At 36.7% G+C, this 72089-nt stretch overlaps 1 protein-coding gene and 1 pseudogene across 46 annotated transcripts in view; both read right to left on the bottom strand.

Moving 5' to 3' along the window:
• Positions 1-25521: 25521 nt before the first annotated feature.
• LOC100412400 (zinc finger CCHC domain-containing protein 9 pseudogene) lies at positions 25522-26436 on the bottom strand (annotated as a pseudogene).
• A 34971-nt stretch (positions 26437-61407) lies between these two features.
• Positions 61408-72089, bottom strand: part of LRRC4C (leucine rich repeat containing 4C) — a 1379884-nt gene continuing 1369202 nt past the window's right edge. For all 46 annotated transcript variants that reach the window (XM_035264275.3, XM_054240777.2, XM_078340883.1 and 43 more), the window contains one exon: positions 61408-63532. In XM_035264275.3, coding sequence (XP_035120166.1) covers positions 61568-63490 — 1923 coding nt within the window. In that variant the 5' untranslated portion in view covers positions 63491-63532 and the 3' untranslated portion in view covers positions 61408-61567. The remainder of the gene's footprint in view (positions 63533-72089) is intronic.

Genomic DNA, 72089 nt, shown 5'->3' on the forward strand with positions numbered 1-72089 from the left:
TATTCAGGGACTGAGATACAGGAGTTAATTTCTCACTGCAGCATAGTCTAGCGTTTCCGTACTAATACCCTATATCAGTTGGGTTGCTGTGAGCAGTATGAGGAAAACCCACAGTGAGACTGGGCTCAACAGTATGGAAATGCATCATGTCATATAACAGGAAGAGCACAGGTTGGACAGGTTTCATGAATGATTGGTTACATAACTCAAAGATGTGACCAAAGGCTCACTTCCCTTAGATGTCTCTACTTTGTGTTGCTCAGCATTTCAGCTTCATCTTCATGCTGGTTCCTCCTTATATTCATCTGATAGGTGTCACCAAAACAAATTTCATGTAATGATTGTCTCATTTCCCTAGAATACCTCCACAGTTCTTCCACTTGTCTCATTGGACAGAACCGAATGCACACACATATCCCTAAACCATTAATGGGAAAGAAATTGGGAACACTGATTGACTTAAATAAATCAAGATTGTTCTCTGGGACTAAAGCTAAATTAGCGCTTTTCTGAGCCATGAAGAAAGAAGTGAACATATGAACCACATCAAGGCTCTGCAAAGAGTGTATACCAACCTGAAGGTCTTTAGTATATTAAGGCTTGATATTATATGTTGGAACTGTTGAGAAATCACTACTAAGCCATTTAAATTAAAGCATCTTGACAAGGCTCCCCCTCCCATTCCTCTAGGGAGAAGAGCATATATAAGTAATCACCAGAATCATATTACTACACTGAATGACAGGGTCAGGGCAAAACATACACATCGTGAGGCTTGAGCCATACCCTCACTCTGAAATAGTTTCCTTGACCACAAGTGGTCAGTGATTCTTCTCTGCAACAAACAGTGGAGACAAGACTAGTTTTTTTACTAAATTCTCCAAAGGGATGAAACAGGTAATCAGGTAAAATATAAACCCCCTTACTGAAAATTAATACAAAAATGCACTGATTTTAGCATCATACAATCAAGAAGTATGTTTAAAAACACATGTTGTGTGTTACACTTTTAAGATGCCACAACAGCAAAATTGGTAGTGAGGCTGGAGACAAAGAAGGGAAAAATAAAGAAATAACCTTAATGACAGAATGTCATCTTGCTTCATAAAATTAATTAAGTCTTCCTTTGCGTAAGAGCCACATAATCTCTGCTCAAAAAGATTAACCCAATTTATACCAATTAACCCAAAGCAAATCTAGCTTTTTGTATGCTTAATGGGAGCATATGTATAAGAATGCCACACATCAGGAGTAAAGGGGAGTCACAGTAATTCTACTTTCCTGAATAAGCATTAAAGCAGCAATAACACATAATCTATTTTGTTGTTTAGCATATTTAAATGTTGATTTTTTTTAGAAGTGAAGCATATAAGGTGGAGTCCACAGTTTTGGCTTTTATCTACATGCTAATCCTTTGGGAAGCTTGGTGTGAAGTGGAACGTGTTGATGTGGTTGAAGAGTTAGGCTTTCTAGCTTTAAAAAAATTCTGTCAATTATTGACATTGTGACCTTTAGTAATTCAATTAAACTTTCTTAAGTTCAGTTGCTGTGTCTATATACAAAGTAATAACAATGGATATATGCAAATAAACTTCATAAAGTTTTGTTATTTAAGTAAAAAATCATCACCAGGTCAAAACAAATGAGCTGATATAAATTATCACTTACACAGTATACTGACCAAACATGTATGGACTCAAAATTATTGCTTACTTATTAAGATATTCATTCGTATTTAGTGTCCAGCAGCCTATTCCCTTGTTAGTATTCAGTTCCTAGTAATTAAGGACCCACTCTTACACTCAAAGTAATGAGGAAGAGACAGACATTATAGCAGTTTTTATTTTATTATACACTTTTGACAAAGGGTGACTTTTTTTTTTAGCTTTCAATGAATTTGTTTCTTTGAACTTCAAAAGAAAATGTAACCTCCTTTGGTTTTATTAGTTGCTAACAAGTGCATGCAATTCTCTCCCTTCATATTGCTGTTGGTTTCTGATCATACCAACAGCTGAATTTTTCCATGAATGCCAGGGCTTTCTGTCTCCGAGCACATTCTGTTTGTAGCCCTGCACATTATGAAGTCATGTTAAACACATAGTCCTAGTCCTCCATCAATAACGTTTATGCACTGTTGATCTGAGCTTTACAAAATCAGGGACTGAGGCTGTTTTATTCACTACTGACACACGTAGTCCCATACTTGGCACATAAAACTAGAACATGGCTCAAAAAAAGGTAGTTATGCATGTTGTATAATTGTGTGTATCTGTTCTGTTCAGAGCATAGCCCTCAGACCAAAGGCATTGCCATTACTGGGTCCTGGTTTAAAACTTAAAATCACGGATAGTATGCAGATACATAAAATCAGAATATATAAAGGTTAAGCCTGGGCATTTCTAGGTGATTTGTAATGTGATTAAAGATTGAGAAGCATGGATCTAGATAAAATTTTTGAAAAGCAAAATATTTAGAAATATTGATTTCAGACACTAAAGTATAATGTAATTTAAAGGGAGTATTATAATCAAATATATAAACAGATATAAGTGGATAATCAGCACATGCCACATAAAGATCAAACTCTGTATTCACAGTGTATACCTCTTAAATTATGTTCATATTTCACAAAATTAATTGATCACTTATGGAATATTAGTAGTATTAATGAGTGTCCACTGGGTATAAAGTAATGAATTGGAAAGTTAGCATATAACTGAAAGAGATAGAATCTTTGCCTTATAATATGTTGGTCAAGGTAAATGATACATGTGCCATAAAAATATGTTACAATCTGATGAGACAGGTTATGCTGAGAGTGTGGGAGTATTATGCTGACAACATGGGACTATTGTTGATAGTGGGAAATTTTCTAGAAGAAAGCATGCTCTGACTTCTTCTTAGGTATATTAATAGTGTTTTATTACAAAGAAAAAGCAAAGGAACTTGAAGAATATAACCAACAGCTTAGTAAAAGTTTAAGAAAAAAGAGAATATCACATTTGGGAAGCCATAAGGCAGAAACATTGACCAGAAGGGAAAATGTAGATTGAGACATGGAGAAAAGTGAGAACAAAAAAAGAAACTAGAGACAGGAAGTGACAGAATCAGAAGTTGAAAAAGAGAGCAAAAGGATCAACACTAAAACTATGTGCTGTGGAGAGGTAGTTAGCTGAGGATATGTAGCTCATAAGCATGAAGACCCCTGCATGAAAGATTTGCAATTGTCTAAACAGACAAATGGGCTGGATGTGAACACATTCTGTTGTCTTCCTCCCACCCACTTTTGTAGCTGCCGCCAAAAGTAGAAGGATGAGAATTGAGTTTGGAACTCTATTCTAATCATATTTTTGTCCTGGTGTGTAGGAAGTGTTGGAAATAATAAGATTATTCTTAAGATACCACTCCTTGGCTTTCTATGGAAGAAGTATCATTTCCAGTGTAAGATAACAGTCTTTATTCAGAGTTAAAATCCTACCCTGAAGAAACAAAGAATTGGAATCATCATAAAGTACCCTGTTATTATAAAATATATTATTTTTACTCTAAATTCAGAAGGAATATTACATTTTGAGAACTTCATTACTTTGACAAGCACTACTGCAAAAGCAGGTCACTGTGTGTGTGTGTGTGTCTTTTAGAAGACATTATCAAAGCAAGTTAAAGCTACATTAGAATTGAGTAAACTGGGCAGCTTTCATCTGCTGTAGCCCCAATCTATTGACATCTTTACATAGACATGTTTATATGAGTGTGAATTTTAAAAACAAGCTCCCAAGCTGTGCCAGTTTTTAATGCCCATATACCATGTAGCTACAGTCATTGCTATTTAAATAAATGCATTCCTTTCAAAGATACCCAAGAAATGCAATTCCCTGCAAAAGCCTTGAAACTGACTGAGCTCTTGGGACATCAGCATTTCTAAAGGAAAGAGGTTCAGTTTACCATGCTATTTATAAACATATTGAAAGGGAAAGATTAAAAACAACATTTCAAGTGTCTCCCTAAATTTTATGCCTGCCAGATCTTTACTCATATTTTAATTAAAAAAAAATGAGTATAAACTGAAAGGATATAATCTATTCATACCTTGATTGAACTAAGGCAGGAAAAAACCAAAGTTTCTGTGATGCTCTGGCCAAATGTGTTGAAGACCACTTGATGAAGCCAGTTATCATAAGAAGACACCCCTGTGTGCAAAGGCTTTGTCCATATACCCTTCTAGCTGGCCACCTCCACAAAGCCTTCACAAATGAACCCAATTCTACACTGATTACCTCCCTGGTTATAAACACCAGATTATATTGTCCAACAATATTTTAAAATCTTGATATAGTTTGATGCTCCCCAAGAAGATGAAATAGTCTTGAAGAAGCTTCCTTTGCAGCCCACCTAGGGCAAAATGTAGTGTTTTATGCACAGAATGTGCTAAATATTTCATTTCAAGCCTGAGTCATTATGCCTAATGTATTTACCAGAGATTTCATATTTGTCACACAAAGACATTTGACTCAGCCAGTATTGTAACCACATATAGTTTGTTCAGAAACTGAGTATTTTTATAATGGTTGCTGAGTGTAATGAATCTGGGAAGAATTCAAAACCCATATTTTGTACTCACTACAAACCTTTCTAAAGTGAGAAAAAGTACGTGCTTTTTATATTCAACATTTCCAGAGAGGATCTTTGGGCAAGAAACTATTTCAGGTTTGGGGAGAAATGAAATGAAGGAGAACACATTTGTAAAAGTGACATCACTTATTCTCGCCTTCAAAGCCAGTGGATTTACCGGTTTGAAATGGAGGATAGATGCACTGACAATGACTTTCATGTCCAAAAATCTAGAAGTGGTCTGCTGGGGCAATTTGCAATTGGGGCTGTTGAAAAATCTGAATAGTGGCCAAAGATGTGACACTTTTTATGCCTTACTCATTTCAGCTTAGAAGAATTTACTAGATAAGCTCCAAGATTTTGACCTGGCCATAGAGAGTTCAGGTTGTTTTTTTTTTATTATTCTGAAAAGAAAATGCATTTTTCACCTTTAAGCTATTATCTAACCAAATAATTACTGGGAACATAATTAATCAATTGTGTAAATGGTTTCAATGTTTATATTTATCACAATTTCTAAATTTTCTTGGAAATTTTCAGAACTTTAATCAACAGTACCTAGCCAGTAGCAAATGTATGGCTCTTGGAAGGCGTGAAGTAGCCATACTTAATGGTTATTTCTGAAAATAATGCCACATCCTACTTCCAGGTAGCAAGTGAAACTTCCTCCATGATATAATGGCATGAAGATACTTCTTCCAAAATTCCCAGAATGTTTCTCAAAAGGGTAACTATATCTTTCCAACATTCCTAAGCAAATGTTTTTTCCTAGAACCAAGAAAACCAAGGTTTCACATTTCAGTATGGCATACTGGAAAAAGACCTAGGCTAGGCACTCATCACCTTGGTTTCTAATGCAACCTATGAAACAACATTGAAATAAGTCTCAACATCTCTGGGACTGATCTACAATGTTTATAGGCTCACTTAGCTTTACCCACTCTAGTATTATGGAATGAGAAGAGTCTGCAGATCCCTCTATTCTCTCTTGACCATTACTATCATAACAATATATTGTTAATAAATATAGGCCCTGTAGGCCCAGGCATGTTGGCTCATGCTTGTACCCCCAACACTTTGGGAGGTAAAGGCAAGAGAATCACTTGAGCCCAGGAATTCAAGACCAACCTGGGCAACATAGTAAAACTCTGTCTCTACAATTTTGTTTTTAAATTAGCCAGTGTTGGTGGCATGTGCCTATAGTCTCAGTTTCTCAGGAGGCTGAGGTGGGAAGATCTTCTGAGTTTGGGAGATCAAGGGTACAGTGAGTCATGATCATGCTGCTGAACTGCAGCCTGGGTGACCATGCAAGACTCTGCACTGTCAGCTCTATTTGTTTACTTAGCCAAGTATATAACCAAATGTTGACAAAATCTGTATTAATTTGTATTTATCCGGTTGGAAACAACAAAATATATCTTGAATTAGTGATTTCATAAGTGTGACCTGAGTAAAATCTGAAATATCAGGTAGGTCCATCAAGGCACATTCAAAGAAACAGCCTCACAATTAAATTTAATTACTAATAAAAATAACTCAAATCTTTACTGAAGTCTCTCAAAAAGATTCAAAGAAGTCAAAATATAAGCAATAGAAGTGTTTCGTAAAATGCTTCATTTCCATCTTTTTATTCTCAAGGGCTCTGATACACTGAAACCATCCTATAGCGCTCCTTTAAATTCCTTTAGACTCAACTCTTAACCAAACGGTATCCTAAAATCCACCGTGTGCAGATCCTCTTCCTTTTTCCCCTTTTCCTCTTTTTAACATTCTCATGATTTTGTCTCTTTAACAAGAGGTTAAAATCTTTCTTCCAACGTAAAGTAAAAGTCTGTTCTTTCTAACGTTCAGCTCTATCTACCCATGAGCTAAAATCAGGAGCACAAAACCGAGGAACTAACATAGAAAAAGAACAGTAAATTTTAGAACATGAACAAACAGAGAGAAAAAGAGAGGAATCTATCTCCATAGAGGGGTTAAAAGTGGAAAGTTTGCAAACTTTTATAATTTTACATATTTTATTTTATTTTCTATTCCTCAGCACACCTAGGGCCTCCTGAAACTCTGTATGGGGTATTTAGCTGGGCTTCCAGAATAAACTAAAAATTGTAATTTGAATGTAGTCAAGGTATTTTTTTCCATTCTATTTTTTTTTTCGTCTGAGCGTGTGCATTATTTTCTTCTCTTCATCTCTAGAAATTGTTCTCCATTTTTTAAAATCTATATATGGTAGAATGCGTGTTCCTCAGTAAGCTCTCCATTTAATATGTTATATATTCAGTTACTCATAGAGCAAGTAATCTCTTTGTAATACGAAGGGAATCTGATTCAGTGTATATCAGAAACCACTTCAGTAACTAAAAATGACCAAGGGATTTTTGAGTCTTGAAGTATCATCTAGCTCCCTTTGTTATCATTGTTATTTCAGTTGGGTTTTATGCCATTTATGTTTCAGTGACATGTCCCTTATTGCAAGCTGAGATACTTTAAACACACATTTCACTGGGCACTATGGCTCACGCCTGCAATCACAGCACTTTAGAAGGCCAAGGCAGGAGGATCACTTGAGGTTGGGAATTCTGGACCAGCCTGACTGACATGGAGAAACCCCGCCTCTAGTAAAAATATAAAATTAGTCAGGCATGGTGGTGTATGCCTGTAATCCCAGCTACTCAGGAGGCTGAGGCAGGAGAATTGCTTGAACTCAGGAGGTGCAGGTTGCGGCGAGCTGAAATTACGCCATTATGCCATTGCATTCCAGCCTGGGCAACAAGAGTGAAAGTCTGTCTCCAAAAAAAAAAAAAAAAACATCCAAAAAACCACATTTCTAGAGAGAACTTTTTAAATCTTTTCATGTATATGTTTTCATAATATTTTCACATGTTAATTTTCCTAGGGAAAATATCCCTTTTTTTACCTAGAAAATTGATTGCAAATGTGCATTTAAAATTTCAGTGCACTCATTGACTAGAAGAAGCAACCAAGAGGACTTACCCAAGAACATGAGCTGCTAAGTGTCAAGGAAGAACACATAATTTTATCTCCCCTTTACTGTTCATTTAATTTTACCCTTGGGCCTATTCAGTGTCAGAGTGAACCTGATCCATACACTGAAGAAAAATTAAACTTAGGGTTGGCTAGGTTAGAGTTACTTAATTTTCAGAAGAAAACGGAAGGTGGAACCAGCAGCCTTGCAATTTAATGTGCTAGCTAAATTGGTTTTTAAGGTAAGTCTAAAGTTATATGACCCAAAGAATTCATAACAATGTGGGTTTTCTTTGTGTCTTACTGCCTCGGGTAGTAGTGATTTTTTCTCCATAGCTTTAACTCTACATAAATGGTTTTAAAATAACCTTCAATCAGATACCTTCATTCCAGGTGTTTAGGAAAAATTCATACAGAGTGTAAAACTCCCGTAAAAAAAGATTTGAGCTTTCTTTAGTCAAACATATTTGCCAAGATTTTGCATTAAAACCTTTTATCTCAATAAAGAAGGGAGACAAAAGGAGAAAAGATCATGGTACCTAATTTGATCAAAATGAGGCAGGAGAAGAGATGGACAAAGATGGGGCCGAAAGTGTTAACTACACTGACTACAGAGTCTGGCAAAACCACAGGGCAGAAGCAAGCAGGCTGCGTAAGTTTTCTCCCTGGTCAAGCTATACTCAGTATTGACTTCTTAACAGAGTCGGATTACTTAGAGATCCCAGATCAGTTAAGCAAGTGTACAGTCAAGGCCAAATACACACTGTAAAGTACACATTAGAACGTGCAGGAGGGAATGGCAAGGATCAGGGTTAGTGGCTGAAGAAGGAAGAATTTCTTCAGACAAGTCAAGAGAGGCAAGGCAGTAGCATCCAAACATATATTAGTTGGCTAGGGCTACCAAGCTTGGAAAAGTTTGTTCTAGAGTGAAGCAGCACTGAAGTATTTTGGCTGGGGCAGGAGGCTTTAGAAGTGCTAGAATGACCAGTAGGTCTCAGTCATTTAAAGTATTAGATGTGATACGCTATTCCTGCCAGCAATAAACAAGAAATGTAATGGGCTGACCGCTACAGGTCCTAGACAAGCTAGATTAAAGGCTGTGGATAGTCATGAATGGGTTTAATATGTAGCACCACAGTGATTTACATTGCACCATTTAAAATCATTGTAATTTTCACTTTTTGACCAGCAATCATAGGGTTTTTATCACTACATATGTTGTAAAATCTATGGCAATTTTTCTACATTCTCCAGTCCTGAAACCTTAAGAACAAGATGCTGCTCTTCTCTGATTCAACCCACAAACTTCCAAATTAGCCTGAAAAGCCCCTCTTATTCTGTTTCTTGTAAATTCCTCTTTAGAATTTGATTTTCCCTTCAAAATAGAAATGGTAAGAATTCTCCAAAAGAGACTTGCTGTGGCACAGCCAACCCTCTGCGTCTTTCCTGATCTGGGTTCAGAAAGCTCTCTGGTTACCTCCACATTTCTTCTAAGTCACACTGATCGTTTGCTGTCATCTTCATTTTTTCATGTTCCGTTTGGATACTAGAAGGACATTTATACTGACTTACAGGATTCCTCGTGAGTAGTAAATGCAATATTTGGTTTCTTAAAAGCTCAAGATTTGTACCAATGTAAAGAAAAATTTGAAAAAAGCGGGTATTAAAAGTCCATAAATAGGCCTAGTTCTTCTTATTAGAGCCATATGAGATATTGTGTGTATCCATGAGAATGTTAGTAAATAAAAAAGAGACAGCTTATAAGCTCCATGAATAAACAATATTTTCAGTTATCTTGTCTGTAAAATGAATATGACATTAACTTAATTCAAGGAGTGGGTGAGAAGGTTAAAAAATAATTTATGTGACGTGTAAAATGCAATGCAAGTGTGAAGCTCTCTCTGGGTTGCTGTTTAAACAGGAGACTACCAAATGTTAGGTAGAAGACTGAGGATAGCTACAGAAAATTCAATTATTTAATGTAGAAAAATGTAAATTCAGAGGGCCTAAACTAGACCTACTGAATCAAAAGTTCTGTGGAGAAGACCTGAGAATCTGAATTTATTTTAAAGTGATTCAAGCAATTCTGATAGATGTCCAAATTTGGATTTTAGTGCATAAAAACATTAAAATTGCTGATATTTGGGCAAGAGAAAAAAATAAAAAGCATCCAAATAGGAAGAAAATAAATCAAACTACCTCTCTTCACTGCTATGATTCTATAATTAGAAAACCCCATGGACTTCACCAAAAGGTTCTTAGAAATGATAAATTACTTCAGTAACATTTCAGGATACAAAGTCAGTATACAAAAATCAGTAGCATTTCCATACACCAATAATGTCCAAGCTGAGAGCCAAATCAAGGAGACAATTCAATTTCCAATGAAAATAATAAAATGCCTAGAAATACAGCTCAGCCAGGAGATGAAAGATTCTTATAACAATAATTACAAAATACTGCTGAAAGAAATAGAAGTCAACACAAATGAAAAAACACTCTATGTTTTTGCATAGGAAGAATCAATATTTTTAAAATGGCCATACTGCCCAAAGCAGTTTACAGATTGTTATTCCTATCAAAATACCAATGACATTCTTCATAAAATTACAAAAAAATATTTTAAAATTCATATGGAACCAAAAAAGAGCCCAATAGGCAAGCAATCCTAAGCAAAAAGAACAAAGCAAGAGGCATCACCAGACTTCCAACTATACTACAAGGCTACACTAACCAAAACAGTATGGTATTGGTATAAAAATAGACACATAGGCCAATGGGACAGAATAGAGAACACAGAAATAAAGCCACAAACCTACAACCATCTGATCTTTGACAAAGTCACCAATAACAAGCAATGAAGAAAGGACTCCCTATTCAATATTGGAATAACTGGCTAGCCATGTGCAGAGGATTGAAACTAGACCCCTTCCTTTCACTGTATACAAAAATTAACCTAAGACGGATTAGAGACTAAAATAAAAGGCCTCAAACTACACAAAAATTAAAATTAAAAAATAAAACAAACACACACACACACACACACACACACACACACACACACACACCCTAGAAGAAAATATAAGAAATATTATTCTGGACATTGCCTTTGGTAAACAATTTGTGACCAAGTGCCCAAAAGCAATTGCAGCAAACAAAAAAAAATGATAAGTGGCACCTAATTAAATTAAAGAGCTGTGCACAGTGAAAGAAACTATCAATGGAATAAGAAGACAAGGCCAGGCACAGTGGCTCACTCCTGTAATCCCAGCACTTTGGGAGGCCAAGTGGTATGGATCACCTGAGGTCAGGAGTTCTAGATCAGCCTGACCAACATGGAGAAACCCCATCTCTACTAAAAATACAAAATGAGCCAAGCATAGTAGCACATGCCTTTAATCCCAGCTACTCAGGAGGCTGAGGCTGGGGAACCCCTTGAACCTGGGAGACAGAGGTTGCGGTGAGCTGAGATCATGCCATTGCACTCCAGCCTGGGCAACAAGAGCAAAATTCCATCTCAAGAACAAAAATAGAAGAAGACAACCACAACCTACAGAATGGGAGAAAATACTTGCAAACTGTACATTCAACAAAGGTCTAATATCCAGAATCTAGAAGAAGCTTAAATAATTCAACCAGCAAAAACCAAACAATCCCATTATAAAATGGGCAAAGGACATGAACAGATACTTCTCAAAAGAAGACATTTTGTGGCCAACAAATATATGAAAAAATGCTCAACATCACTAGTCACTAGAGAAATGTAAATCAAAACCATAATGATATATCATCTCACACCAGTCAGAATGGCTATTACTAAAAATTCAAAAAATTAACAGATTATGGTAACAAAACATTACCAAGATTATGAAGACAAGAGAATATATCCATTACTGGTAGGAATATAAATTAGTCCAGCCACTGTAGAAAGTAGCATGGAGATTTTTCAAAGCATTTAAAACAGAACTACCATTTGACCCAGCAATTCCAGTACTGGGTATATAAAAATCATCTGCACTCATATGTTCATCACAGCACTATTCACAATAGTAAAGATATGGAATCAACCTAGATGCCTGACAAAGGTGGACTGGATAGAAAAAATATGGTACATATACACTGTGGAATACTACACAGCCATAAAAAGAACAAAATCATATCCTTTGCAGTGATATGAATGGAACCGGAGGCCATAACCCTAAGCAAATTAATGCAGGAACAGAAAATCAAATACTATATGTTCTCACTTATAAGTGGGAGCTAGACACTGAGTAATCATGGGCATAAAGATAGCAACAATAGACACTGGGGACTACTAGAGAGGGGAAGGTGGGAAGGGGGTGTGAACTATAAAACTACCTATTGTGTACTATGTGCACTACCTGAGTGACAAGATCATTTATATCAAATCTTAGCAACATGCAATTTACCCTGTAACAAACTGTAACAAACCCGCACATGTACCACTTGAACCTAAAATTAAAAAAAAACCCTGCTGATATTAATATCAATTTTAACCACTATTTTTTACTTTTCTTTTATGATGTGTCTGGCAATTTGCTATGCACAATATATGCTACAGTCTCACAATAATATTAGAAAGAAAGATTCATGATATTTTAGAAAAAAAAAGTTAACCATTTGTATTAGTTCATTTTCATGCTGCTGATAAAGACATACCTGAGACTGGGGTGATTTATAAGAGTTTTAAAGAACTCACAGTTCCACGTGGCTGGGGAAGCCTCACAATCATGGTGAAAGGCGAAATGCAATATTTCCTGGCAACAGGGAAGACAGAATGAGAGCCAAGCTAAAGAGGAAACCCCTTATAAAACCATAAGATCTCCTGAGACGTATTCACTACCAGGAGAACAGTATGGGGAAAACCGTCCACATGATTTAATTATGGGAATTACGGGAGCTACAATTCAAGATGAGATTTGGGTGGGGACACAGCCAAAATATATCACCATTTAGAAAGAAAGGTTAATCCCATTTGACAGATTGGGAAATACAGGCACAAAAATGAAGCCCCTCATCCAAACTGACAGAGTGAGCAGTGGCAGTTAGTATTGACTTCCAGGTCTCCTTGACTCCTAATCCAGTCCAGCAATCTTAACCAATACAACATACTGCCCCTTTAAAAACACTGTGAATAAACTCTTCTAATTTATTTCCTGTGGAATTCGGTAGTCTGATAACAACTAAAACCATTTGAGTACATCTTCTTTGTATTTTGAGCAATGGGTAGAAATATGCTCCAACCTGCAAATCTATCTGAAATGCTGGATAGGTTCCCTATAATTCCTCTTTCTGTCCCATTTATAGTGCCAATGTATTTGTAGCTTTTAAAATTGCATACACATTATAGAGTTTACTATAAAACTTTAAAAATAATGAAATATTCACAAAACCTTTGCATGTTTTTGTTTGTCTGATGTTTAGACATAAAAACAGTAAAGGCCCCTTTCCATCTAGAAAGCTACTTATCACCATAAGAATCCAATGCTTCCAAGCACTGTTTTTTGGTCTTGATTTCTTGGCTTCCATTTTAACTGACTCACCAGACATAAACACGGGTCTGGAGATGATATGAACTTAGAATAATATTTGAGAGATTAGTTATAGTCACCAAGGGGACTGATTAACCTTGCATTGATATAGATGCTAATTAGGCTTCTGTATCCAGAGACCCAAAAATGCAGTGGCTTATACAATATAGAGGTTTATTCACAGCTTACTTGGCCCTTCAAACCTATTACAGAGGGCTTAAGAGATCAAGAGTCTCCTTAGTTCTTTCTATCTTTTGGTCTTTGCCTTCCTTGACATACAGTGTGCAGATTACGGTTTAAGGATTTTGGGTCTTGCAGACAGGCCAATGTAAAAAGAAAAAGGGAGTGAACCTCTCTTTTTTAAGGCCATGACCCACAAATTGCTAATATTATTTTTGCTCATATACCACTGAATAGAACCTAGTCATGTAGCCACATCTAGGTACCTGGGAGATTGTGCAATATGAACCTGGATATGCAGCCATATGCTAGTGTAGAAGTTATATATAAGAATGGAGTGGGCATGACAAGGGAGGCCATTTGCAGCCTCTGCCACCATCTTGAAGATCCCCATTGTTTTGATGGTAAACATTTGTAGTATTCAGAATTGCTGCAGATGAATTTTTTTCCACCTTCATGCTAACACTTGACCTATCAAATCCCCAGTTAGAATTTCAGAAATAAAATATATTCAGAATAAGTCAAAGCTTAGAATAAAAATCTAAAAGCACTGACCAGTATTTCTTCTTTGACTATGTCATCTCTCCAGGTATAATGAAGTCCTGAGAGATGAGAGGCTTCAAATAATCAGATTTTTTAAGAAAGATACCCATCCTATCGACGTAGTGTTGCTTCAGTGCCTTCTGTAAAATTAAGCAAATGTCTCCTACTGAAAGCAGCAAAATAAATAAATAAATAAAAATTGAAAGGGCATTCATTCAATAAATATAGGGAACTCTTAACTCTACACATAACTAGCTACATAGTCATGGACTGCAGCAAGATAGTTTGTGCCTTAGTGTTGTAGGCAGAAGAAAGACCTTCCGAATATATTAGGTCTTAATCACCAGAATATGTGAATGTGTTAGGTTATATGGCAAAGACCAATTAAGGCTGCAGATGGAATTCAGGCTGTTAATCAGTTGACCTGGAGATTGTGAGATTATATTGTACTGTTTCGGTGGGCCTAATGTAGCTACAAGGGTCCTTCCAAGTGGAAGAAGAAAGCAGAAGACTCAGAGTTAGAAAAATATGAAGATGCTACACTGCTGTCTTTGAAGACAGAGGAAGGGACCACAGGCCAACATATGGAGGCAAACTCTATGAACTAAAATATGCAAGGAAGCATGTTCTCCAGAAAGCAAAGCAGCTCTGCCAATACCTTGACTTTAGTTCAGTGACATACCTTTTGGACTTCTAAACTCCAGAGTGGTAAGGAAATAAATATGTACTGTTTGAAATTACTATGCTGGTGGTAATTTGTTATAGTAGCAATAGGAAATTAATATCTTAATTTTATATTCAATTATATTAATTATAGATTCAAGTATTTTGCTATATATATGATTTGATGATTGAAATTATCTCTGTGTTAGCACCATAAATACTCCATCTCATTTAATTCTCTTGACTCTATGAAGTGGGTATTGAAGAAAACCCAGAATAAAGGAAGTTAAGTAACTTGGTAAATGTCACATACAAATTGGTGGAGAAAATATTCAAATGTTGTCTAAAAGTCTATGATTAACTATTTAAGACATAGTCCTTGTCTTCAAAGACGTTAGAGGATTCTGATTTATTTTATTTATGTATTTATTTATTTTTTGAGATGGAGTTTCACTCTGTTGCCCAGGCTGCAGTGCAATGACGTGATCTCAGCTCACTGCAACCTCTGCTTCCTCCCACCTCAGCCTCCTGAGTAGCTGGAGTTACAGGTGTCTGCCAGCACACCTGGCTAATTTTTTTTTTTTTTTTTTAGTAGAGACGGGGTTTCAACACTTTGGTCAGGCTGGTCTTGAACTCCTGACCTCAAGTGATTCACCTGCCTCAGCCTCCCAAAGTGCTGGGATTATATATGTGAGCCACCATGCCTCGCCTGAGTTATATGTTGGAGTTGGCAAACTTTTCTAAAAATAGTAACACAATGAACATTTGAGGCTTTCTAGGCCAAGTGTTCTCTGTTGCAGCATTCAACTGTTCCCAGCCTATTTTATTTTATATTTTGAGAGTCTTGCTCTGTCACCCAGGCTGGAGTGCAGTGGTGTGATCTTGGGTCACTGCAACCTCCACCTCTTGGGCTCAAGCAATTCCCCTGCCCCAGCTTCCCGAGTAGCTGGGATTACAGACGCCTACCACCACGCCCAGTTTGTGTGGTCTCAAACTCCTGACTTCAAGTGATCTGCCTGCCTTGGCCTCCCAAAGTGCTGGGATTACGAGCATGAGCCACCATGCTTGGACTGCTTTGTGGTATTTTAGAGTGACTCAGGAGGACTTGGAAGTCATTGCAAATAATGCTAATATTCTTTAAAATATGTTATAAAATTTGCTTTAAAACAACTAATATTTTTAAATTCATATGGAACCAAAAAAGAGCCCAATAGACAAGGAATCCTAAGCAAAAAGAATAAAGCCAGAGGCATCACCAACTAATATTATAAAACTTTATTGAAAAGAATAGGTGGTAGGCCAGAATTAGCTAATGGGCATAGCTTACCAACTGCTCTAGTATGAGAGAGATTAAATATAGGGATTTCTTTGGTAAAATTGTTTAGCTACATGAAGATAATTTCCTGTGCATAGGCAAAAACTATTCCTGGAAGGTATAAGTCATAATGAATTGTAGCTTTTATACTGGCACTTTTTCATTGGCTAGTTCCCTTTTAAGCTGCTTCCTCCAACTCTTATATATACACAGCAAATTTCCTGCTCTTCTTACATTCTATCAAGTCTTCTTAGTGAGATCTACTCTTACCCACTCACTTAAAATTACAGCTTTTCCACCATCACTGCCTGACCAATCCCCTTTATACTGTTCTAATTTTTTCTTCCTAGCTATTATCTTACAAATATAGTATGTTTATTTATTTTGTCTATAATGTCTGTCTTCCCCTGATAAAAATTATTTTTGACTATTTTTACCTAATATATCACAGATGCATAATATACCTGTTATATAGCACACTCTCAATAAATATTTGATGACTAAATATTGTCCATGGTATCTTGTTTTTCATTAAGCCCAAATTATAAAGCATTAATTTACTTACACTTAAAGTATATAAGTGACCAGAAAACTTTGCTTAGCATTAAGTTTCATTTTTCATTGAGGTATTGCACTTTTACTTTCTTGTTCAACACAAACATGATTTTGATTAACCTAATGAATCATTTTCCATTCTAAGGGAGGTGAGGTTGTATATTTATATCTCTAAACTCACCTTCCAATACAGTTCCAAATATTTGTTGCTTTTCTCCCCAGACACTTGCACATCAGTGGTCATAAAACACTTTGAAAATATTTCAGAAACAAGTGGCTATTTAAATTCAAGCTCCAATATGATAATGAAGAAAAGGAGAGACTTTGCAAGACACAAGTGAAAGATAGAGCATGCTTGTGTTTATCCTAGAGCTGTATTTGGATTCCTATAATGATTAATGATGCAATAATATAATAAGAACTCAGTGGCCATGAGGCAGTGGCATTTGCAAATAAAGAATGAGATCGGAAAGTAATCAGCAGCAACTCTGAACTTAGTTAAGGTTCCAAGTTATGCACCATTTTTTATATCATGTTAGTTCATTTCCTTTCATATTACTATCCTAAATCATTTTGCTCTAAGGAAGAAAGAACAGCTGAGTTGAGTATGAAGATTAACGTGCAGTATATCTATTCCTGTTTGCTAGGATGAGCACCTAAAGTTTAGAAAGCAGATCAGAACTTCCTGGGTTTGCAAATTGGACTGGAAAATTGCCCAAGAACAGGTTTTCTGCTAAGCATACATCCTGCCCTAGTCAAACTGCAAATAATGCGAAGCTGGTCTTTATTAAATCAGATACAAGCTGTGAAGAGACCACAAAGATGTAACTAGAAATCACAGCCAATTGAAAGAAACTAAGCATTCAATTAGGTTGAAAGCCTGATTACTTGAATGTGGGCTATTTATTAATTCAAAGTATGCTCTTCTGGGCTGTTGACTCTCTCTTGATATTAGCTCCTTTTAGACATCTTAGTTTTGTATTTCTAACCTCTTGACTTTTCCATCCAGATGTCTTGCCTAAAGGCCACTAATACCATAAACCCAACATACCCAAAATAGAATTTGTCACATTTCTTTTAAAATGCCTGTTAATAACAACAGTCTCACAGATTTAATTCATTCTGCACCTACCTTATCTAAATTGGTTACCTACATCACATAGATTCTATATTCTCAGTGCCCTTCTCATTTTTTCATTCTCACCCACATTACCCTAATACAGGTCTTTGGAACACTTCTACTTTGTCATTGTAATAGCCTTCTCACTGGTCTACTGCTTTCTTTCTCTCCAAGGCAACATCCTGCAACCAGATTAATCTTCCCAAATTATAGCTCTGACAATAACCTGCTCGCAGCTCTTCAATATCTACCAAATTAGGGATGAATTTCTTGTCTTTTTATTCAAGGCCTCCAAGATACTGTTGAACTACCTTTCCAACAGTATCTACAAGGTGCTGCCAAACAGAGATCAAACTGTGGCTGAAACCCACTTACCTATTCATTAATCTCATAGGTGAATCTCTTTGCTAACACATTTCTATTTTCTTTAAAATGCTGCATCCTACTTCTCATAACATTCTTCTTCATTAGCTTTGTCTTATCTTCTTGCCTTTTTCCCAATTAGAATGAGGATTATGCTTCATCCATTTTTGTTTCTTGTACCTTGCACAGTGAACCACATAAAGTGCTCATTACATGCATGTGGAAATAAGTTTAAAACCAGAAATATAAATAAGGATACTACTAAAAGCTCCTAAAAGTCAGTTCATTATTTGTGGTTTACAGTCTTTTAATATTTTATTTTCAATATCTGTTTAACACCATTCTGAAAATTCTGTAAACAGTATATATGTAACGAAGAAGGCCAAAAGTATTAAAATTAGTCGAAGAGCAAAAGAAAATTTGTGAAATAGAAAAAAAGAAAAGTTTCTTTATGAACATATTAAATAACAAGACAAAGCTATGTATATATTAATGGCTGTAAATTGGAAATGATGATAAATATAAATGGTATGGTGAGATACCTATAACTACTGTAATGGGAATGGAAATATCTGTTAGTTATACTATTGATAAATACAAATATTGCTAATACTTCTGTAATTTGTCACCAACATTTATAGATTATAGTTTTGTCACTTCCATTGACAACCAAAAAATATTAAAGAAATACTAAGTTTCAGTTAGAAGTTAATAAAAATAAGGATGTAAATTTTTCATCCAAGTTCAGGAACCAATTTCTCTAATTTTGAGAACTTTCAATACTAGATCTTTTAACCAGAAACATTATCTTCTCAATCATCTAATACTGCAGTTGCATCTCTGTTACAGCATTTGCATATAATATTAGTTGTTTCAAAGCAAATTTTGTAACATATTTTAAAGAATATTAACATTATTTGCAATGACTTCCAAGTCCTCCTGAGTCACTCTAACATACCACAAAGCAGTCCAGGCATGGTGGCTCATGCTCCTAATCCCAGCACTTTGGCAGGCCAAGGCAGGCAGATCACTTGAAATCAGAAGTTTGAGACCACACAAACTGGGCGTGGCGGTAGGCATCTGTAATCCCAGCTACTCAAGAAGCTGGGGCAAGGGAATTGCTTGAGCCCAAGAGGTGGAGGTTGCAGTGACCCAAGATCACACCACTGTACTCCAACCTGGGTGACAGAGCAAGACTCTATCTCAAAATATAAAATAAAATAGCCCGGGAACAGTGGCTCATGCCTGTAATCCCAGCATTTTCAGAGTCTGAGGCAGGCGGATCACCTGAGGTCAGAAGTTCTAGACCAGCCTGGACAACATGGTGAAACTCTGTCTCTACTAAAAATACAAAAATTAGCCAGGCATGGTGGCAGGTGCCTATAATCCCATCTACTCGGGAGGATAAGGCAAGAGAATCACTTGAACCCAGGAGGCAGAGGTTGCAGTGACAGAGCAAAACTCCATCTCAAAAATAAAATAAAATAAAATATAATATCACAAAGCAATCTACTTCACTCAAACATCTAAAATGGACTCTTTCTGAGAGAAGAAAAATTTCATAATATTTCTTTCATCCTGCAAAGAATTTTATTTCCAATTACAGTCACATTCTGAAGTTCTGGGTGGATCTAAGATTTAGAGGAAAGTAATCAAGTCATGATAAGTAGTATACATTTTTTTCCATGGGCTACTTTCTCCTGAAGTAGCCTATAATAGATGCTTGGCAAAAGTATCTCAAATGTAGAAACGGAAATAGTGAAGCTGTTAATATTGTTTTCAGTGGGCTTTAAATCCAATGTTTGGTATGTTTATAAGAAAAACAGAAGGCGCACCAAAGCATGCAGAGAAAACCAGGTCACGTAATGGAGGCAGAGATCAGAGAGATGCAGGTATAAACCAAGAAATGCCAAGGATTGCCAGAAACCAGCAGAAGCTAGCAAGAATCAAAGAACGATTATTCCCTAGGACCCTTGGGGAACATGCTGCAGACAGCTTGATTTTAGACTTGCAGGCTCCAGAAATGTAAAAGAGCAAATTCCTCTTTTTTAAGCCACCCAGTTTGTGGCAATTTCTTACAGCAGCCCAACAAAAAAAGTATACTACTTAATGTTTTTAAAAACAAGGATCATGAGAAATTATTGTTAACTCTTTTAAGACAGTTTTTCTTACTTTTATTTGATCTTATTATTATTTTTAGAAGAATACAAATTTATTTGGGAGGAGTGTGGGGAGTAGGAGAAGCACAGACATTTAAAGAAATCTCTGCAAGTCACTGCTAAGCTAATGGAACAGTCATTTCAATGGACGTGCATGAAAAAATATACAGTCTTTACAAAATAAGCTTATAAAACAAACTACAAGCCACAACAAGTAGCAACCAAAACCCAAAAAAAGGGAGAAAATCTGATTTCAGAACATACAATATTATACTATTAAAAAAATTCTGTTTTTGACAAAAAAATACAATGTATTTTGCTAGATAATATTTGTGGGTTATTGTATTAGTCCATTCTCATGCTAATGCAGACATACCCCAAGACTGGGTTATTTATAAAGGAAAGAGATTTAATTTACCTACAGTTCAGCATGGCTGGAAGACCTCAGGAAATTACAGTCATGGTGGAAAGAAAAGCAAGCATGCCCCTCTTCACAGGGTGGCAGGAAGAAGTGTTGAGCAAAATGGAGGAAGTCCCTTATAAAACAATCAGATTTCATAAGAACTCATGATCACCAGAACAGCATAAGGGAAATCACCTCCATGATTCAATTACCTCACACTAGGTCTCTCCCATGACACATGAGATTATGGGAACTACAATTTGAGGTGAAATTTGGGTGGGGACACAGCCAAACCATATCAGTTACAATTTTTTAAAATATTTTATTTAATAAAAAAATAGCTCAGATATTAATACCACAGTTGTTTCACTCCAAATCTACATGTATTTTCAAATGTATAGCATACTGGATAAAAGCTTAGGCAGTGTAGCCAAATAGAACTGGATTTAAATTCAGGTTTGACCTCTCATTATCTGAGTTCATGGATAAAAGAACTGACATGATTAAGCCTCAGTTATTAATTCACAAAATGGATAATATTAACTATCTCATAACATAACATTCTGGTAATTAAAAGAGATAATGCATATGTCTCTCAATTACTGGTACATAATAGGCACTCTATAGATGTTAGCTGCCAGTGTTGTTATAATTATTATTATGCATTATTATTTTTTCATGGGAAAACTTCCTTCTTGAAAATCCTTAGTATCCCATAAAATTGGAACTTCCATCAGTACTTTTCTTCCCTTTATTAGGGAGAAAACTACTCCATAGGCTGAAAATTGATTCATCTTCCAGAACTGAGGCCATGATATAGTAACAATCTACACACTAAACCTCAGGGGTATAAAACATCAAGGATTAGTTTTGTATCCATCTTATGTGATTGTTGCAGATCAGCTGGTAGCTCTTTCCATGTTTCTTGTTCTTAGGAACTCAGTTTGATTTAGTAACTACCATCTCTGTGGCGGCGAAGGAATATTTCTTTCTAGCAAGTAAGAAATATTCCTTCAAGGAATAATACAAAAGATTTTTTCTAACACATCATTGACCACAGCAAACAACAGGGCCATGTAGGCAGGAAAAATGCAAGTCCACCACATGCCAAAAGCAAATTAAAACATATTTGATAAACATTCCTGATGACCACTAGTATAATTTGCGTGCGTCTCCCACAAAACATGTGTTGCAAATTCAATCTTCAATGCGACAGGTTTGGGAGATGGGACCTAATCAGAGATGATTAGGCATGAGAGAAGAATAAATGAATTTATGCCATTATTTTAGGAGTAGGTTTCTTATGAAAAGATGAGTTTGGCCTTTCTATCTTTTGCCTTTCTCTCTCTCATCCTGTCTGCCCTTCCAACAATGGATGACAAAGCAAGAAGGCTTTTGCCAGATGCTGGTACCTCTATCTTGGACTTCCCAGCCCCCAGAATTGTGAGCCAATAAATTTTTGTTCTTTATAAATTCCTAGTCTCAGGTACTCTGTTACAGCAAAATAGAGAAAGGCAGAAAATCGGTACTGAAAAGTAGGGCTGTCCTATAAATACCCGATAATGTGGGAGCAGTTTTAGAACTGGGTAATGGGCAGAGGATAGAAAAATTTAGAAAACCAAGCTAGGAAAGACCAAGATGACCATAAATGAAGGTTTATGGGTGATTCTGGTTAGGGCTTAGAAGAGAAGAGCTATAGGGAAAGCCTGAAACTTCTTAGAGATTACTTAAGTGGTTGTAATCAAAATATTTATTAAAATATGGACAGTAAAGGCAATTCTGATAAGGTCTGAGACACAGATGAGGAACAAGGTATTGGAAACTTGAGTAAAGGACATCCTTTTTTTAAAGTGGTGAAGAACTTGGCTGAATTCTGTCCATGTTTGACGGCTTTGTGGAAGGCAGAATTTAAGTGATGAACTAGGATATCTGATGGAAGAAATAGCTAAGCAGCAAGGTCTTCTGGGTGTTCTGTACATCTTTTAACTGCATATAGTAAAATATGAGAAGAAAAAGATGATTTAAAGATGAAATTTATAATTAAAAGGGAAATATAATTTATAGATTTGAGAGATTCTCAGACTGGCCCTGTGGTAGAAAATGAAAGGGCATTTTCAGAAAAAACAAAGGGTGTGGCCAAAGACTGTCTGATAAGACAATTAATATAGACAGAACAAAGCCAGAGGCTATTCATCAGGACAATGGGAGAATGACCCCAAAACCACTTTGGAGATTACCAGTGCTGTCCCTTCCATCAAAGGTCCAGAATGGCAAGGAATCAAATTGGAAAAAAACAATGGAATGGTTTTAAGGAGCAGAGAGTTTAATGGGCAAGAAAGAAAATGTATCAAAAGGTATCATTTTGAGAAGGAGATGTATCAAAAAAGAACCAGTGAGGTAGGAGTTATTATTGAGAAATTATTTTAGGCAGATAGAAAAAGGAGTTCTTAGAAAGTTTTCCTTTTTTTTTTTTTTCTTTAAGTAGTTCCAGAAACATTTCCCATTTAGCAGGAAAGCTCTGGCTTAGTTGGGGCAGCAACCTTTGATATTCACATGGAGGCCATCAGAAACTGGGTCCACTCAACGTGGCCATTCCCACAGCTGTCCTCTTGCCTCTTGCCCCTTGCCTCACCTGTGCCTGGCAACATGGCTACTCCCACAAATCCCCACGTGTAGAATATCATGGAACCCTGTATTTGCATATTAAAGGACTAGGGTGAGAGGGCTAGTTTTTTTTTTTTTTTGGGCTATGTGAATGACATGCCTGTCAAACCAATCTCCTGAGCCAAATGCAAATCAGACACCACCCCCATATACCTGGCTGGCTTCTGCCCCACTTGGGGTCTCCTCTCAGCTTTGGAGCTCCCCGCTACTCCATACAGAGGAGCTTCTTCCTTCTTTCTTCTCCCTTCTTTCTTGCCTGTTAAACTCTCTGCTCCTTAAAACCACTCCATTGTTGTTTTTCCCCGATTTGATGTGAGACAAATAACTTGGTGTTCCATCATTCATCAGAGCCATATCACTAGGGCACCACTGGGAACTTAGGCCACCTCAAGTCTCTGTTCTCCAAATTCCAGTGCAGTGCTTCTCAGCTGTCACAGCCAATGCTCAAGTGGACCTGGTACAGAAGTGAATTGTGCCTTGAATCTCACCTATATCTGATTTATATGACACTCTGGACTCTAGACTTTTGAGATGGTACTGGAATGAAATAGCATTTTTAATTTATTGGAATGCAATTAATATAGTTTGCACACAAGAAAGACAAAAATTTTAAGGGCCAGGGGCAGAATGCTATGGTTTGAATGTGTCCCCAAAAAAGCCTGTGTTGGAAACTTAATCCCCAGTGCAACTGTGTTGGGAGATGGTGCCAGATGAGAGGTGACAAGGCCATGACGGCAGAGTAAACTGATGCCCTTGTTGGAGTGTGTGTATTATCACCATAGCTAGTTCCTTATACAAAGGTGGGTTTGGCCCCCCTTGCCTCTCTCACTCTCCTTCTTTTTACCCTTCTCCTATGGCATGACACATAAAGTAGGCCCTCTCCAGAGGACAGTTCCTTGACCTTGAACTTCCCAGCTCCAGAATCATGAGTTAATAAATTTTTGTTCCCTAGAAATTGGATGATTTATACTCTGTGGTATTCTGTTATAGCGGCACAAACAAGACTAAGAAAACCATGGTGTAACTTGCTACTGGTCCATAGATTTTACTGAGCAAGTGTAATGTATTCGAGTTTGCTTTTCTCCTTTTTAGAATAAAACACCTGGAGAGTCCCTGCCTCTGTGTGAGAAGGCATCTGGGTTTACTTACCTGCTTCGCCTTTGCCTGAATGACTAACTCAATTCAGAAGAGAAAGGAATCAAGTCTGTGGTCTATTATCTAATTCAGCTTTATAAATAACAAAGTGTATGTTTTGATCCCTATGTAACTCCAAAAACTATGTCTCCACTTGTTAAATGTCAAATGGTAAAGAGACTAATAATTAATAAATGGGATTCTTCAAAAATTCCAATATTTAAGGGAACACATCATTCTTGGTTTTTTTTGCCAAAAATTTATAACATGAATTTAATTATCAAAAACATCAGACAAATTGAAAATAATTTACCAAATTCTTAGCCAATCAAAAGTGTAAAGATCATGAAAGACAAAGGAAGATAGAAGAACTTTTCCAGATTAAAAGTGCCTAAAAGTACATGTAAAGTAAATAAAAATGGAATTCAGAATTGGATCCTGGTAGAAGGATGGAAGGAAGGAAGGAAGGAAGGAAGGAAGGAAGGAAGGAAGGAAGGAAGGGAGGGAGGGAGGGAGGGAGGGAGGGAAGGAGAGAGAGAGGGAAAGAGAGAAAAAAGAAAGGGAAGAAGGGAGGGAGGGAAAGAGAGAAAAAAAGAAAGAGAAAGGAAGGAAGGGAGGGAGGGAGGAAGGATAAATTAACTAAATTTGAAATAAAATTGAATAAATGTTAATTTCCTAGATTCAATAATTGTCTTTATATAAAATGTTACCATTTGGAAAAGCTGGGTAAAGACTACTTGAGAATTGGGAATTCTTTGTTCTTTTTTTTTTTTTCAGAATAATAATCAGATAAATTTTCATTCAATATATTTTAAATATTCTGTGTAACTTATAAAGAAATTTCTATAATAACAATAAATTGATACTTTCAAACAAGAAAACAATATAAAGAAAAATTCGCTTCCAAATACAAAGCAGCATCGTAGTTTAGGGGTGATTTACATTTATGTGTAATTTTGCATTTTTAAAAAGATGATTGTTACAATAAGTTATATCTCCTCTTAGTTATATCTAAGTTGTATCACTTAAACATATATTCCTTTAGAATATACGATTTAATATTACTATTTCCTGCAGTGATTTTCTCCAAACAGTGATAGACCGTTATCTCCAATACTTCTTGATAGACAGAATATAGAAAACTTTTTGACCACACCTCAATCATACTGATACCTACAATAAAGTTTTGGCTCCAAGGGAGCACAGCTTTAATTTGTGAAGTATGTCCTGTTTGGAAAGTAACAACGAGGTTGTGAGTAGCAATAGTAATACTATCAAAAAACAACAATTTTAGGTATCTTTGTTTTGGATTTCTGTGATTTAAATCATCTAATTTCTTCATAGTCTGCACTCATTCCCTTTGACCAGCAATCAATTGTGACCATTCCAAAGACTGGAATTCTGACTTTCAGGGCAATCCTTCTTAAAATATTCCACAGAGGAACAACGTTTGCAACCACCACCATCAGCGCAGAGTCCTTTGGGATGATGAGGACAAGATCTGGACAGTTGTCTCATTTCCCCACAAACAAACATTTGCTAAAGGAAATTTACCAAGAGCTGGGGCTACTTTAGCCTTGCCCTTGGTTATTTTGTGCTCTGTAGATCCAGACCCACACCCATAACACATTCCATTCCCATATCTTGATTTTTTGAGTAGTTGGGCAACCTGCAGTTGTAAGACCAGGCTTTGTACAATGGAAACATACCATTGTATTTCTCTTTGCTACTTGTCATTAATTGTTTTCCTTCCCATAAGACTGTCTTTCTTTAAAGCAACTGCAATTTATTCCCTTACTGCCTAATTGTTGCTATCATCCCCCCATCATGAACCACCTGTGAGTTCTGCCTTAGGTAGTCCATAAATCCATTCACATCTTCATTTAGGCACTCTTCTTTTTTTCTTTTTCTGTTTTGCTTGTGGTGTATCATTTTCAAGGGACAGCCTGTTGGCTTCAGTTGTTTGTGCTTTGGTAGATTTTGCCCCTCAAAGGTCTTCTTTTTCATATCCTCTCATGATGTTGGAGGCAAGGGTCTCTTGTTATGTGTGGTAGTAACTTGTACCCACCTGGTCACCATTTCATTGGAGGCACCTTATAAGTTATGCCTGAACCCCCTAAAGCAGTCAGCAATGCAGAGCAGCCTGTCCCCCTATGGCAGCAACAGCATTCAACACTAGAAGTAGGAATTTCTTGTTACATTTTTGTGACTTTTTGTATAAAATTATTTCAAAATAAAATGCTATAAAATAATAAATAACAAATAAATAAAATGTAAAAGATAATTTGCCAATTTTGAGGAGGAAAAACTTGAACAGAAACAATTTCCTTGCCAAAACCTTTGCTTTCGCAGAAGTATGGTGTTCATTAACTCAAGGTATTATCCATTCTCATATGACTAAATCTAAAACCCTGAGCACATTTTATGTTTGGTCTTCTTGGATTATCCTTGCCTTTTCTCTGTTTTCTTTGAGGTATTGGTTATATTTCTAAGGCTTCTGGTTAGGCTAAGTGAATTGTACACTACTGGAATTTATTTGCTTAAAGAGAAGCAAATTGCATCCAAAACATATATTCTCCATTTGATTATGTTACAATATCAGTATACACATTAACATGGAAATTTTCTCTTCATGATCTCAAAGAAAAAATGTAATTATTATTATGATAACATTTAGTCATTGTGTCTGCAAATAAAACTAGGATTCTGAATTGAATCCTGATCCAAAAAATATTGCATGGGTAATTGACAAAATTTGAAATAAAACTGCCTAAATGTCAATTCCCTAGTTTTGATAATTAGATTTATATAAAATGTTATCATTTAGAAGAGCTGAATAAAGGGCATATAGGAACTCCATGTTCTATTTTTTTTCACAAAAATAAGCAGATAGCAAATGTACTTTCATTCAATATCTTAAAAATATTGTGACAGCTTCTATATTGAAGATAACAACTCTTTTGATGACACAGTCAATAATTAGAGAGCCAGTGTTCCAATGAGCTTATTCAGACATTTGCAATATCAAAAGAGGACATATGGTTGATCTGGTCTTTACTTGGCCTATATGAGCATGAGCAGAGACCCCTATAACACTTCACGAACACACACAAATCACAAACTGCTTATCTATAAAACAAACAATTATGTCATTCTCATTCCTAAAATATATACCAACAAACAAAACAATGTCTCCAGTTTTCATTAAGGAAAAAGGTCCAAACACCTAATGGCTGATTCCAAAGCTTTGCATGACCTCACTCCTTTTCTGCCTCCTCCTTCTAAATTCCCACATGAATCCATCTTATTTGCTACTGTCAAAATGCTCCACATGGGAACACCTCTGCCTGGTGCTGATCCCTCTCTCCAGAATCTCATTCACACTAATGGCATCAACTAAGTACCACCTAAGATTCACGTGACATTTATATCCCTAACTGTAACCCAGTTTTTTCTTCTGAGCTCCAAATCATGTTTTCAAATGTTTACTGGCCATCTTCAGTTTGATGTCTCACAGTTCTTCAAAATTTGTACGGATCTCACAAGAGTGATGACTTTACCTACCATCCAAACACAGCGAATGAAACATTTCAGTAATTTCCTCAAGAAATCGTTTCAACCTTAATTCACCTTTCCCTTGCCACCTAATACATACTCTATGCTGTATCTTTTGAATTTGTAACCTGATAATCTCTTGAGTTCAACCACTTTTCTCTTCTTACTCTAATGCTCTAAGCAGCCACTTTTATCAGCCAGATTATCATAGCAACCTCAAATGCAACCCAGCACATCCCAGTCTCCACACTAGAAGCAAAATAACTTTCTAAAATGCAGATATGATGATAAAAAGAGCCAGATTAAACTCTTGTTCTTACAATGAAACACCAAATCCTTAACATGACTTCTAAATCTCTCTGCAATCTGGCTAATGCTTAGCTATCCAGTCTAATTTCCCTTTACTTTATCGCTATTATGTTCCAAACACACAGTAGTATTTTCAGTATACTTAAGTATACTCTACTGCCTATAGAAGGAAGCCTTTAAAACAGCCCCTAAAAATATTTGCCTCTTGGTATTCATGATGTTGTATCATTCCCACCTTTTGAATATGGCTTTGAGTTAGTGACTCATTTCTAACAAAGAGAATCTGGCAAAGGTGTGACGTCACTTCCAAAACTAAAGTTACAAGAAAACTATAGCTTCTGTCTTCCATCTTGCTTTAGTGTCTCATTTCTTGCTCTAATGGAATTCAGCTACCAAACTGTAAGATGCTGTATGGAGAGGAACTTGTAGCAAGGAAGTCATTTTTCTGATCAACAGCAAAGTAAAACAGAGAGGAACTGAGATTCTCAGCCCAACAAATGAGAGACTACAACTTGCTCAAAACCAAATTAATGACCTCGAATGTGAATTCCAATCTAGTCCAGCTTGGGACGACTGCAGCCCTGTGCAACAACTTGACTGTAGCATTGTGAGACCCTGAATCCAGAGGACCCAGCCAGGACATACCTGGATTCTTGATGCACAAAAACTGTGTCTTTGTTCTTATTGTTGTTTCCAGCCTGTAAGTGTTAAGATAATTTGTTACTCAACCATAGATAGCTTACACAGTGCCCATCACATCAAGGATTTACAAAACATATTCTTCTGCCTGTAACATTTTGTATTCTCCTATTTTCCAACCCCTTTTGTTTACTACTTCCTCATTCCTCCTCCCTCTACTTTTTCTTTCTCCATGCACCCTCTATTATTCTTTAAGTATTATTTACTTCAGAGTGTTTTCTGTACCCCTGAGTGTGAAATAGAAGCCTTTCCTATGTAGTTTTCCTAATATAAACATCAGCATCTCCCACTAGATCACAGCCCTATATTTTTCATAGTTATATCTCTATGCCCTATATACCCTAGTCCATAATGTAGATTTATTACTTTTTTGTCATTACTGTGAATAAATGTAAAAAGTACTGGCAAAATCTAAAAGGGGGTAATTTTATTAGTCATAATAAAATGTATAAAAATGAGTTGTAAGGTACAGAAAAATAAAACAACTACTTTACAAGAAATAAATGTAAAACCAATGGTTTCTTGACTGAAATGTGCTGACAGAGTAACTTGAGAATATAACAGAAGAAAGAAACAAGAGTCCTGATTCACATATCTATGTAGTTTCCAGTTCCCTAAAAGTCATTTACTTCTTCACCTCCACAAAGCCCAAATTAGACTTGCTAGTTTGTTGAGCCTCTCCCATTCTGGCATTTGGCACATCAAAAGACCAGAGGGTCACCTACATCAAAGAATCCTGATGATAAAAGAGATTTTTCACCTAGATCAAATCCAAAAGATCTATGGGGTATTGATTTATTATTGAGCTCTTATTTCAAGATCAAACATGTCCCAATACAGACAGATATCAATCTGAACTTGGTATCAATTGATCAAAAAGTGAAAAGAAAGCAGATGAAGCCAGACAAATGCCAGAACTTATATACACAGTCATGAAAACTGAGGTTCCAAAGGAGAACTTCAGTTCACATCATTGCAAAAACTGAAACAGCCTTTTGGTTTATTAAGACTAAAGCCATCTCCTGTGAAGTACAGAGGTACAGAGGGGTATGAGTAAATATTTATAATCAATACAATGAAATCAACAAAAAAATAAAGTCAATAATTTACTAAATATTCACTAGTTGTATAATGGAAAAAAGAACCAACTTTTTAAAAACATCTACTGGACGTCAAACACTGTGCCAATGAGTTGCTTCTATTATCTTTTTTTCTCTCTCACTAAAATTATAATAAAGTAGGCAGATAAGGAAACCAAAGGTAGGATAATTTGGGCAACTTCGGCAGGATCACAGTCTTAATAAAACTCTGAGCTAAAATTAGAGGCCACAGTTAACTTCATTGTCAGTGTTCTTTCCATTACATGACAAAATGCTTCTCTTATACACCAACAAAAGAAGACTGTGCCAAAATCCTGTGGATTTAGAGGCTCCATCCTGGCCTTCTTCTGGTTATGCCACGAACTGGGTGAAACCACAGCATCAAAAGAGCATGTACCCTAGAGCCTGTACCCACATCTTAGTCCATAGTCTAATCCCGTTGGGCTTGAGATTTGTTTGCCCAAACATTTCTGGGTCAATTTAAGACAAATTATAGCACACTCAAAGGCCTACAGGACGGCCAAAGGGCAATGTGTTAGAGTTGGGAGATTTTGTGTCTTGGTGGTTCCAGCAAGAGCTGCATGGAACAGGAGAAGGAGAAGAAAGGGTGGCAAGGGTTTGGTACGACCCTCCCTGAAAGTTCATACCTGCCTTCCAGGCCAGAATAATGGCACATATTTGTCAGTGTAGGGAGATATAATGTATTTTATCTAATAGTATATTAGCTTATTTATAACTTTTAGCTATTTAGAGATATGGGTGTGTGGCCTTTCATTAGTATTCTTACTCTGAATCCCATGAATGTTGTGGAGGGAGTCTGGCAAATAAGCACATATTGATCATTTCAGGAAAGAAAATCATTACTTAAGTCAGAAATGTTTCAGAAGATTATAAACCTAGTTTATATCATTTTTAGAAATTCTGGTTATCTTACCTACTTCAAAAAAAAAAAGATTTGAAGTAATTTATATTAAAGGACTACAGGAAATCAGACATAATAGCACAAGGAAATTTTCAACCACACACAAAAAAGGAGAAAGAAACACAAAAATGGAGACTGATAGAGTTTATAAATAGCAATAAAGGGCACATGCACTTAAATTGTCTCTGTTCTACTTATACTGAGAATCCTGAAAGCACTTTTAAAGTTACATGGCTCTTATAGACCAAAGAATCGTATTAAGTGAAAATCTTTCCACACTGTGAACGGTACACAGAGTGAAGCTAAAAGACTCCTCTGTGGTTCCATTAGCAAAATTGGATATGCCCTTCTCCCCACCTGAAATTTTTTAAGAGAAAAAGGAAGGACCAGCCAAAAGACAAACACTCCCAGGTAAACTCCATCCTGGCCCAGAAGGCTTTTCAGCCTGTGAATATCATCTTTCCTGCACTATCCACACAAGAAAGTACACACAGCTAGAATCTCAATCATAAGCTGGAGAAGTACAATCAACCTCTGGAGATAACTAGAAAATAATTCATCATTATACACACTATGTTTCTAAAACATTTTTAAACAATTTGTATTTAATAAATGATGTAGTTATAATTTTTATTTTCTATCTTAGCAAAATGTAAAATGTCTCTTTTTCTGAACTGATAAAAAATACTTTTTGTATTGAAGATTAGTGCACATGCATTGAGAGTAGAGTGAAGAATAAATATATTTATACATTTGTTTATTCATTCATTAAATAGTCATTGAGGGAGTGGTTACCATAATAAGTCAGGCAGAGAGTGAGCTGCTAAGTAGATAAAATCATATTGATCAGCAGTCTTGGAGCCTATAGTACAGTGAGAGTCAGAAAACTTTTCCCATACAGAGCAGATATTAAACATTTCAGGCTTTGTGAATAAAGAGGCAAAATTGAGGTGATAATGTAGATACTTAAGATAGCCAGAGAGAAACAAATTTCTATGAATTTTGTCTAGAGCCATAACAAACTAACAAACAAAATAAAAACACAGGGTTGGGACACAGATTTAGTCTATAGCTATTGTGTGATGACACTTGGTGTAAGTGTGTAGTCATCCTTGACCAGTAGCAAAAGCTGGGCCATAATTTATCAAGATGTTTTCCCCACCCATTTATTCATTCACTCATTCATTCATCTTTCACATTGTGCCAGACCCATAGAAAGCTTAATTTTAGTGCATCCTAGCACTCTATTTTATTTTCATAATTACCCATTGAATAAGTATCATATGAAAAAAAATTCACACACACATTATCCCAAGTAATCCATGCACCATAACACTGAGAAAGTATGAGCTTCAATTTAATGATGAGGAAACTCAGAGACATTCTGAGAATAAGGATGTCTTAAAAAGATTCTCACTGACACTAAAAATGTGTTTTAAGCACAGCCTTGTGTGGTCTTTCTCGGTCTTTTCAGCAGACAAGAGGAATGCAGTGGGAGAACCGCACCTTTTATTCAAGCATCCAGTTAATCATTGATCCATTTATCCATTTGTCTATCCATTTCTTCATTCATATATATTGACATTCTACTATATATTTAGAACTGAGTATATACCTAACCACAGAGAACAGATTATCCAGTGCCTTAAGAATTGATGCCTATCTCTCCTGAAAGGTAACGTACAAGCTTTTCTCAAGAAAAGGCTTGAGAAAAAGAGTACCCGGAGTACTTGTGATTTGGCTGGTCATTGCTTTTTCCCTGAACTTGCTTATGTATTCAGATGAGCAGGTCACCTATACACATCCATTCACACGCAACCCCTCCCTTGTTAATAAAATATCTGAAAAACAATCATGATGTAGTGCCATTATCACTGATATCTATCTTTAGTTTGAATGTCCTGCTATACAGAATGATTTTAAATTACCCATTCACATTCAACTGTAAGTCAAGCAATTCCCTGAAATAAATCTGTCACAGCTCTGGTCCCACTCAGCTCTTGTGGGCTCTTGCTGTAGGCTTAGCACATTGGAAAATATTTCTTGCACAGATTGGAGAAAAACAACTTGGAAATGTTCTCTTTTCTAAAATGCATGAGATAATCAGCATAAAAGTTGATTGGTAATAAAAATCATCCTTTATTTGTAGTTGCCGAGATGCCATATCACATCTTAATACTTTATATGCATTAGTGCACATAAATCCTCACAGCCTCTATATGATGAAGTTAGGCTATTATTTTCATATTGCAGATGAAAAAAATAGAGTCCTCCAAGCTTAAGTTGCTTCATTTATAGTGGATAGTGGAAGCCAGATTCAAACAAGCATTCTAAATCCAGTAGACTAAATTTTAGCACTTCACTATAGAGCTGTTTGCTTAGTTGCTGCTCTAGGAAATATTCTTCCCCTGAAGGAAATGGAAAAAAAAAAGTTGTGGCAACAGCTTAAATAAACTAATCATGCAGAAAGAAAAATGCCAAGCTACTAATGTTGATCGCCTGGGACAGATGGGTAATGATAAGTGTCATTTTTATATATCTTTGAATTGTATTGGTTTTCCTGTTACAAAAGGATGTAATAATTTTGTAATTTAAACAGAAAAACCTGAGATCAGAGATCTATTTTTAAAGAGAGGACAAAGAAAGGGAAGGAGAAGAAATGAACAAAGAAGTGAAGAAGACTAATAATAGGATTAAGCATGATAGAAATTTCAATATGGATAATGAAGTATAGTTGGGAAAAATATAGAAAACTGCTATAGATTGAATTGAATAAATGAATGAATAAATGACTTTCAGATTTATGGGTTAATTTTTTCATGATAAAAGACAAAAGTACCAAGATTTTGGAATTTACTTAATTACATTTGTGAAAGAATAAAGCCAGCTTGGAAAGTTATTTCCATCCTCTAGCTTATAACCCCTTAGGTTATTATCTCACTGTAAGTTCACTAGAAATATCCAAGAGCCTAGTTACAAGATTAGACCATCTAGCTAAAGCTACAGGTGAAGCACTTCACTCTGTTACACCGCTTATCATCCCTCTGCCCCAAGAGACGCACATGATGATGGGAGCAGCCCTTGATGATTATCAACAAAATTCAACCTCCTGTCTTCACTGAAGCTTCTTTCTTATTCCAGGAAAGGTATATATCTACCTGATTTTTAAAGATGTCCACTGATGAGAAAGAATGACTTTTCTTATTCTTATATTCTAGGTTCCATCTATGTTCACTGTCTGAAATGTATTAATTACTTCTAGCCTCAAGAATTATGATACCCTTTTAAATTCATTATTATGATAAAAGCACACACTGGACAACTGATTACTACCCTCTGCACAAGTAGTCGGTTTATATTCATATTCATTTATATTCATTAAGCCATAAGCAGGTATTGGTTAAGTGTGAAATCACATGACAAATGGTATGCCTGTATGGTATACTAATTTAGAAAGTGAATTCTAATTGCTCACATGCAGTTATGAAAAACTAAATTTCCATGCATTGCTTTGCTATTTCAAGCCCATTCAAACCTCCATCAGAAACTTCATACTTGGCTTCTACTGATAGTCCCTTGGGTTTGTCCTTTCATAGGCTCTACCTATATAGTTACTAAGGCATTTGGGCCAGCAGTTTTCAACTCTAGTGTACAAGGGGATCTTTGATAGAATTACAAGGGGATCTTTAAAAAAAAATTGATGTTACCCCAGATAAACTCAATCAAAATTGCTGAGGTATGCATGGGGCTTGAATGTCACTGTTTTTTAGAACATCACAAAGTGCATCTAATATAGAATCAGAACTGAGAAAAGATGAGTTAGACATTTAAGTGGGAAGCAAAGTCTAAGGATAGAATCTTTAGGGGGAAATGATCTGGGTAGGAGCTTTTCTTATCTATACTCTTGGATTATAAGGCAAAAAAAATCCTTATTGCTCATTATTCTAAATGGAGATTTGGAACTTGTTCAAAAACACTTGGAAAATAGATGGAAAGTTAAAATATATGTCAAGTCAAAATCCTCAAAATATTAGATATTAGTTTTAGTGAATTTTGGGCACATTTCAACTGGCCTGCCAACTTTCAAATCCTCTGCAATTATTATCCAAAATGTACTTGAAATCAGCTTAATTTATTCTTTTATCGTCTCTTTGTAACTATAGATGGAAGTAGAACGAAATGTAATTGTGTTATTTCAGACAATAAAACAAATCATCTACCACAGGAAAATCATGCCATTTAAATTTGTCATGGTCGCCTGAGCACCTGTCATCTTTTATTTTTAGGACCCGACTATATTCCCCTAATAATTCTAGTTGAAAAAGAATCATCAACACAGCAAAATAAGAATTTCTTCAGGAAAACTGCATGCAAGTGAAGCATCTAATCAACATGTAAGTATAATATAGGATGGTGTGAAAGTTTCTAGGGAACACTCACATTTAAGAGAAATTAGCTTCATTCAGTCTTTTTTTTAACATAAAGGAAACTTTCTTAATCACAGTTCATTGGCTATATTTCTTTTGATGAGATTATTCTTAATTCACTCAGGTGCAATTAAAAAAATTGGGCTGGGTGCAGTGGCTCATGCCTGTAATCCCAGTGCTTTGGGAGACTGAGGCCAGCAGATCAAGAGGGCAGGAGTTCAAGACCAACCTGGACAATATGGTTAGACCCCCCCCACCCACACCACCTCTACTAAAAATACAAAAATTAGCCAGGCATGGTGGCAGGTACCCATAGTCCCAGCTATTCAGGAGGCTGAGGCAGAACAATTGCTTGAACCTGGGAGGCGGAGGTTGCAGTGAGCCAAGATCCTGCCACTGCACTCAAGCCTGGATAACAGAGAGAGACTCTATCTGAAAAAAAAAAAAAGAATGAAAGAAAGAAAAGAAAAAGAAAAAAATATTGAAGGTATTTTTTAAATTTAAAAATAAATTCTGCAACCCAAGAAACACTGAAGAAATCTCAAAGACATATTTTAAGTCATAGGGGAGCGTCCAATGTGAAATTTTACTTACTCATGAATGTCATGCTGTTTTAGCCTATAATTACAAACAGGCAGTGTAGACAGTGGAAGGAAGGTATTCTTAAAGAATGCAGATATGGGACTAGACGCCCAGCTACTACAAATCCTTTAATACTGTTAATAAATGCTCATAATTGGTAGAGATTAACTAGTTTCCATCTTTTACACAAGGTGTTGGCACATTTTCTAAAGTCAAATAGTAATATTTTAGACTTTTTAGTCAGAATTTTGCTTTGTAGCCCAGGCTGGAGTACAGTGGTATGATCTTGGCTCACTGCAGCCTGCCCTCTGGGGTTCCAGTGATTCTGCTGCCCCAGCTTCCTGGGTAGCTGGGATTACAGGCTCGTACCACCACGCCCCACTAATTTTTGTATTTTTGGTAGAGACAGGGTTTCACCAGGTTGTCCAGGCTGGTCTCAAACTTCTGACCTCAGGTGATCCGCCTGCCTTAGCCTCCCAAAATGCTAGGATTACAGGCATGAGTCACCATGCCTGGCCTATTTTAGACTTTTTGAAGCATACAATCTCAGATGCAACTACTCAACTCTGTTATTATAGCATTAAAGGAACTACAGATATTGATGGCATAAACAAATGGGCATGACTGTGTTCCAATAAATATATTTACTAGCAGTGGTCTTTGGTAGGTAGCTAAGAGTTTGCAAACAGCTGATTTAATTAAATTGTTTAAAAGTGAAATTCTGCCTCTTGAAATCTGACTCTTAAAAAGTGCTTTCAGGGCAAAGATGAGTAAAGAGTAGGGAGGAGAATATTTGGAAGGAAATGCCCATAAACTAAGAGCCTGAGGCATGCAACAAAAACATCTAAGTTTTGCAAAAGTTTTCTTTTAAATGCATTAGTATGATTCTGGAATATTTACTAAGTGATGCATGCATTTAACATTTATTGAATCTTTACATGAGATTCTTTTAAGTTTTAGAAAAATGTATTCCTTTTTCTATGTCTCAGGACCCCCACAACCTAGAGATAAAAAAAAAGTGAACTGAAAACTCTGTAAACTGCATCATATTAGACATTTTCTAAGAGGCTTCACACTAAAAAACATACTACTTAGCAGAAATACGATTGAAGCCAGGAGGTGAAATCCCAAGAGCCCATATTAACTCAGCTGTTTACTAAGATAGTCATTAGAAGTATTGTGAATAGAGAACTTGGGATCAACTTTGCAAGAATTATAAACTCTGCTTTTTACATTTATTCCTTTCACATTCATAATGGATTTTCAGGGCTACATTGCCAAGGTCTCTGTTTCAGGTCACTGAAAGGATTCTGTAACTCTGAGACACATTTTCCAAACACAAAAATAATTTAGGACTAGATTTTTCTCTCGCTCGTGTGTGTGTGTGTGTGTGTGTGTTTACATGTGTGTGTGTGTGAGTGATTAACCTTTGTAGAGCATGTTCTCTTTTATGAAACTAAGAAAGGATGTGCAAAATTATGTTATGGATTTATTTACTGCTTTTTTTTCAGTTCTTTAAGAGACATTTATCAAACAGGATTTAATAAAAGAGTTGTTTTATATATGTAGAATGTATAGCAGAGTTTCTATTTCTCAAGGATAGGCATTGGAGAAGGGAAATTAAAGAATATGTAACTCTGGTTCTTATTTTCCTACCTTGGGTGGACCCTTCAGACTCATTCTTTATTTTTCTCATTGTGCTTAGTCTTAATACTGAGGATAATCAGGAAACTTGAGGAATGTAAAAATCAAATGTATAAACCTAAGAGTGGTCTAAGCTGAGAATTCAATAAATGTTAGCTATAATAATGTTATTAATATTATATGAATAATAGTATTATCAATGATGTAGATATACAAATGACATACTGAGAAACAACTGTTTCTTTCAGAACAAAAGGGAAAATATATTAATGAATTATATGGTTTTAAAGTTTTAACTTTGATATTTAACTTTGATATTTTGAATCTGTCAGAAGTAGAAAAATTAATAAAGACTAAAAAGCATATAACTGGGAGTTTTCAAATATGAAACTACTAGAAGAGAAGAACTATTTTCCTATACATACACTAAAAATGTTTTATAAAATTTGTGTTGGGCAGTAGCAAAAGAAAGGAGAATAAAGTGTGGACAAGAAGAACACATGGATTTATGTCCACACATGTATATACTCATCAAAATATGAGAGTCATGCAGTTTAAAAGAAGTCAAAAATTTTCATGGAAATTTGAAACTCAAAAATAAAGGCTAAAATACTGTATCTAGTATCTGAGTGGCTACTAAAATAGTAAAAATACTTAACATGGAAAAAGTGAACAGCTGGCATTAGAAAAAAATGTAATGGTTTGATGATGTTCTACCCCTTTCCTGCTGTTTCCATTTCAAAATGACAAATGGGCAAATTTAGAAGGATGTGGATTGATCCAAGGAAGGTATGGCTGTGTAAAGACAGAATTTGTCAAAATGCTTAAAGGAAGCACATAAAATAAATATTTTTAAAGCAGAAAATTTTCCACAGCCATGGGACAGCTGATTGAACGTCTCCAGGTATAAAATAAGAAACTATTAAAATAATTTTTTGCAAACATGTTCATGCTTATGCTTTTAAAACCCAAGAAAAATTAAAAGTAAAAACTGCATATATTTGATGCACTGGATACAAACAGACATAGTATAGGTGCTTACCGAATTCTAAGTAATCAATTAAAATATAGAAACTCCAGATCATAAACTCCAGAAAGAAAATATGTCTAAATTGAATTACTAAATTTTCCATATTGTAACATACTCAGAGGCATGTAATGAATGATGATAGTCTTCCTTCTGGATACTGTGCTAGTAATCACCCAGTCACACAACCAGAAAGAAACTGATGTAGAATCCAAATCACTTAGCGTTAGACTTACAGATTAAAAGACTGTGATTTTTAAAACTTCTGTGTGTGATTAAAAACTTCTTATTCTTTTTTCCTTTACCATGTCCCCCACTCAATTCTGACATTTATTATGTTGATTCAGGTGAGGTTACCTGTTCATGACTCTATTTTTTTTCATAGCTTAATGATTAGCATAGACAGGTTTCTCTCTGTCATGCACTCCATGCAAGATAAACCCAGTCATCATGACAGGCAGAAGGTTCCAGCTCTCTTTCCATAAATATTTTTAAAATGTTACTTATTAATACATAAGTAAATTTATTACTGTGTGATAAACATATACTGCTATGTTTTGCTACTCCAGCATAATCACATAGCTTGTGAATAATATTTTATAAAAAATAAATTAGAAATCCTTGTCATTTCCTTACCAATTTTAATACTTTTGTTTTTGAACAAATACCAAAGCATTTTAAAAGGCTTTTCAAGCTTTGGATTAAAAATGTACACGATGTCACTAAACATTGGGTAACAGGCCCCTGAGATGGCAGAGATGTGTTACTTCATTTCTTCTGCGTGCCTTGGTGTTCCAGCAAGATGGTTTCCTGTAATATGGTTTTCAGAGGTTTTATTCATTCATACTGCAGCATCCATTACTTTCCTTGAATTTCTCTTCTGTGGTCTAATCAAAAATATAAAATCCTGCATTCCTTCTATTCATCATATTTTTTATCTGACTTCATGCAACTGTATTCTTTTGCTCTGAGATATTATAACATCAATTAACAAAGCATTTAGTATAACATCAATTAATAAAGCATTTTTGATAAATTTGAAATAGAAAACAATATTTTGTTTTCTATTTTTCAAGCCACAATAAACAAATCTTAATGTAGATATGAGTCTGTGATTCTTCAGAAATTTCTCTTTATTGCCTACTAATTGTGGGCTGCTTGCATGATATAGTTCAGAAAATGCAAAGCTGATCCGCCCCCCCCCCATATATATATAGACACAAGGTTTTGCTTTTGGTGCCCAGGCTTGAGTGTAATGACACTATCTCAGCTCACTGCAACCTCTGCCTCCCAGGTTCAAGTGATTCTCCTGCTCAGCCTCTCAAGTAGCTGGAATTACAGCAAGGTGCCAGCACACCTTGCTAATTTTTTTTTGTATTTTGAGTAGAGGGGATTTCTCCATGTTGGTCAGGTTGGTCTCAAACTCCCAACCTCAGGTGATCTGCCTGCCTCGGCTTCCCAAAGCACTGGGAATACAGGTGCCAGCCACCGTGCCAGGCCCATTTTTTAAAAAATTTAAGGCATCTTCTTATTTCTTCAAACCTAGAGATTTATAACTTCACTGACTTCGCATTGAATTCTCATGAATTAGTAATTTTGATATGAATTTTAGTTCATAACTATTTTTCTTCTCCATGACTACCTTATTGCCTATAGAATAAGTTCCTTAGACTGCAAATTCACCTGTCCTATATTTTCTTTAAATTAACATCAATCTCCACTAATTTCTCTAATTCCGCTACTTAAAAAAAAAAACTTCCCAGGCTAGAAGAAATTCCTTTTCTTTGCAGTGTCACTTATCCTGCCATTTTACCTTAGCTGCAATTAATTATCTGTGTCACTGGTGTATTCTTTTTGGCCTGAGATTCGTATTTAAAGAGATAACCTGAGGGCCTAGCACTCGGCCTTACTTACAGCAAAACCAACAAATATTTCTTTAATAGCTGTTGAATTAATGTTTTTCTCTTCCTCTTCACACCTATGAAATGCTGTTTTTTCTCAGTTCTTTCTTTTCCCCGCTGAAATACTACGCAAATGTATTACCTACTATGCAAATGTGTTGCATAGTAGTTAAGTTCACCCACTCTATTAGTGTTCACTACAAATTTTATATTGATGACTGTGAGATGAATACTACTAGCCCAGAAAAGCTCCCTATTGGACAGCTCTACTAAGATTTCCCACTAGTATTCAAACACCATATAATTAACATTTGGTATTACCTTCTGAGACAGTCCATGGGAGGTGGTCCTTGAAGAAACTCCAACCAGCCCGCCCACTGAGACGGAACCTTGGAAAGTTCACGACTTTTGCAACAGGGAGGAGTCTGAGCCTGGCCCCTCCTCTTCCTGCGTAGAACCTGGGGTTCCGACCTTCTAGCAGTAAGTGCTCTAGCGTAGGGAGTCTGGCCTTGCAGGAGCCCCTGTTTCCCCCACTTTTTTTTCCTTTACCCCCAGTAAAAACCTGCTTTACTCGTCCTTTAAACCGTCTGTGAGCGTAGGGATTGACAAGAACCCCATCTTTAGCTGCACTAAGGAAAAGTCATGCAACATTTTTGGCGCAACGTGGAGGCTCAAGAAGCTCTGACTGAAATGGGGACTCAAAACCCTTCGCTGTTGTTACTACTAAGCCTTCTCGTCCTCAGATTTCTGAGTGGGGTAAGTCATGTCACCTCCCCTTTCCCGCAGTTCCCCGGCCTTTTCCTTCCTTTTTCCGGCCCCACTGGTGAGCAACAGCTCCCTCTGCTCGCTGATGGAGCTGGCAGGCTTGGCCCAAGGGTTCCGCACAGCTGACTGGAATTAAGCCTGACTAAGGGGTTTAACTCCGTGGGTCAGTAATTAAGCCTAAACTTGTCTGATGAAGGAACCGCTTGCATAAGAATAAGAGGTTGCACTTTTAAACTGTTTCTTTTCTTTCCGCTTCTCTACCGTGTAAGCAAGCTAACTTTTAAAGAGTTTTTTTTTTTTTTTTTTTCCCGGTAGAAGATATTTTGCTAGGCTAGCCCCTACCCTTGTCCCACCCCCAACTATCACTGTGTTCTCTGCAAAGTTTTGGTTGTGAAATCAAGCATCCAACTTGTTTTACATCCTGAGGGCGTGGCTGGAAACTCCCGTGGAAGCTTAGGTTATAGCAATCCTGCCTGAGGGGATGAACCCTCACAGCTTAGATATCTGCATGTCTGCATGTTTTCCTAGCCCTGTCTCTCTCTCTCTTTTTTTTTTTTTTTTTTTTTTTTTTTTTTTTTTTTTTTTTTTTGAGATGGAGTTTCACTCTTGTCACCCAGGCGGGAGTGCAGTGGCGGGATCTCGGCTCACTGCAACCTCTGCCTCCCGGGTACAAACAGTTCTCCTGCCTCAGTCTCCCGAGTAGCTGGCATTACAGGTGTCCGCTACCACGCCCAGCTAATTTTTGTGTTTTTAATAGAGACACGGTTTCACCGTGTTGGCCAGGTTGGTCTGGAGCTCCTAACCTCAGGTGATCCCACCGCCTCGGCATCCCAAACAGCTAGGATTATAGGCATGAGCCACCATTCCGGGCCCCCAAGCCCTGTCTCTTAAACGGCACCACCCAGGAACTGGGTTTTTTTCTGCCTGTCTGTATACCATGTGTAATGTTTGTCAAAAGGCTCTAATTAATTTGGCTTAAAGACAAACACCTGGATCTAATATTTTTTTATTTCTGTATTTATTTCTATTATACTTTAAATTGTGGGGTACATGTCCAGAACATGCTGGTTTGTTACATAGGTATACATGTGCCATGGTGGTTTGCTGCATCCCTTACCCTATCATCTACATTAGGTATTTCTCCTAATACTATCCCTCCCCAGTCCCCCCACCCCCACAGGCCCATGTATGTGATGTTCCCCTCGCTGTGTCCATGCGTTCTCATTGTTCAACACCCACTTATGAATGAGAATGTGGTGTTTGGTTTTCTGTTCTTGTGTCAGTTTACTCAGAATGATGGTTTCCCGCTTTATCCATGTCTCTGCAAAGGACATGAGCTCATCCTTTTTTATGGCTGCATAGTATTCCATGGTGTATATGTGCCACATTTTCTTTATCCAGTCTATCATTGATGGGCGTTTGGGCTGGTTCCAAGTCTTTGCTTTTATGAACAGTGCCGCAATAAACATACATGTGCATGTGTCTTTATATAAAGATTGATTTATAATCCTTTGGGTGTATACCTGGTAATGGGATTACTGGGCCAAATGGTATTTCTATTTCTAGATCCTTTAGGAATTGCCACACTGTCTTCCACAATGGTTGAACTAATTTACACTCCCACCATTAGGTTAAAACGGTTCCTATTTCTCCACATCCAGCATCTGATGTCTCCTGATTTTTTTAATGATCACCATTCTAACTGGTGTGAGGTGGTATCTCAATGTTATTTTGATTTGCATTTCTCTAATGGCCAGTGATGCTGAGTGTTTTTTTCATATATTTGTTGGCTGCATAAATGTCTTTTGGAAAGTGTCTGTTCATAACCTTCACCCATGTTTTGATGGGGTTGTTTTTTTCTTGTAAATTTGTGTAAATTCTTTTTCGATTCTGGATATTAGCCCTTTGTCAGATGCATAGATTACAAAAATCCTTTTCCATTCTGTTGGTCTCTGGTTCACTATTAATGATAGTTTCTTTGTGCAAAAATTCTTAAGGTTTATTAGATCCTATTTGTCTATTTTGGCTTTTGTTGCTATTGCTTTTTGTATTTTAGTCATGAAGTCCTTGCCTATGCCTGTGTCCTAAATGGTATTGCATAGGTTTTATTCTAGGGTTTGTATGGTGTTAGGTCTTATGTTTAAATTTTGAATCCACCTGGAGTTAATTTTTGTGTAAGGTGTAAAAAAGGGATCCAGTTTCAGCTTTCTGCATATGGCTAGCCAGTTTTCCCGATACCATTTATTAAATAGGGAATCCTTTCCCCATTGCTTGCTTTTGTTAGGTTCATCAAAGATCAGATAGTTGTAGATGTGTGGCATTATTTCTGAGGCCTCTGTTCTGTTACATTGACCTATATCTCTGTTTTGGTACTAGTACCATGCTGCTTTGATTACTGTAGTCTTGTAGTATAGTTTGAAGTCAGGTAGCATGATGCCTCCAGCTTTTTTTTTTTTTTTTTCTTCTTGGGAATGTCTTGGCTATGCAGGCTCTTTTTTGGTTCCATACAAAGTTTAAGGTGTTTTTTTTCCAATTCTGTGAAGAAAGTTAGTGGTAGCTTGATGGGGATAGCATTGAATATATAAATTACTTTGGGCAGCATGGCCATTTTCACTATATTAATTCTTCCTAACCATGAGCATGGAATGTTTTTCCATCTGTTTGTGTTCTCTTTTATTTCCTTCAACAGTGGTTCTCCTTGAAGAGGTCTTTCAAATCCCTTGTTAGTTGTATTCCTAGGTATTTTATTTTCTTTGTAGCAGTTTTGAATGGGAGTTCACTCATGATTTGGCTCTCTGTTTGTCTGTTATTGGTGTATAGGAATACTTGTGGGTTTTGCACATTGATTTTTGCTGAAGTTGCTTATCAACTTAAAGAGATTTTGGACTGAGACGATGGGCTCTTCTAAATAAACAATTATGTTGTCTGCAAATCGACAGTTTGACTTCCTCTTTTCCTAATTGAATACTCTTTATTTCTTTTTCTTCCCTGAATGCCCTGGCCAGAACCTCAGATACTATGTTGAATAGGAGTGATGAGAGAGGGCATCCTTGTCTTGTGCCAGTTTTCAAAGGGAATGGTTCCAGTTTTTGCCCATTCAGGGTGATATTGGCTGTGGGTTTGTTGTAAATAGTTCTTACTATGTTGAGATACGTTCCACCGATACCTAGTTTATTAAGAGTTTTTAGCATAAAGGCCTGTTGAATTATGTCGAAGACCTTCTCTGCATCTATTGGATAATCATGTGGTTTTTATCTTTGGTTCTGTTTATGTGTTGGATTATGTTTATAGATTTGTGTATGTTGAACCAGGCTTGCATCCTAGGGATGAAGCTGACCTGATTGTAATGGATAAGCTTTTTGATGTGCTGTTGGATTTGGTTTGCCAGTATTTTATTGAGGATTTTTGATTCAGTGTTCATTGTGGATATTGGCCTGAAATTTTCTTTTTTAGTTGTGTCTCTGCCAGGTTTTGGTATCAGGATGATGTTGGTCTCATAAAATGAGTTAGGGAGGATTCCATCTTTTTGTATTGTTTTCAATAGTTTCAGAAGGAATGGTACTAGCTCCTCTTATACCTCTGGTAGAATTCAGCTGTGAACCCATCTAGTACTGGGGCTTCTTTTGGTTGGTAGGCTATTAATTGCTGCCTCCATTTCAGACCTTGTTATTGGTCTATTCAGGGATTCAACTTCTTCCTGGTTTAGTCTTGGGAGGGTGTACATGTCCAGGAATGTATCCATATCTTCTAGATTCACTGGTTTATTTGCATAGAGGTGTTTGTAGTATTCTCTGATGGTAGTTTGTATTTCTCTGGGATTGGTGGTGATACCCCTTTATCATTTTTTTATTGCATCTGTTTGATTCTTCTCTCTTTTCTTTATTAGTGTGGCTAGTGGTCTATTTTGTTGATCTTTTCAAAAAAGCAGCTCCTGGATTTACTGATTTTTTTTTTTGTAGGGTTTTTTTGTGTCTCTATCTCCTTCAGTTCACTCTGATCTTATTTCTTATCTTGTGCTAGCTTTTGAATTTGTTTGATCCTGCTGCTCTAGTTGTAATCATGACATTAGGGTGTCGATTTTAGATCTTTCCTCGTTTCTCTTGTGGGCTATAAATTTCCCACTAGACACTGCTTTAAATGATTCTGGTATGTTGTGTCTTTGTTCTAAGTGGTTTCAAAGAGCTTATATATGCCTTCATTTCATTATATATCCAGTAGTCATTCAGGAGTAGGTTGTTCATTTTCCATGTAGTTGTGAGGTTTTGAGTGAGTTTCTTAGTCCTGAGTTGTAATTTGATTGCAAATGGTTGGAGAGAACGTTATGAATTCTGTTCTTTCGCATTTGCTCAAGAGTGTTTTACTTCCAGTTATGTGGTCAATTTTAGAATAACTAACTATGATGTGGTGCTGAGAGGAATGTATATTCTGTGGATTTGGGGTGGAGAGTTCTGTAGATGTCTATTAGGTTCATTTCGTCCAGATCTGAGTTCAAGTCTTGGATATCCTTGTTAATTTCTCTCTCTTTGATCTGTCTAATATTGACAGTGGTGTGTTGAAGTCTCCCACCATTATTGTGTGGGAGTCTAAGTCTCTTTGTAGGTCATTAAGAACTTGCTTTATGTATCCAGGTGCTCCTGTATTGGGTGGATATATATTCAGGATAGTTAGCTTATCTTGTTGTAATGATCCCTTTACCATTATGTAATGCCCTTCTTCATCTCTTTTGAATTTTGTTGGTTTGAAGTCTGTTTTATCAGAGACTAGGATTGCATCCCCTGCTTTTTTTTATTGCAACCCCTGTTTTTTTTTTTTCTCTATTTGTTCTCTATTTCCTCCATTCCTTTATTTTCAGCCTATGTGTCTTTGCACATGAGATGGATCTCCTGAATACAGCGAACTGATGGGTCCTGACTCTATCCAATTTGCCAGTCTGTGTCTTTTGATTGGATCATTTAGCCCATTTACATTTAAGGTTAATATTGTTATGTGTTACTTTGATCCTGCCATTTTGATGCTAGCTGGTTGTTTTGTCCATTCGTTGATGCAGTTTCTTTATAGTGTTGGTGGTCTTTATAATTTGGTATGTTTTTGCAGTTTCTAGTACTGGTTGTTCCTTTCCATGTTTGGTGCTTCCTTCAGAAGCTCCTGTAAGGCAGTTCTGGTGGTGATGAAATCTCTCAGCAGTTGCTTGTCTGTAAAGAATTTTATTTCTCCTTCACTTATGAAGCCTAGTTTGGCTGGATATGAAATTCTGGGTTGAAAATTCTTTTCTTTAAGGATGTTAAGTATTGGCCCTCACTCTCTTCTGGCTTGTAGGGTTTCTGCCAAGAGATGTGCTGTGAGTCTGATAGGCTTCCCTTTGTGGGTGACCTGACCTTTCTCTGTCACTGCTCTTAATATTTTTTCCATCATTTCAACCCTAGTGAATCAGATGATTGCGTGTCTTGGGGTTGCTCTTCCTGAGGAATATCTTTGTGATGATCTTTGTATTTCCTGAATTTGAATGTTGGCCTGCCTTGCTAGGTTGGGGAAGTTCTCCTGGATAGTATCCAGAAGAGTGTTTTCCAGTTTAATTTCATTCTCCCTGTCACTTTCAGGTATACCAATCAAACATAGATTTGGTGTTTTCACATAATCCCCTATTTCTTGGAGGCTTTGTTCATTTCTTTTCACTCTTTTTTCTCTAATCTTGCCTTGCTTTATTTCATGGGGTTGATCTTCAATCTCTGATATCCTTTTTTCTGCTTGATCCATTTGGCTATTGAAACTTGTATTGCTTCATGAAGTTCTCATGCTGTGTTTTTCAGCTCCATCAAGTTGTTTATGTCCTTCTCTATGCTGGTTGTTCTAGTTATCATTTCATCTAACCTTTTTTCAAGGTTCTTAGCTTCCTTGCATTGGGTTAGAGCATGCTCCTTTAGCTTGGAGAAGTTTGTTATTACCCACCTTCTGAAGCCAGCTTCTGTTGATTCATCAAACTCATTCTCCATCCAGTTGTGTTCCCTTGCTGCTGAGGAGTTGTGATCCCTTGGAGGAAAAGAGGTGTTCTGGTTTTTGGAGATTTTAGGTTTTTTTATGCTGGTTTCTTCCCATCTTCATGTATTTATCTACCTGTGGTCTTTGAAGCTGGTGACTTTTGTATGGGGTCTCTGAGTGGACATCCTTTCTGTTGATGTTGAAACTGTTTCTGTTTGTTAGTTTTCCTTCTAACAGTCAGGCTTCTCTCCTGCAGGTTTGCTGCAGGTCTCCTCCAGACCCTGCTTGCTTGGGAATCACCTATTTGGACTATGGAACAGCAAAGATTGCTGTCTGTTCTTTCCTCTGGTAGCTTCATCCCAGAAGGGTGCCCACCAGATGCCAGCCAGAGTTTTCCTGTCTGAGGTGTTTCCCAGTCAGGATACATGGGTGTCAGGGAGCCACTTGGGAAGGCAGTCTGTTCCTCATTGGAGCTTGAGCACTGTACTAGGAGATCCACTGTTCCCTTCAGAGCTGCCAAGCAGGGGCCTTTATGTCTGCTGAAGCTGAACCCACAACCACTCCTTTTCCAGGTGCTCTGTCCCAGGAAGGTGGGGCTTTATTTCTAAGTCCCTGATGGGCTGCTGCCTTTTTTCAGAGATGCCCTGTCCAGCAAGAAGGGAATCCAGTCACTGTTGGCCTGCAGAGGCCTTGCTAAGCTGCCCTGGGCTCCATCCAGTTGCTGTAAAACTTCCCTGTGACTTGTTTACACAGGTGAGGTTAAAACCGCCTACCCAAGCCTCAGCAATGGCAGACCCCCCTCCCCTACCAAGCATGAACGTCCCAGGTTGAGCTCAGACTGCTGTGCTGACTGCAAGAATTTCAAGCCAGTGGATCTTAGCTTGCTGGTCTTCATGGAGGTGGGAGCTGCAGAGCCATATCACTTGGCTTCCTGGCTTCAGCCCCCTTTTACAGGGGAATGAGCGGTTCTGTCTCACTGGTGTTCTAGGCACCACTGGGGTATGAGAAAAAAACTGCTGCTGCTAAAAATGGCCAACCAGTTTTGTGCTGGACACCTGGGGGCACTGGAGGGAATCTCCTGGTCTTCGGGTTGTGAAGACCATGGGAAAAGCACAGTATCTGAGCAAGAGTGTCAGGAAAAGTCCCTAATGGCTTGCCTTGCGTAGGCGAGTACTCCAGCCCCTTGTACTTCCTGGGTGAGGAGACACCCCACCCTGCTTTGGCTCGCCCTCTTTGACTGCACCCACTGTCTAACCAGTCCTAATGAGATGAACCTGGTACCTCCGTTGGAAATGCAGAGATCACTCCCCTTATGCATTGCTCTTGCTGGGAACTGTGGACTCAAGCTGCCCCCCGCCCCAACCACCACCCCCATCATGTTGGCAGAAATCCAGGATCTAATTTTTTTAAAGGGAAGATAAAATCTGTAGTACCTTTCACTTCCTATGACTTTAGTCTTCCAGAAATAAAAATAGCCCTAAAGACTATTAGTAAAATGCAGGTCAGATGCAAGGTTTGTGAAGCACTCTAAGGTTACAGACTGCTTTTTGTGTTTTGAGAACTGTTTGACTTGGCAGCTTTGAAATTGGTAAGGCCTGGGGGCGTACAGAAGTAACCATGCTTAACTAAGAAGGCAAACCTTGGCTGCAGTTAGCACACAATTAAAGCAAGTTACCAAGTTTTACCTTAAAGTTAAAAATTGTTAGGAGTTAATTGAAACGACTAGAAATAGATTTACATGCAAGGTGTTTAAGAACAGTAAAATGGGTTTTTAAGAAAAGTTTATAAGAATGCATGGAAATGTAACCCCATGCCTGGGATTAGAGGATTGTTTTAAGTTAAGAAAAAGCTGAAGGTTCAAAGAAGTGGTGGAAGAATTGTGGAAATTATTCTTCCAGAAGAGGTGATCTGTGTAAGCATATTGACTAAATTAAAAAAAAAAAAAGATATTTATAGTTTTTCTGTAAATTGAGCACTGAAATAACAGCATAACAAGATTTTCTTAAGGTGCTAATCTGCTCTTTAGCAAAATTTGTAAAGGGTTATAAAAGGTTTTTGCTTCTGTAAAATTTCTGCAAAATAAGTAACTTATGGCAATCTGAAATTCTATTTCATAATATCAAGTGTTTTAAACCTCTGACATTTTAACAGCCTTTTCAAAATCAAATTTCAGTTTCACAGTTTCCTTTCCTAACACCTGGCTTATTGAATACTTCATGGGACCCCTGAAGTGTCCAGATAAGAGAGGTAAAGAGGACTCTTTGACAAATTTAGGTACATGGTATTGCCAAAATGATGCTCAGTCTTCTTTAGGTTATATCTTGTTGAATAATGCTAATGTATGTTCCAAAATTGTATAGTATTTCTAAAATTCTAATGTCTAAGTATATGCCATTGATCATAACTAGGGTTGTTATGTTAAATTATTGTAAACCACAGAGATAACCAAACTTCTTTGTCAGTCGTGTTTCTAACTGTAACTACCCTGGACATTTTGCTAGTCACAGACAATTGTATTGTTTTAATCTTTTTCAAAACAATGGTTTATAATAGGCTGTAAGACTTTGACAGGTGTTCCCTGATACCATTTCTGATTGTGTTTGAAACAATTAGGTTTCTGATAAATTTGGAGATTGTGACATTGGAATAAAGTAAAATGTACAGGACTCATAAAAAGGTGAAATGTTCATGAATATCAAGCAAAACAAAATTTAACTAAATAGACTGAACTTAGGAAGTTGAGCCAATCTTTTTGACATTTTCTTGGAATATTGGTGACCCTTGTTTTGTTTTTCGAAATCAAGGAAACTTATTTTGAATGATTTATGGCTTTTACTAATTAAGTAAGGTATACTCCTGTGGACAAAATTTGGAGCATGTTTGTTTCTCTCTGCCTGGTTTCTCTAAAATTAGGAAACTTTCTATGAGTATTCTTAATTTATGACAATATGGTTGTTTGCATCAGTACAAAAAAATCCATTTTTCTTTTGTAACAGAACAGAATTGGAGAAAATCATTATTTTACCAAGGCTTTGACTCGAAGGGTATGCTTTGCTTTAAGGAGTCAATCTTGACTTGCACAGCTGATAATAGCCCAGTGGGGAAATTGACCTCATACCCTTGCCTATGCAGGGTTAGGGGCAGTAAACAATGTCACTTTCTAACACGTCCCGGAGCTCCAAGTTTATCTTGAGACCTTAGGAGGAGAGGATCACCCAACCCACAAGTATTTGAGGATGCCAACCCATGGCTGGGCTTCGTTTTAAAGATGGCTTGTGGAACAGATTTCAATCAAAGCCAATCCAAAAGGCCTATTTAGAAATAATTGTTCTTGCTGTACTTTATGGAAATAATCAAGTCAAGTATAAGACTAAAGTCTATTTTGAAAAGCACTCAGTCCTGTCCTAATTGGTTTTCTATAAACATAAGATCTGGAGAGAGAGAAATTGTGCTTCAAAATGTATCATATATTTGTCATTAAATTCTAAACTCATTAGTTGTTTTTAAGTTTTCCCCTACATTTTAGACTAACCCTGCTTGTTTCTGTGAACCAACCAGCTATTTCTGGCTATAGGTCAGAAAGAACAAAAGGAATAGGTAATGTAGAAATACGGATCAGTATTCTAGTTTTGAGCAATTATTCTGCAAATCCTTTCAGGTGTTGGGAATAAATAGGCTGTCTTTCACTTGGAAGTTTCCTTTTGGGAAAGTAAGACCAAGGGAGCTAAAGAAAGCCAAGCACCATGAAGACAAATCCTAGCAAGCATATAGCAACCGGTTATCTGGGTGTGTCATGAGACATCCTTTCTTCTTCCTTGTTGGCGGAGGACTCTGTTCCACAGTTTCACGTTAGCATTTGTCTTATGATAAGGAGTTCATGCAACCTCCCATGAGACACAATTTTGTCCTAAATTCAGTTCCAAGCTTCAGGTCAAAGCCCCAGGAAGGAAAACTAGATCTGAGGGATCCGGAAGCAAATGACAACAAAGGTTAAAAGATACAGTGTAGGTGAGTGTGGCTGATTCCCACCAATTAAGCCAACCCCAAGCTTCATGTTTCATGGATAAAAGGCACATTAAGATCCATGGCATAAATGAGGTCTAGGGAACTCTAAGGCTACTGATAGTAGGTGGGAAAGCTAGGTGAAAGCAGATAATTCCTGTTCTCTAGACGCCCCTGCTTCATGGGTGCAAGTCGCTTTAACATTCATGGCACCACCTTCCACGGTCGCTGGAACTTGGGGATGCAAAAACCGAAGAAGGGAAAGAGGTCACTCTTCCTTGTCTCCCTTTCATACCCTAGGTATCTGCTAAGAAGAGAAGGGAAACAGGACAACTGCTCTCCTTTCTAGATGGGTAGCATTCACCTTCAGTCTGTCCTCTTTTAGAATGCATTCTGAACCTTTTGGACTCCTGTGAAAAAATGCCTTCTTTTTATTCCTTTATCCTCCTCAGATCTCTCTTCACTAATAAGTAATTATGTCTCCATACTATGAGACACTCCCTCAGATGCATCCTCCAAGCTGGAAAGAGTTAATTTCCCAAACCGTAAACTGGTTGGCCTAGGATTGAGCTCAGAAGGGAAACCAGAAGCCCAATATGCCATCAAAAGGGTAAACTTTTCTTTTTTTACCAATCAGGCTATTGGCCTCCATCTCAACTGTGTAAACTGCTAAAAGGACTCAGAATTTTTGAGCTGTCTTTACCCCTCCCCTTGTTTTGTTTTGATACATGATTTTTAATAGCCTGGTTTGTCAGTTCCTGTCTTCAGGCCATAAGACTCCAAACAGTAATACAGCTGGAGTCTTTGACAATGCCCCCTTTTGCCAGGAACCATTAAATAGGCTCTAGGGAAGCTCTGACTGCCCTTTCTCCAAACAGCTCCCCCTGTCAGCAGGAAGCAGTTAATAACAGTTTTCATCCTTATCCTTAATCTATCCGCAGTTAGTTAGATGCACTTCTTTAGAGAAGGGAATGAGATAGCCAGATGGGAGGGGGTTCCTGAAGAAACTTCTACCAGCCACCCCACTGAGGTGGAGCCCTGGGAAGTTCCTGATGTTTCCAGCAGGGAGAAGCCTGAGCCTGGCCTCTTCTCTTTCTGTGTGGAACCGGGGATTCCAATGGCCTGGCAGGAAACGCTCTAGTGGAGGGACTCTGGCCTTGTGAGAGTCCCTGTTCCCCGCCCTCTTTTTTTTTTTTTTAAACCCAATAAAACTCTGCTTTACTCACCCTTTAAACCATCTGCAACCCTAAATTTTCATGGCCATGGGATGGACAAGAACCCTGTCTTTAGATGAACTAAGGAAAAGTCCTGTAACACTTCCTTTCCCAATCTTCAACTGAGACATTTTTTTCAGCTAACTATAAACATTATCTTCTAATTACCCCTTACCTCAACCCCCATTATTTCCACTAGTTAACAAACGTAAGAAACCTTGATTCCTTCTCTTCCTCTCATCATACAATGAGAGGTCCGGCTAACTCAGTTTATTGTTTGTTAATTGGACCTTAACTTCCACCAATTCTCTCTCTACTATGATAGTAAAACAGTCTCCAAAATGGGTTTCTCTCTGTCCTAGTCTTAATTCTTTTTTCTTCTGCCATGCTAGGAACCCACTCAAAGCTCAAATCTGATGATGCCATGCAACCATTTAGAAAATGTTAATATTTCATCATTATTCATGTTAAATTCAGTAGGGTCAACGTGCCATACAAAGCCTTAAATCATTGTCTTAGCTTTGTCTTCAGCATTCTTCAAATTGAATGTTTTGTTCTGTTATAGAAACACTAAGCCCCTTGCAGTCTTCTATCATCATGATGTTGCTTGTTCCTTGACTTCGCTGTATATGTTCTGGGAAAACTGACATTTCGTCTTCTACCACCTGGCTCACTCCTATTCATCCAATAGGGCTCAATCTAATTTGCTTTTATTCATATAAAAAGCAAATCTGATTACCTCTCTTCCAACTACAGAGCCCAGGTCTGTTTCCTTTCTCTCTGCTTATATAATATGTAGTACCTCTTCCGTTCAATTCATATGGTATTTGCAATATTGTTAACTCCTTGAAGGCAAAAGCTGTGTCTCTTATTTTTGTATTAACAATAACTTTATTGTTGCCATAATAAAAACACTCAATGAATGTTCCATGAATAAATGAATGAATGTATTTAGAAATGAAGTGACACAGAATTGGGTCGAGGATTTAAAACTAACCATTCATTTCATATTAAAAGTTCTACAACTAGTGTTCCATTCTCAAGTCTGTCACTAACAAATATCGAAGCATATGGGCTTAAATTTGTTAGGACACTCAGTTGGGATAATTAGTTTTTTAAAATTTAATATTGTTCATTTGAGTTGACTCTCCAACTTTAGGAAGTGTCTTGCTTTTAGGGGCATGTCTTCTGTTTTTTCTATTTTTTAGCTGCTTGGCAAGTGAGAAGTGGTTGCAGCTTAATGGTTATCTCTTAAAAAGTTTAGACAACTTTAAATAGTGTGTTGCATTCTAAGAAGGATAAATTGGATGATTTCACTGACTTCATAAAAACAATGTGCATAATGAGATGTTAAAGAACTATTGAAATTAGTAAAGATAATTTTATTTTCTTATGGAAAGGGACTAGAATCTGTTGGTTTAGCGATTGTGGTATTCAGGGATATCCATCAATGACATTTGATTAGAATATAAAAATGAATCATAATTTAACCCTAAAATAAAATATCTAAAACTGTATAATTGGGATTTTAAAAAAAGTGTTGATTGATTTATTTTCATTTTTGAATGCTGGCTGATCCATAATGTCTTCAATTTGAAGTTCCTCTATGAAATTCAATAATAGTCAGTACAAAAATAGTTTAAACATTACCACATTAACCAAGCTAGTGCTTCAAAGATGCTGTCCTACCCATTTCATTAGTAAACTTGACTGAAGAAGAATAAGACTGACATTGATTACCAGAATGTATTCCCAAAGAGAAGCCAGTTTCTGGGAAAATATAATCCAATATAACACAAGAAGTAAAATATTCTGAGGAGAGCATTAGTAGTTTTCTGTTCTGAAAAATAAATGCTGTTGCTTAAACAAGACTTGCTATAGCCATCTGAAAGCTCCAATTCTCTTCTTTTACCTTTGGTTTTCTTTCTCATTATTGTGTATGGGAGACTTTACTCTCAAAGTCTTCATCCTTACAATGGAAATAATGATACCTACCTTAGAGGGCTTTGTGAGAATTAGAGTTTATATACTGAGGCGTCCTGCAAATGGTAATTATAGTGATGTAATTGTTGATATTCCCAGACACTCTCTCTTCCCTGAGAGCAAATTGTTTCACCATTTCAGTTGCACTCGGAGGAGTGTTGTCTAGAAATAATTCTAGGAAGTTTGATATGACTGTAATTTGCCCTTGTCATAACTTTGCCCGAATTAGAAACAGGTATACTAGCCATTGGTTACTTGTGGTCAGCGCTACCTGGCATTGTCGTTAACAATGAGATAAACACATTAATATGAATTTGAAGATAAAGGTGACAGTTACCAGAAAGTGAGGTTATGATAATGGAAAGTAACTATCTTGATTTGCCTTAGAGCAAGGGATTTCTGGAATGCAGGGCTTTCAGTTTTAAAACTAAGAACATCTGTGCAAACTGAGATGAGTTGGTCACCTTATCTTTTGGACATGACTTAGTTTTGTTAGTTGCTGTATATCCAGAGCTTCAAACGGTGCCTGGCATTAAGTAGGTCCCTCAATTTATATTTACTAAATGAATCTATTCTAAAATAAACATAATATAATAATTTCTTCCACTTTTACCATTTACTTCTTTTGCTCCTCCAGTGTTGTTTCTCCACCATCTCTTCCTTTCTATCCTGTTTATACATTCAAAATATCAATAATTCTGCACACATACAAATGTGCTAGTTGTGGAATAGCTGATGCTTGAATTTGAAATACTCACCTACCATTGCTTTAAGGCTCAACAAATGAGAAAATAGGTGAAAGCACTTTCTAAGCTACAAAGCATATAATTTTTACTTTTGAATTATTGTATCTTATGAATGCCTAATGGTATCCCACCAGCTTCCAAGAGCTCATGGTTTATTTCTGACATTAATCTAATTGTTGATTTTTTTACTCCTTAATATGAGTGCTTGCCTTGATTACTAAAATAGCTTTCAAATAATAGTTACTAATCACTTTCAGGGTTTATAATAAATTTAGTTTTACAAGTTTAGTGATAATATCATTGAAATAAAGCTGTTGGCCAATAGATTATTTTAGTAGCACCTATTTTCTTACGGATAGTCTATCTGTATATTGGCACTTGTCTTTGATAAGAAATGTGATGATGTTTTTGTTCATAAAATATATATAGGGCTGGGCACGGAGGCTCATGCTTGTAATCCCAGCACTTTGGGAGGCAAAGGTGGGAGGATCACGAGGTCAGGAGATCGAGACCATTCTGGCTAACACAGTGAAACCTCATCTCTACTAAAAATACAAAAAATTAGCTGGGCATGGTGGCACGCACCTGTAGTCCCAGCTACTCTGGAGTCTGAGGCAGGAGACTTGCTTGAACCCGGGAGGTGGAGGTTGCAGCAAGCCGAGATCATGCCATTGCACTCCAGCCTGGATGATGGAGCCAGACTTTATCTCAAAACACACACACACACACACATAATCTCCAGCTTTCAAGCATTTTTCAGTATTGTGAAATTTTCAATTCTTCTTGAAGGTAAAATTTATATTAATCATAATAAAACTATCAGGTTATTTAAGTGGGATTTAAGAGTAGAATGAAAAAGAGGCACACGTCAATGCCTCGGCAATAATTCACTCACTTACATGAGTTGCCCCAGTATTGTTTAGAGTTGAACTCCAGATTGCATAACTAAATGTTGGGCAGTAGTGACAGATTCTGATTTTATACTTCTCTTAGAAAACCTAAAAATATGCCGAAAAATGAAAACCAGGGATACAATCTACTTTCACATAGGGTTAAGAATATGTATTGAAAAACCAAAATGTTATTGAGCACATAAACATTGTCATTAATTATTTTAGAGTGACTTGTTTGTAAGACTCTCGAAAATGTTTCAGATGAAAATACATAGCTACTTGACATTTTTTTAAGGTCAGAATTAACCGAAGTTCATTCTCTTAACAATCCATTTATGCTGAGAAACATCTTTACAAGCATCAGTTAGTCTGCTTCAGGGCAACTGGAAAGAGAAACTATATTACTTTTCTCATTTTGTAAAACATTATTATGATTATTTTAATAGAAGTAGCTACAGGACCTGGAAGTCCATTTCAGCATCTAGCTTTTAAGGCATTTTACAAATTGTATTAGCATTAATATTTTTCATAATAATTCCATTAGTAAAACCTGAGATTTCCCTAGTATTACAAATTTTTTAATTAAAATTTTATAGTAACTGGCATAAAACGTATATATCATATATTTATTTTGTGCATATTTTAATATATTTATTTGAGATTTCATAGATTCCCCTTAGAAGTCTATACACTTTACAAAACTAGCAAATGTGCTTAAATAGCAATTGGTGAGCTCGACTTTTTACCTCTTTCAATGTGGAAGTAAGGGCTGAAGAAGTAAGGGGGTTAACTAATTGCCATTCGGTAGATGTAGTAATATATAGGCAAAATAGTTGCTAAGGGTGCCCATAATGGGTTTCTACCATGATAGCTGAACTACGGTTGATCAGTTGGATGTTCTGGCAAGTTTTCAAGGTTAGGACATCAGTCAGAATGTGTTCTACTGCCACCACACAGATCAGCACCTCTCCTTCAAACAACATTAAATCTTCCCTTTCACTGGGATAAAAAGCAATATATTCACTATTCTGGCAATGAGATAAAGGCAGGATTGATGCCATTTAGACAAGTCATATTCAGCAATTCAGCATCAAATATATAATAAAGTGAAGCATTAATAATCTGGAAAGTGAAATTAAATTACTAGACCAAATAATGAAAAATAAGACTTCATAGTCTGATTTTCATGGGTTCTTCCTTTCTGTATTTTCTGCAAGGGACAGATAGATAGGCTCATTTTCTGCATAGAAAAAAATTTACAAAACAAAGGTTTTTCCAGTATCATGTGCTTTCATTAAAATAGCTTCATTTATTGTCTGTCTTACAGCAAGTTCATCTCTTTTTTTTTTTAAATCCTGGGCAAAACAAAAAATGAACAGCAGTTTTACATTTTACTGCTAAACATATTATAAAATTTAATTATATAATTTTACATATAATTTATATAGTTTTCCTCAAGGTTGAAATTTCGGAAGTTCTGTTGGCAGCAGTTTAAGAAACAGAAGGATGTGAACTGGTATGTGTTTTGAGAATGCTTCATTCAGTATCTAAATTTGGATCCTAATTGACAGTGTGCTACATTAATTCTAGAAGATTTCTTTTTTCTCTCATACAGCCAGATGTATCTTGTTCTGTATCCTGATGGAGCATGAGAAGAGAGTAGTGTCCCAGCTGCTTCCTATCTAATATGTACGGGGCTTTTAGGAATCCATATTTCTTCTTGCAAAAGAAGAGAAAGAATCACAGGGACTTTGATTTTTAGAAGGTAACTTTTTAGACTCATTTTTATCAGAAGTAGCTGTTGTACAGAATCACATTCTAATCAAATATAAAGATGCATGTGTAATTTGAGGATATATTTTTATAAGAGATTTGATTCTATGCTACTCTTTTTAAGAGAAAGAGACAAACAGCTTCTTAGCAGAGTGTGACTGCTTACCTAGGCATTCACATGCTATGTCTGTGATAGTTCATGATATCATTATTTTCAAGATTCTTATTAAAACAAGCTGAAGCACCAAATAAGTAATTGAACACAATATTTTAAAATTACATTACTTTAGAGTATCGCATTTATTTGTTAGCACTCATCTAACTCTTCCACTTTATCTAAATATGTTGAAGATTATTCCAAAAGGATAAGAGATTGAAGTTGGTTTTTTTTTTCACTTTCATCAATCTTTACCTTAAAAATGTTGGAAACTCTGGGGCCATCCACTTAATATGTTTTCATGTTTCCGTGAAGGCTATTCTTAATACGCCTTCTTGCCGCCGCCTTTTTTTTTTTTGCTATGTAAATATTTATCACTCTTCCATGTGCAAATAACTTATTTTAATCTTTGAAAAAGATGATACATTATTTCAGAATATTTGAAATATGAGGGGAAATTATTAAAGTTATATCTGGGTCTGTGTGTGTGAGCTAAACCAAATCCTTCTATTATTTTGCTAATGCAAATGCATCTGTATACTTTTCAAAAGACTGTTCTAGATTAAGAGCATGACCAGATGTGGAAGAGTAAAATTCCTGAATAGAAACAGATGTTAGAGAATCTTCTTTCTAAAGCATCTTTGATGTTTAGGGAAGCAAACTGCATACTATTAGTAGGAGATACAAACACACACACACACACACACACACACACACACACACACACACACACAGAGAGAGAGAGAGAGAGAGAGAGAGATTATCATGGAGTTACTTTAACTTGGTGAATTGTAAATGGTGTATTTTTTTGTGTACATATTTCAGAATACTGCCACCCAGTTGCCTTTGGATAGAATAAAATGATCAGTAGACACAGAGTTGTATTTTGGTGCAACAATATAGCGAACATTTAAACAGTCACATAGGCTTCCTGCTAAACCAAGTAAATTCATGTGTGTAATGGTCTCTAACATATCAGTGCAGCTACTGTTCTGATGGGCCAAGGACCAAATATGTTATGCAGGGAAAATAGAGGCTTACTGTTAATCAGAAATATCTGGAATACATTTGAGTTTTTTTTAAATAGTAGATTTATAGCACTCCACCCTTTATCGCCAAAACCTGCAATGAGGACTTTTGGTTAAAAGAGTCTCTAAATTTATTATAGAAATCAAGTCTGGTTTATTTAAACCTTGCATCAAATTTTTTCCCAAAATATATTCATTAATACTATACTGTGAGCTCCTAGGAGACTGAATTGTATGGTTTGGATTCCAACCTAACTTTTTAAGTGCAAGTTCACCTTTCATCCTATTTAGTAGCATTTGTCTAACTGCTTAGCCACCTCTCACAGCCAAGGGTAATTGCGTACTTGGACTAAACCTATAAGAATTATAAGCTTAAAATGAAAGAAGCTTCAGAGTCAGCAAAGACAGGGTTTGGTGGACGCAAGCCAAGTAGAGAAAGGAGGATCATTTTCCCTTTCGATTGATATCACTTTTCTTTGTACTAGCACTTGCTTGTTATTATACATACTTGTTGGTGTTTTTTATGTTGTTGCTTGTTTTGTTTTGTGATTGCAGGCTGAGAATATGATAAGTATATTCAATACTGAATAACTTGACAAACAATAGCCAAATATTTTCCCTGTTCTTGAGTCTTCTCCCCAATGAAAGCAAGTGTGAATTGTGTTCCTAACAAAGGGAGGTTAGACATAAGGAAGAAAAAAAGCCAGAGAATTAGTGATCAAAAAACAGAAGCAAGATTCTTGCATGCTCTCATGCATTTCTTGTCCTTTTTTGCCATTTATCTGACCTATTTTGCTGGTAATAATTGATTTTTCACACCTGGAGACCACAAAACCATGGAGTAAGGTTCAGCCTTTAGAGTTAAGTGTGAGTATCCAAGCTTCTTAGCCATTAGGAGCTGAAGTTTCCTTCAGCTTGGTCAGTCCTTGTTTCACCACCAAGGTAGCAGGTTTCAAGGTCAGTAATAAGATCTGTATATATTCACTTGTCCACATAAAGATAGATGTCATATACATAATATATTAAAATATAAGAAGAATGCCAAGGTGCAACAACCAGCATGTTCCTTTTTTGCTTGGAAGCTAGTGTATGGTCTCTTAGCCAAAATGCCCCCAGTTCCTTAAAAAATACCATTAATGAATTACCACTGAATTAGCATTGCCATCTCCTGGTATGTATTCATCCTTCAGAACAAATCTAAACCTACACTTCCTTAAAGTTCTGCAATTTAGAAAACGTCACCTCTTGCAGAAGGATGGAAGAAACCATAAATCCAAGAGCTTTCTATAATAACAGTAATGTAATATTTTGAAAATTTAAGGTTCTGATTCACAGCCTTCCTTTCACCTAGTAGTAAATTAGAGCTGGCAACCAGTAATATACTAGATGATTTCTTTAATTATTTTTATATAGATTGGGAGTGATGCAAGAGCAGGAACCAGAGCTTCTCAATTGTGCACCCACAATACTAAAATCAATATTTTGCACACAGTAGGACTTTAATAATTACCATTGAATTGAACTAAATTTGCTAACACTCAGCACCAAATATTCTTTTTCAGCTCTAGATGACTTAGAATACTTTCCTGTTTTGCTATTTTAGTTCATCTGGCCAATGAAGTTTTATTGAGGAGACAGTGAATCAATTATATTGAAACTTTCCTTCAAGTAGAATTGAATTTACTTCACAAAATCATTATTTTTGAACCTGAGCATCTACAAGGAGTAACCCTAAAGAGAAGGTTAGGGTTCCACAACCTTAAAAATACCACAGCATCCTTAAGCATAGATCTAAAACTCAAGTCAACTAGTCAGACAGGACCCTGTAGAGACTGATTTTGTGACTAAAGAATACTGTAGTATTTTCTTTCTTAGAAAGAAGAAAATCTAATTACCTTCAAGTTTCTCACATTTGAGCCATACTACAAATGAGTTGTGTCCAGGTACAGAAAAACCAACAATATTTTATTTATAATCTTATTTTTAGCTTTTTAACTACAAATTCTGGTTCTAGAGTTGTTTAAAAGTCATGGGTTTTATAGATGCTTATATGTAAATTAATCTGTTGTTTGCTCACTTTCTTTTCTTTTCCATAGAATGGTCTTCCTCATAAATACAGAGCAGGTCATTACATGAAAAATATAAGATCTTGCATTTTTTTCCTTGTTCTCTCTAAAAAATCTATTTCTAATATTGCATTCCCCATTGGATTACTTCATATGGGTATGAGGGAAAAAGAAAAAAATTAAAAAGAGAGAGACAAAATAGACTGGATCTCACCACTAGAATTCACCATAAAAATCTCAAAGTATAACAGAATTCTTACAAAATTTCCTAGACCAGTTCTTTAAGGAATTGAGATCTCCTATGAAAAATATGGCAATCAGGGAAGGGAGGAACGAGATGTGGGAAATAGTGAATAAGTGCAGCAAAACAGGTTCTGAGGAATACACATAATTTTGTCTGCTTTAGATCACAATAGAATTTTTAATAAATAAATTTCTTTTTTGTTTTTTTGTAAAGACACTTTTTTGAAACAGTAGATTTAGCCCAGTCATTTGTGTCATTTTTAATAAACTGTCTTTTTTTGATTGTTGTATGTAACTCTGTAAATGTTTTAGATTTGAGTCTCTTGTACATTGTCTTTAGAGTTCATTCGGATCAATAACGGTTCATGCACTGAACTGTGTATTGAATTTATTGTGTTAACTGTTGTTGTGTGGTTGAAGGGAGATTTGTATGAGTTATAGTGATTTAGGTGCTCATGCTCGATAGCAGGCATGGGCAGGTGGCTTTCCATGGGTGTGTCTCCCGTAATCTCATCATCCACATTAATGATTTCAACAGTCCTTGTTGGGGCATGATGGTTTTGCCGATGGTGCTGCTTCCTCATCTTGTAGAAAATGACCAGCATCACTGCAGCCATGAGTGTGATGGCCACAAAACACCCAATGATAATTTTGGTAGTCTTCATGACCTCATCGATTCCTGGGATCCCACTGTTTATATCAGTCACTGGGATGGTGAAGGTTTTCTCTGTTGACCTTGTGCTCTGTGGCATGAGAGAGGTGGTCACATTGGTGGTCTCCCAGTCAACCACTGGAGTGGGACCCACATTGTTATCTGTGGTCCGTGCCTCATCCTGAGACGGTTCCATAGTCTCTACTGTGACAGTTGAAAAGTAAGAGAAAGGAGTAGTGGTTGCCGCAGTAACATTCAGGGTGGCTGAAGCGGTAGTATTCCCAACGGAATTACTCACCATACATGTGTACATGCCTGTATCTTGCACAGTTACATTTGTGAAATTTAACGTACCATCACTGAGCACAGCTATCCTCACTTTGTATGCCCCATGTGTCATGACTGTTCCATTTGGAGTAATCCAAGATACAGATGTCAGGGAGGTGGAGGCCCGACATTTCAACTCAGCTGCCATGCCTTCAGTGACATTGAGGTCTGCAGGGGGCTCCACAATCACTGGAGCATAGCATGTGAAATAATTCTGGTCGAGCTCTCCAATGTACCTCCCCTTTAGATTGGGAGGAGTGTTACACCGGGCACAACAAGCTGTGTTGGAGGGGGCCATGTCTTTTATCCACCAGCTGAGCCACAGTATGTCACAGTTACAGTTCCAAGGGTTGTGATGTAGATGTATCCGCTCTAGATGATGCAAGGGAGTGAAGAGGTCATGAGGCAATAATGTTAGATTATTGTGTGCCAGGTTGATCTCCACTAGTGACTGAAGGTTGTCAAAGGCATTCCGTTCAATCACTTGAATCTGGGACTGTATCATCCACAGTTTTTGAAGGTGCATCAAACCCTGGAAAGAGCCAGGCCTGATGGCAGATAAATGATTCCCAGAAAGATCCAGCTCATCTAGTTTTATGAGCGGCGTGAGGTTAGGTATTTCCCGAAGGTTGCACATGGCAAGGTTCAAATACCTCAAGTTGGACAGACCTTCAAAGGCACCTTCTGAGATGTATGAAAGTCTTTTCAATTCCCCTAAGTCTAGTCGGCGCAAAGAAGGAATTCTGTTAAAAGCATAAGAAGGGATGCTTTCAATGGGGTTGTTTCGCAACCAGAGCTCCTTCAGTTTAGATAAGTATACAAAAGCTCCATTCGGGATGGTAGTAAGACGATTGTCAAAAAGTTCCAGAGTATTGAGGTTCGCCAGACCATTGAAAGCCCCAATTTCAATGGTTCTGATATGGTTCCTACTCAACTGTAGGATTTCCAAGTGCCTCAAGTGCTTGAAGCTGTTCACTTTGATGATCTGGATTTGGTTCTCATGGAGGTTCAGCAGCCGTGTGTTGGTGGAGATGCCATCCGGAACCTCACGCAGGTTTTTCCGAACGCAAATCACCTTGCTGAATTGGTTGCTGCAGGAGCACACAGAAGGGCAGGTCTGAGCCCGCACCAGACCAGCCACCACAAGAAGTTGAAGAGCCAGCAGCGCCACAAGCAGGGGGTCAAATAGGGCCCTGTTAAACCTAGGACCTATCATTATCTGCTGTGGATGTAAGGTCATCTTGTTCAACATTCATAATTTATCTGGTGTTGGTCCTTCTGGATTTCAAACAGTCTGCAAAATAAAAGCAAAAAAAGATTATTAGATTAGATTTACTCTTAGTGTCTTTCTGGAGTAGTGTCAGTGATATAGTGTATCAGCTAAAGCCGTCATTTGTCAGACAAAAACAAATCTAATACTCTTTATTATGTGGTTCATATTTAGAGGCAAATGTACCTTTACTCCAAATGAGGAGCTGTCCAAAGACCACATTCCATGAGATGTATAACCACAGAGTAAGGGACCAATGAGGTAGAGGACCGTAAAGTATTGTTTGCCAATCAAATATGGCCCAAATTCATGAGGACATACGATGCATACTCCACCATAGCTTCAATGTCCACAGCAGATTGAAAAAGTTTAGAAAATAGGACTTTGGGGCTATATCAAACAAACTAAAAGCTCCTTTGCAAAAGTAGTAATAGCTGACATATTATATTGAAGGTTATTCTATGGACCAAACACCGCGGGCGATGGACTTTACAAACAAGCCTGTCTAGAAATGGCTACAGAATTTGTGGTTTTCAGTGCGAGATAAAAATGTAGGAAGCCTTATAAAATTAATCATTTCAAATCAGTAACAAAAGTCCATTAAACCAAGTGTGGGTCCATCTAAATGTGGATTTCTTTGCAGCTGCACAGGATATAGGCCTGTGAAGCTGGTTGCAATCTTTTGTCATCCTTACATCACTTCTCTGAAGTACGAATTGTCATTCTTTTCATTTTCAAAATGAAGAAATATAGAAGTGACATTCAAGAAGTCACATGTTAGTATAAATCAATCAGGGCTCAGACATTCATGAGACTGGTCCCAGAAGATATGATCTCAGATATAACATAAAAATGTTTCTATGAGAATAAAGGTAAAGGCAAAATATTTTTCAATAGTGAAGGACTTGCCCATAAGCATGACTTTCATATGCAAACCAGCCAATCCAAAGGTCAAACCCTAGCAACCTTATCAGGTTCTCCCAGGACTCTTACACTGAGACCACCATTCCCCTTCCCTAATCACCCTACATCCACTTACCAGGCAACAAGAGACAGCCCTTATGTCCCAGAGACTGCTCAGATTGTTCAAAAACTAGCCAGTCAGAAGCCTGCTTATCTTGCTTTTCCCTAAAACCACAATAAAGGCTCTTGCCCACATTTTCCGCTGTCTGTATTGGCTGACCCTGCTGCTTCCCAGTGTGGGTTCCTTATGCTGTGCCATGCCCCCTCCTCCTGTGAGCTGTGAGTAAAATCATCACTTTCTTTTTTTTTTTTTGAGACAGAGTCTTGCTCTGTTGCTCAGGCTAGAGTGCTGTAGCGTGATCTCAGCTCACTGCAACCTTGCTTCCCTGGTTCAAGAGATTCCTGTGCCTCAGCCTCCGGAGTAGCTGGGATTACAGGCAGATGCCACCATGTCTGGCTAATTTTTTTTGTATTTTTAGTAGAGACGAGGTTTCACCATGTTGGTCAGACTGGTTTCAAACTCCTGACCTCAGGCAATACACCTGCTTTGGCTGCCCAAAGTGCTGGGATTACAGGCATGAGCCATCGCGCCTGGCCCAAAACCTCACTTTTTAAACGGCAGCCATCTCCTGATCCATTGCTTCACTCTAGCTAAATAATAATAAAACCTGCATTCTAAAACAATCACTAAGCAACAGGGCCTGGCTCATCATGTCAATCCTGTTAATAGGTTTTATAGGATTACTCCCCTGTCCCATTTATATCATGACAACAATGTGGTTGGTAGGTTTTACATCCTAAGTCAGATAGAGCTATCCTCATTGTAAATTCAAATATGGGCTTAAATGACTCTTTTATATTTCCATTATCAATCGAAAGCTATCTACAGTTCCAGTAATCATGACCATCAAAAATTTATCATTTGAGTGATTTAGTGTAGTTTCACATATGCCCTCTCCCCCTGAAACCTATGTCTGTTTCAGGGGGAGAGGGCATATGTTATTAAAGTTATTGGGCATAAAATAACATAGCATGCAAAATCCCTGATATACAAACAAATTAACATTTTTAGGGCTCCGGTCCCAGGGTCCTGCTCCTCCATTTTTTCTTTCGTTCCCTACCCTATAGCCCTCCCGAGAATCCTAGGGTCTCAGGCAAAACAGGTAGAAATAACTGGTTGACTGGAAATAGCACAAAAGTAAAGAAGATAATTCCTTACTCTGCTGTTTGCTACCTTTTTCTTTTTAAACTATGATGCAGTAAAGGCAATCTTGCTCTGTGGTCAAGAGAAAAGGGTTTAATGTGAGACTTCTTGAGATCATATCCGTTTAAACATCAGTGACCTTAAAATTGAGAGTTACTTCATCTCTCTATACTTTCCCCATCTGTGAAAGAACACTATTATCTACTCAAAAGACTTTTCTTAGGACTGTCATGTAATACTGTATATGTAAAGTTACTGGCTCATAAGAAGTAATATATAATAGTCAAAGATATTAAAAATAAAGTGATGGGACACTCAGTTTCTTCCTCTTTTAAAAGACAGGAGCAACAATAATATCTCATTGAAATTTGTGGTAGGGATTACTAGATATAATCAGGAACATACTGTCAGTAAAACATACACCACAATGATATATTACTATTAATTATAAGGTATATGCATTTATTTTTTCTTACTCTCCAGGCTGAGTTTTATTTTCTACTTCTTGCTTACTTTAAGGTCTTTGTGCTATTGAAATTAATGAGATTTTCTATAAATCAGTCATAAGTAACGCTTTACAAATTATAGCTGGTTCAAATCTAATTTATAACCTACAGCAAATAATGCTTGGTACATGCACTGAATTAAATCAACTACTATCAACAAAAGGTTTTTTATTTTAATATCTAAATTATGTTACTTTATATCAAAAACCAGCCTTCAACATCTCTTTCATAAGATGTTTTTATCACATCAAAAGAAAATTAATTTAAAAGTATGCACTATCCATTACAATCATCTGACAGCATTTCTTTACAAATGCATTTGTGTGTGTTTTGAATTAAACTATAATACTTTTAGCCATGTCCTGGAGGATATCTTGACTTTGTCAATAGACTTTCTTCCTTTACTCCCTATGCTTTAGTGCACTGAGAGCCTGTGCAGTGAAGCAGCTATATGTGAGTTAGCTAACAGAGATGCATTATTTAGCACAGTATCATTGCTAAGTCATCATAGGCTTTGTCTAGACATTAGAACTGGTTTGTAAGCAAGGAGGGATAGATGAATTCAGTTAACCACAGTTGTACCCCTTCTTTACCTTCTCACATTATCCTTAACAAACCTCCCTAAACAGGGAGAACCAACACTGCTTACCACTGGACCCTTAGACTCCAAAGCACACCTTACCATCTACATAAGTATGACTTTGCTGTTCCACTGTCTATCTTAGCAGTTCTTTCCTCTTCTGGGGCTCTTCCACCAAACCAAATGGCTTCACTGATCCTTATGTGAACTTCCCCCAAAGTTCCAGCCACTCTTTCATGGAAAATTCAACAGACATTTGTGCTCAGATTTACTGAATCTCTTGACTCACCTTGTGGTTTTAATCAATTCTGAATTGTTGTGTCATAATTCTTGTGTAATCCTGAATAGGTTCCTATATTGGAAAACCTTCCTAGAGTCAAACTTAAAATTTAAATTTAAAAAATGAATTCAAAGTTCCTGGACACATGTGCAGGACATACAGGTTTGTTAGATAGGGAAGCATGTGCCATGGTGTTTTGCTACACCTAGCAACCCATCGCCTAGGTATCAAGTCTCACATGCATTATCTATTTTTCTTTATGCTCTCCCTCCCCCCTGCCACATCCCAAACAGGCCCCAGTGTGTGTTGTTCCCCTCCCTGTATCCATGTGCTCTCATTGTTCAGCTCCCACATGTAAGAGAAAATGTGGTATTTGGCTTTCTATACCTGTGTCAGTCAAACTTCTAATTCTTAATAAATTCTGACCTAATCTTCACAGGTCCACTCACAGACACTGCCAAACATTTGTGAGGTGGTGCTTTTCCTTACCACCATAATCAATAAAGTCAGCTCTGCCTTATCAACAAGTTGTATTGATGATATTTGAGAAATTAGCTTTTTATAATACTATAGTTATATTATTCATTTAAAATGTGCTAGAATCTCAAACAGTATCTTCACCCTCTCCCACCCAGCAAACACAAATTGGTTGCCTACCTAAACATTCTACCCCCTTACTCTTTTCTAAGAAAATTTTATACAGAAAAATTTACTCCCATGAGAAAAAAGAAAAAGAAAATATAAAATACTGTTTCATCTGTTTTAGGAGAGAATGACCCAGTACCGAAGGGTGAATAGAATTTTTGGTTTAAGCTAAAAGTAGGCAAACTTTTCCTGTAAAGGGCCAGATTGTAATTATTTCAGGCTTTGTAAGCCATATGATCTGCTGTTGCAACTACTTAATTATGCCACTGTAGCAGCCATAGACAAAAGGTAGATAAATGGGCATGGCTGTGCTCAATGACATTATTTATAGTACACAAAATAATATTTTTGGAAATTGTAACTAGAGCAATCAGACATGACAAATAAAGGACATCTTGGAAAGGAAGAAGTCAAATAATCTTTGTTTGCACATGATATGATCTTATATTTGGAAAACCCTAAGGACTCTACCAAAAAACTATTAGAACAGATAAACAAATTCGATAAAGCTGCAGAATACAAATACAAAATTAAGTAGTATTTCTAAATGCCAAGAGCAAACAATCTGAAAAAAAGAATCAAGAAATTAACCTCATTTACTATAGATAAAATACAATAAAATAGGAATTAAAGAACTGAAAGATCTCTACATTGAAAACTATCAAACATTGATGAAGAAATTGGAGAGGGCACACAAACAATGGAAAGATATTCCATGTTCATAGATTAGAAGAATCAATAGTATTAAAATCTCCATGTCACACTAAGCAATCTACAGATTCAGTGCAATCCCTGTTAAAATACCACAGACATTCTTCACAGAAATAGAAAAAAAAATCTTAAAATGTATATGAGACCACAAAAAAGACCTGGAATAGCCAAAGCTATCCTGAGCAAAAAGAACAAAATGAAGGAATATTACTACCTGACTTCAAATCATACTATAAAGCTAAAGTAACCAAAACAGCATAGTACTGGCATAAAAGTAGAGATATAGACCAATGGAACACAATAGAGAATCCAAAACAGTTCCATATATCTACAGTGAGTTCATTTTTGACCGAGGTGTCAAGAACATACACTGGGAAAAGGACAATCTCTTTAATAAATGGTGCTGAGAAAACTAGATGTCCGTATGCAGAAGAAGAAAAGTAGACCTCTATCTCTGGTCATATAAAAAAACCAAAATGGATTAAAGACTTAAATGGAAATTGGAATGAGATATCTCATTCAAGTTAAAATGGCTTTTATTCAAAAACAGGCAATAGCAAATGCTGGTGAGGATGTGGGGAAAAGGGAACCATTGTACACTGTTGGTGGAAATGTGAATTAGTATTAATGTGATGGAAAACAGTTTGAAAATTCTTTAAAAAACTAAAAACAGAACTGTCATATAATCCAGCAGTTCCACTGCTAGGCATTCATTCCCCCAAAAAGGACATCTGTATATGGAAGAAATAACGGTACTCCCATGTTTATTGCAGCACTATTCATAATTTCAAAGATTAGGCAGCAACCTAAGTGTCCATCAGAAGACAATAAATTTTTAAAATGTGGTACATATATACAACGGAGTTCTATTCAGCTATAAAAAAAGAATGAGACACTATCATTTGCAACAACATGGATGGAGCTGGAGGTCATTATGTTAAGTGAAATAAGCTAAGCACAGAAAGACAAACTTCATATATTCTCACTTATTTGTGGGAGCTAAAAAGTAAAACAATTGACTAATGGAGATAGAGAGTAGAATGATGATTATCAGAGGCTGGGAAGCATAGTTGGATGTGGGGAGGCAAAGGAGGCGGGATGGTTAATGGGTGTAAACATATGGTTAGACAGAATAAGATCTGTTTGATAGCACGATAGGGTGACTACAGGAAACAATAATTTACTTATTTAAATACATAAAATAGTATAATTAAATTGTTATAAGACAAAGGATAAATGCTTGAGGTGCTGGATACCCCATTTACCCTAATTTGATGATTATGCATTGTATGCCTGTATCAAAACATCTCATGTATCCCATAAATATATACACCTACTATGTACCCACAATAATTAAAATGTTTTTAAAACGAATATATAAATATATGTATATATATATAAATATATATATATATATATATATATATATATATATATATAATTATATTTCCTAACCATTTAAAAATTCACAAACATTCTTACCTGACAGGGCACACTCAAAAAAGTAGCAGGTTGTCTTGCAGATTATAGTTAGCTAGGCTCTTGTCTAAGCAAACATTGATAGTACCATTCCTACTTTCAGAGATGAATGAGGGCTGAATGTGTGACACAATATGGCTAATAAGATGTAAGGGGAAGTCAGCTGAGGGGTCCAGAATTTTTTTTTCCTCCCACTAATTAGAAAAACATGGGAAAGAAGTAATTCCTCGTTCTCTTTCTAGATAGTGTTGAGGGTAAAAGTGCCTAGAGCTGCTGCAGCCATCTTGTAGCCAAGAGGGGAGGCAGCCTGAGGACAAAGCTGATAGGTCAAGAAAGGAAAAATGGAAAGAATGTACATCTTTGATATTTGTGATAAGCTGCTGAATTAATGAACCCTGTAACTGGTTTTCCTCTGGACTTTTTACTATGTAAAATAATATATTACACTATAAACATTCTTTTTCTGGTTACATGCAGCCAGACCTATCCTGATACATTCGTATTAATTTCTGCTCTCTCTTTCTGGTGTGCTCTCTCTCCTTATTTCCTCAGCCAATAGCAAAGAAAGGGAAAAAAAATTATTTTTTAATTTTCCTATGCCAGTATAAACAAAGAGACCTTTCAAAGGAAACAAGATAAAGCAATACGATATCCTTATAAGAAAGTCTGAAGGTCATCCCACATCATGCTAAGAGGGATTTCTACTGCAAAATCATTTATCTGGACATCTCTGGGTTTGAAAGAACGCTAGAATACACAGGAGAAAAAAAAACAACACACCATTACCAAAGGTAACACACCTCTTCAAATTTATTTCATAAATATTTCCTAATGTAGATCATTGTTAACCTAATCTTGCAAATCTTGAGCTTTCTCCACCCCTTATGCAGGAATATATAGTTCTGCAGATTTTCAGGGAAAATTTTTTTTTTTTGTAAATATGCCCAGGGCTGAACGAGTAGGTGAATGTAATGGAAATGCTACAACATTTTAGTGGCTATAACTCAGAGAATCAACCTGTCAAGTCAAAAGGCAGCTGTTTGGCTAAACACACTGACTCTGCAATGTTTCTAGAAAATGCTAAAATTTCAGAAGTTGAGATTTAAGGGAAAAAAAAGAAAAACACCTGACTCCACATTTTCATTTTTCTAGAAGACTTATTTGGCTTACAGTAGAAGAAAGTATAATACATTCTTAGGGTTTGTTTCTCTGTAGTCGGGACTTCTCACCTAATGATATTCTAGTGTTGTCTCTAGTGTTGTGACTATATGTCACTAGTTGCAACATTACAATATCATTAGGTGAGAAGTCCTGACTACAGAGACCTATGTACTAGAAAAGTAAAACAACAACAATATGGCTGCCACCAACATGGGGTCAAGCGCTGGAGAGTATCATAAGGATTTTAAAAGAACTAAATTACCCATGTCTTCAAGAACTTTCCAATCTTAGAGCTATAAAACAAATTATAGATATATATCAAAAATTTATGTACATATATGATACAGGTACTAGTATCATCAAGATATTCAATATTTACATGCCATAAAGAATTATCAGAGATTGATGTTGGAATAGCTAATCAGAGAATGCTTTAAGAAGAGAATTTGGGACTGGGCGCAGTGGCTCACTCCTGTAATCCCAGCACTTCGGGATGCCAAGGCTGGCTGATCATGAGGTCAAAAGATAGAGACCATCCTGGCCAACGTGGTGAAACCCCATTATCTACTAAAAAATACAAAAATTAGCTGGACATGTTTGCTCGCACCTGTAGTTTCAGCTACTCGGGAGGCTAAGGCAGGAGAACCACTTGAACCCAGGAGGCAGAGGCTACAGTGAGCCGATTACCCCACTGTATTCCAGCTGAGCAAGAGAGCAAGACTCTATTTAAAAAAAAAAAAAAAAAATTAGAATTTTATGCAGATCTTTAAGCAGTATAGATTGGCATGGAGGTAGGGCAGTGGTGGAGGAGGTAGGAGCTTACTCCTGAAAGCAGAGTAGGAACACAAAATATTAACAAAACTGCCTTAATGGAAGTAAAGAGTTTACACTGTAGAACATAGATAAACTAGCTCAATTGAAGGGCACTGCAAGCCTAATAAAGAGTTTGAATTTATTTTAATAAAAAACTTAGAAACTTGAGGTTTTTAAACAGGAGAGGGAATGAGGAGAATATTGTTTTAGAAAGTTTCTGCCCTTGTTCTTAAGGAAAT

This window comes from Callithrix jacchus, chromosome 10 (assembly GCF_049354715.1).
Source record: "Callithrix jacchus isolate 240 chromosome 10, calJac240_pri, whole genome shotgun sequence".
Taxonomy (NCBI): domain Eukaryota; kingdom Metazoa; phylum Chordata; class Mammalia; order Primates; family Cebidae; genus Callithrix; species Callithrix jacchus.